The following is a 72,089-nucleotide window of genomic DNA, read 5'->3' on the forward strand; positions in this document are numbered from 1 at the left end:
CATCTCAAAGGGCTATAAAAATATGAAATTATAAAAAAAATAGCTTTATTTCTAATTGTAATAATTTTATCACTAAAGAAGTTGATGAAGTCATCACTGCTCAGGTTGACAGGAATAGAGGGTTCGACAGAGCTGTGGCTTTGGGTGAGCCTGGCTGCAGTGCTGAATAAAAATCGAGAATTATTCTTGTTTTCCTCTATTAATGTTCAGTAATAGGAAGTTGTAGCTTTGCAAAGAGCTAAGCTAACAAACTGTTTCTCCAGACATAATGAACTTCTACCATGTTTGAAGAGAGCCACATCCTTTTCTATTTTCACGGTGCCTGTTTTAAAAGACACAATTCAGAATTATACCTGGGAGCGACCTTTTTTATGACATATTGTCTTCTTTTTAAGCGGAGCAACAGCATCCAGTGCTGTGTGCAGCGACAACATTGCATCTATTTTCTCTGTCGTAAGACATTGATAGCTACTCCTGTTGATATATCATATGGATCAGAGGTAAGCAGTGATGGAACTAAGTCTTTAAATCTAGCTACATCTTTTTCAGACAGTGATCTACTAGAGTACTATAGTGTACTCTTCTCTCAAAGTTTAAGCAAACTGATATTCTGAATTCAAAGGATAACAAACAAATGATCCAAAATAATAGGATTTTGAGGATATATTGTCTGGTGATCAATATCTAATCCATATGTTAGAACAAGGTCCATGTCATTGTTTTCATCATCGACATCAATGTTAAGGTCACCTACTATGATAGCTTTATTGGTGCTCAACGCCACATCAGTGACATATCAGAGAGAAATTCCGAATATGAACCAGGAGGATAGTAAACTATAACCAATAAGATGGGTTTTTCTATTTTATTTTTTGAATTACAAATTTCAAGATAAAGGCTTTTGAATTAAGTATGGTTAAGTTTGGTTTTTGGGGTGAGTGATAAGAAAAACTGCTGCCACTCCCCCTGCCCGACTGCCCTCACGAGGAATGTGGCGATCGTAGCTGGGAGGGCTGGCTCCATCAAGAGCAACAAAATTTTCATTTTTGAGCCAGGTTTCCGTGAGGCATAATCAATGTTTGGAACGTTACTTTAAAAAAGTATTTAGTTATACAGTGCATACCGAAAGTATTCACAGCGCTTCGCTTTTCCCACATTTCATCATGTTACAGCCTTATTCCAAAAGGGATTAAATTCACTTTTTTCCTCAAAATTCTACACGTAATACCCCATAATGACAACTTAAAACTTTATTAAAAATAAAAAATTAAGAAATTACTTGTACATAGGTATTCACAGCCTTTGAGATCAAGCTCAAAATTGAGCTGAGGTGCATTCTGTTTCCACTGATCATCCTTGAGATGTTTCTACAGCCTAATTGGAGTCCACCTGTGGTAAATTCAGTTGATTGGACATGATTTGGAAAGGCACACACCTGTCTATATATGGTCCCACAGTTAACAGTGTATGTCAAACCACAAAACAAGCATGAAGTCGAAGGAATTGTCTGTAGACCTCTGAGACAGGATTGTCTCAAGGCACAGGTCTGGGGAAGGGTACAGAACAATTTCTGCTGCTTTAAAGGTCCCAGTGAGCACAGTGGCCTCCATCATCCGTAAATGGAAGAAGTTTGGAATCACCAGGACTCTTCCTAGAGCTGACCGTCTCTCTAAACTGAGTGATCGGGAAGAAGGGCTTTAGTGAGGGAGGTGACTAACAACCCGATGGTCACTCTGACAGAGCTCCAGGGTTCCTCTGTGGAGAGAGGAGAACCTTCCAGCAGGACGACCATCGCTGCAGCACTCCACCAATCAGGCCTGTATGGTAGAGTGGCCAGACGGAAGCCACTCCTTAGTAAAAGGCACATGTCAGCCCGCCTGGAGTTTGCGGCACCTGAAAGTCTCTCAGACCATGAGAAACAAAATTCTCTGGTATGATGAGACAAAGATTGAACTCTTAGGTGTGAATGCCAAGCATTATGTTTGAAGGACACCAGGCACCACTCATCACCTGGCCAATGCCATCCCTACAGTGAAGCATGGTGGTGGCAGCATCATGTTGTGGGGATGTTTTTCAGCAGCAGGAACCAGTAGACTAGTCAAGATTGAGGGAAAAATGAATGCAGTAATGTATAGAAACATCCTGGAAGAAAACCTGGTCCAGAGCACTCTTGACCTCAGACTGGGGCGACGGTTTATCTTTCAACAGGATAACAACACTAAGCTCACAGCTAAGATATCAAAGGAGTGGCTTCAGGACAACTCTGTGAATGACTTGACACCCATTGAACATCTCTGGAGGGATCTGAAAATGGCTGTGCACCGATGCTCCCCATCCAACCTGATGGAGCTCGAGAGGAATGTAAAGAGGAATGGGCCAAAGTGGCCACAGATAGATGTGCCAAGCTTGTGGCTTCATATTCCAAAAGACTTGAGGCTGTAATTGCTGCCAATTGTGCCACAACAAAATACTGAGCAAAGGCTGTGAATACATGTACATGTTATATTTTCATTCTTTATTTCTAATATAAATTTGCAAACATTTAAAAGAAATGTTTTTCATATTGTCATTATGGGGTATTGTGTGGAGAATTTTGAGGAAAAAAAAGAATTGAATCCCTTTTAGAATAAGGATGTAACATGATGAAATGTGGGAAAAGCATAGCGCTGCGAATACTTTCCGTATGCACTGTAGTTACCCACTACTTGTTCCAAAAATTAACTGAGTTAGTAATTGAATTACTCTTTAATAAAAGTAACACATTACCAAGGAAAGTAACTATTTGCGTTACTGTTAAAAAAAAACTTTCAGTAGCGTTACCGCCGTTGTAACGGCGTGAAAAGTAATCAGATTACCCTGTTACTGAAAAAATAACGTCGTTACCTAGTGCCGTTATTTTAAACGCCGTTTTTCCAAACACTGGGCAAAATAGACCTGTCAGTTATAAGATAATTCACTAAGAGAGATTTAGACGAAAGCAATCTGATATTTAATAGTCCACATCTAATAGTTTTGTGTTCTTTTGGAAGTTTTAATTTTGATTAGGTTTTTATGGTTAACTCCACTACTGTGTGCTTTAGTTTGAACTGCCTGTTGCTTTATACTGCTCAGCACAGTGTTTATAGTGTATAAGTGCTCTGTACTTTGAGTAAGGGGCTTATCTATGGAGGTGTCTGTAGCTGCCTGTTTATTCTCAGTTAGTTATGACTTGAGTGTCGGTTGTTGCTGTAAACAGTTTACTTATTTTTATTTACTACATTTTTTTAATTAACAACTTTGTGATGATCTAGATCAGGGGTGCTTAACCTGGGTTCAGTTGAATCCCGGGGGTTCAGTGCGTCGATAAAAATGTTGTATTTAAATTAAATGCATTTTGAACCAATCAGAATTTCAGCCCGGGGCTGTGTGTTTGTTTGTGTGTCTGAATAAAATATATACCCATGTTATAGATAAATTCTACTTTAGTATTATGAAGGGTTTAATGAATGCACTGATGAAGCTTGCAGGGTTCACTACCTCCAATTAGGTTAAGAACCACTGATCTAGATTGACAAACTGTTCAGCCAGTCATAGTAGTGGTGCAATTTCCAAGTAATTTTAGCATCCAGGAGAAAAAAAAACAAGAAACTGGAGAAATAACAGCAGCCAAAGGAGGAGCTGGAGAAGATGCAAAGTGTAAAGTGAACAGTGATCCATGGCCATCGGGACACTAAGAGTGGATACTCCAGAAGATCGCAGACATTAGCAAAGTGAAAATCCTGCAGAGAACCCTCAAACATCCAGGATTGAAAGAACACAGACTGTCAAAGACTGCACAAGAGGCAATAATATAATTGATTCATTAATTGATTATTTCTGGTGTGGTGGGTTAGTATTCATGAGTTTATTGTAGGAATAGGCTATCATGTAGACTTAATTAGACATGATAACCTACAATTATATTTTTACTGCACATTTGTTTACATTAAATGTGTGATGTGTGTAAGTATCATGCCTCTATATGCATAACAATGTACAGTGAAGTGAAAGAAAAGAGGTGAAAACTGCCCTTTGCTAAGCCTAAAGTCAATGGTGTCTGGACACAAATTACTTGTTTCCTGGGGTAACTCCAGCAGATGGAGAGAAAAATCAATGCAAAGGTCAATATTCTTTCAGCCCTATGCTGAAATACAAGCCTTTTTCCCACCACCCTCTAACTACTAGCTGTAGGTATTTAAGGTGAAAGAAGTTCGAATGATGAGAGGCTGACAGGTGATGCAGCACGCCTCCTCTCACGCCTCTCCTTCCAATGTAATTGCAGAACATAGACTGACAGAAAAAACTTCCAACTCCAACATGTCCTCACTGATTGTTAGGCCTTGCAGCAATTTCAAGATAAATGGGAATGAAGGAACTCAGCACACGGCCAGACAATATTAAAATATAAATAAACTAACATTGGGTCAGTCTCAGACAGAATATTTCTATTTTACCTCACCCTTTGAGAAGAAAATGCATTGCAGTGTTTGACCAAACAATAAAAAGGCAGTGATTAGGTAAGTTACTATGTTTACTCTTGAGATTTTAGTTAAAGTATTTCAATTTGACAAATTTTGTAAAAATGTAAGTGTTTGCCCTCTATGGGTTGAAACCCATATCCCAAATACATTTTGCTATCTGCTGAGAATGGTAGTTTGTGAAGTTTTGGTGGCTTTTCACATCACTGTTGGCCCCGCCCCTCATATAAAAACTATAAGCACCTGTCCACTGCCATCTGTGGCGATTAGGTCGGATTGAGATCATTAGAATTGAGTTATAAGCTGTGTTTCCATTACCCTTGGAAATGCCAAAATCTTAATAGTGCAATAACAACTGGTAATGGAAACACCTCAGAATTTTTTACGCTTTCATGAGGAGGAATTTCAGATGTTTCGATGTTGAAATGTGTCACTAAAGCGCTATGGAAACCCTTAATCCGCAAATGCATGTCACACAACACGATGTACCTGGTCACATGATCACTTCTCTCACTTCATTTTATTTTGCGAAAATCTGCAATGGCAACCTGGGTATTGTGAGTATTTAGTAGACAGTTAGCATTGCATGGTGTGTTCTTTGCAGATGTTAAAGTATAGACTGGGTGTGTCTTAACAGCTCCAGGAGCCCCGCCTATAATCAGTGTTGGGTAAGTTACTCTAAACTTGTAATATATTTATATTACTAGTTACTGGGATAAAAATGCAATATATTTGTATTACAATATTACTGTTTTTTTGTCACTTTTGATTATTTTTGGTCCAGAACACTAATTACATCACACAACATTGGGTCTAAGTTTTGTTTTTCTTCAAATAATTGCAAACCGTGAGAAAACAAAGCAGATATGCACTTAAATTATATATGCATGTTACTTTAATTGTAACTAGTAATATACTACCACTTGAGTTACACTACGGAGTTACTTCAAAAAGGAACATATTACAAAAAAAAAACTAGTTACTCCCAACACTGCCCATAATCAAAGCAATTATTTTTTTTATTTTTTATTTCCGGCCTAGATGCAAGTCAGCCAAAACCTTCAGGTTTAGTTACTCTTTAAGACCTTTTTGTGTGGTTTACATGTTCTCTGTGTTTGTTTTTTTTGTTTTTTTTTTCATATTCACTAGCATAGTAATGCAGTCTGATCTGCTTGAATAAATGAATGAATGAATTAATTAATGTATCATTTTTTATCCATTTATTGTTTCCATTAAAGCTTCATTATTCATTTCAAAGTTAACAGAAGTAGCAGAAGCATTAGCCTACTCTTTAAATGCAGTTAGCAAGTCCTTTTGACTGATAATTCACTGGTTGCTGGTGTGATATCCATGGACTGCATGTGTCTAATTATTTTGTTAATTCTGGGTGGAAAAAAAACTTAAAAACTGGTGTATTGCATATATTAGCTTGTATTTACCATTGCAGTGGTGCTAATTAAAGGTTGTCAGAACCTTACTGTTTGTGCAGTATAGGAGAAAGCATTAGGCGACCCTATCTCAATATTAAGCAGGTGGTTCTTACATTATGAGTGATCACTGTAATAATTGCAGAGCTCATGTACCATTAGTGTCAGAAAACTCTTCAAACTTGAAGTTTATTGACTTTTTCCAAGCACAAGGTCATTTAACTTGAATCAAATCTGCTTTCAGCTTCAATGCGTCTTTATAGTATTGAATAAAGTTTGAGGTGCCGATGATCATTTATTTTGAAACGACCATTTGCAAAGGTCTGACTTATTCTGAGGATATCTGTGGCCAACCTGAGGATATATCTTCACATATGAGAAAATGTTGCACTATTACCCAAAGATCAAATATTGTAATTCCTCATGACTGCGCACAGATTTCCCTGAAAATTACGCTACTAATGGATGCCATTTGAATATGGTAATATATGGAAGAGAAGATGGAGAGTTGTTCGAGGCTAGTTTTTCCCCTAATTATTGTCTGTGCGAATGGATGTGCTGATTAAACGCTATAAGAGCTGGATTTCAGGAGAGGCATGAGTAACCTCCTTAATGAAATAAGATGACAGAAATATTTCCTCTTTTAACTAACAGGAGTACGTTTTGAACAGTAATAATAACGTATGAATAAACATATTTAAATGTCACAAATATCTGAAGTTGTTTATTAATAGGGGGAATATTATAGATTGTCAAAAAGACATCTCGTCGTTTCTTTTTTCTTATTTATTTATGGGATTTGCTTTGTCGTATTTCTAAAAAAAGCTTGTTTTGGTTGTTTTTCTTTGCTGTCTTGTGATATGACACGAACTTAACATGATTTTTAATATAAACTTAAACTTTAACATTTAAAATGAACTCAAACCTAAACTTGTTTCCATTTGGCTATACAGTACTTTCACACTTGATTAGACAGTATGATATGATATATGATATAATCTTTTTTTCATTTTTGATGAGAGTGGATATCAATATTATCATATATTAATATTAAGGGAGCAGTGTTTTTTTAAGCTTTTGTTAGATATGCAGTGCATTGAAAAAAAAAAAAAAATTAATCCCCATTGTTTATGACCAAATTATTCACACCACGTCGCAGCACCTTAATGTTTCCTTCTGACAAAGAGGAATTTAATTACATTTTTCAGTGATTGTTAAAGGGGGTATCATGCTTTTTTCAGGCATATAGTACCATTCTATAGCATACTCAAATAACTATGCTACCCACATTTTTTGGGAAATATAGCAAATATCTAAAAAAAAGAAATTTTCCTCTGTAGCACACGGTTCATGAAGCTTTGATTTTGCCTCTGTCTCTTTAAAGGTGCAGTCTGCAACTCTTAGATTCCTCTCTCCCCTCTGCTCTCTTGCCCTGCCTCCAAACATTCCAAAGTCCCTCCCTCAAAGGAGTTAACAAGCTAACGTTAGTCCAACAGCAACATCACAGTAATATAACATACTCTGTTAAAAGCATATTACTGCAGCGCTTCTCTCTCTCTATGTGCCACACCTCAGCAGCAGCAGCAGCAACACAGTGTCACTTACAACAGCCCACATGGAGGCTGCTGCGCGCATACGAACAACACATCCACCACAGAGTTCGAGTGTAACATTTACAAATCAAACATAATGTAAATCAAGCAGCAGTAATTACCTTTTTCAAGCACAAAAGTCACCAAATCCATCTTCTACTCCTCCAGACCATACACTGTAAAAAAGACGACGCTACAGCCCTTCAGTGCTCATAAAAACAAGCATGGATGTTGTTTACTTCTGTTTTTCTGTGCGCTATATTTGGCTACTTTCTGCATTTTACACACATCTGCTTACCCGTGCTGCTGCTGCTGGCTCTATTGTCCAGAATAGGGATTGCATTGTGTCCGTGCACTTATCAGTCCACTTTCAAATAAGCTCTTGTTTTAAAGCAGTCATCTGAAAAGTGCCTGGAACAAACCTGCCAGATCTTTTTGGGACGAGGGCCACTTCATAAGATAAGCTCCAACCATTGTTGACCAATTGTTTCATCCAAAAGAGGGCTGTTTTCTCCACAAATTTTGAATAAATCAAAAAGTAAAGACGGAGTTTTAAAATATTGAATTTCTAATCTAATTGACCTGCTTGTTTGCTTGCTGCTGCAGATGATACCATTGTTTGTTTTGTGGACATCTCTGCATTTTGCCTTTCACTAAAAATGCTATTTTTGAATATTGTTCCCCATTTTGAAAAAAAAAGCATGGCGTGCAGTGAGTGTCCTTCACTGATGATCCACTGAGAGCATCACATTTCAAAGCACAACCATGCAGCGGCTTCATCTCCCCCTCTTCTATCAATCACTATTACAAATTTTACACCATCATTGTGGTAAAACTAACCTGTCTGTCAACAGTCTAAACACAGCTTGTGTTTCCTTTAGTGAATGTGTGTGTGTGTGTGTGTGTGTGTGTGTGTGTGTGTGTGTGTGTGTGTGTGTGTGTGTGTGTGTGTGTGTGTGTGTGTGTGTGTGTGTGTGTGTGTGTGTGTGTGTGTGTGTGTGTGTTGCAGGACTAATCGTAGCAGTAGTTTAGTCCTCTCAATCACCATTCATTAGCATAGTTCACCATTGTTTTGTGTGTGATAGGTGCATGTATTTAGCCCTGTAACATAATGGTAAAGGACAACAAATTGGAAAATGCACATAACAGCTTCAACTTTGCAACCCTGAAAGCTCAATGAAATAGAAATGAATTCACTGCAAATGACTCTAATTTGCAGTTGTTTTGAGCTTCAAAACAGCCCAGTTACATCACAGTAGGTCATTAGTTAGTGCAGCCCTGTGCTCTGCCTGTGCACAGATGGCATCTCGAGAATAAGTTTGGGGAACAGGTGGGTGACAAAATGATTTCCACACTTTTTAATAAAAGCCTTCAAAAATCTTTTTATTGTCTAAGTGATTTTGTCGAGATTGCGTAACCATGTTTTAATAAAGTTTCTCACTATGGTGTTTAAGATCAGGATTGTGGGATCCCATAAATTGTGTCAGGAATTCAGTGAATAGATGAATAAATTGGCTGTGTAGATCAAACTCACCCTGGCTGGCTGAGATACGGATCCAAACTACTTTGTTTATTGCAGTGTAATGAAAGAATTGACAGTAATTGTCTCACAAATGCTCTTCAAGATATTATTTTTCGTTCTGAAAACTACATAAACACTCTATTTTGTCTCTCCTTGTGCTATCAAAAAATACTTAGACAATGCTGCTGGGGTGTAGCAAGGTATAGAAGTTGCTCACAATCAAGGAGTTTCAAAACAACAATAAACAAAAAAAGGATGATTTGTCTTCATTTTCCATTCTGGAAACTCAACCTATTTTCTTGAACGGTCTATCATCAAAAGTTACAATTAAAGGTGTGAGGAGTTCCTAAAAAATATGAAACTCTTGATCAGGATTTTGGGAAGGGCAAGAGGAATGTGAGGTAGGCTAATCCTTCATATTGAGCCTCAATTTTTTTAAAGATAGGAATGTTTTATTGTTCCTGAACTCAATCAACATTATGACCACAGGTTGTATGTCCTTTGTACAATCAAGCAGTAGGAAGTAATTCAATAACTTAGATGACTGTATACATGTTTTGCATTTCCAGAGTGGACGCTCTACTTGAGCAACAGACCTTAATAGTTTCTAATTACCTTTTATCTTACCTTTAAACAACATAAGTGTGAATTCATTGAGTAACTTCCAAACTAGAAGTAACATGTCACCCAAGAAGAGACAAATCATCTTGGGAAGAACATAATTCTTTGGCTTTCAGTTAGGTTGGCCATTTCCATAAGACCTCAAAAGAGGACAATTTTTAGTACTCAACAAAACTGGAATGAATACAGAAAAATAATATCAAATCCAGAGCTTAATACTAGAAAAAACAGTTGGGAGTCACATTGTGTCTCTGTCTCTGGTGCAATACTTTTTACAACAATCTCTAAATATAATCTTATTGTCTCAGTATTTAATACTTCCCCATTAAAATCACTTATTTTCTGCACATTTTAATACTAAACAACAGCAGTTTTAATGTAGAAATCCCTTAAAACTGACAACTTTATTCATTAACTCACATTAATAATAGATTTCTACGTGAACCTACAGACGTTAGCTTGGGTATGTAGCCTCTGCTAAATAACTTATCAAAACAGCATTTCAAAACACTTTAAACTGTCCAATAAAGCACCGAATAAACTGTAAAGATTCTACCAAAATCTAGCCGACACCACCACCTTCAGACTCTCTAAACCCAACCTGATAACGCAGTTTAAGGAGCAATTCACGTTTTTTAATACTTCTTCTCTCACTTACAGTCACATTTTATTTCTGTGTCAAGGTGATTAAAACAAGCACGTTTGTTTATTGTTTACTTGTTTTTTTATCGAGCTTATTGTTTATTCATCAAACCGTATACAATTTGAAGAGCAGGAAGAACGAGTGTCCAGCATAATGTCAAGCAGGGCTTTAAATTAACACACGCCAACTTGCGGGTAAAAATTCACTTTAACGGTTAACAATGTAGCGTTACTAGCCTTTTTGGCTGTTGAAGTACGAAACAAATACCACTGCGTCTGTTTGAATCGGCAGGCTGTAGAAACGATGCAACAAGTCATTGTTGCCAGATTGAGCTTTTTTCCACTAATAAATTTGAGGGTTTTTGTGTGTGTTTAGACTTTAAAACATAATGTATATCTGACAACACTGCTGGTTGTACTAATCCTACATTTCCCATGTACACTATGTCATGACTTGTCATACATACGTGCTTACGTTAGTTATGGTTTGGTATCAGAGCGGCGCAAAACAAACAATAGGAGCTGAAATTAAGTTGGAAAATTAGTTTGGAAAAAACAGATAAACTTGAGGATGTTTATTGGGTGTTAAATAACTCGAACTGTAAAAAAGGAAGGCTGCTGCTGACAGAGGAAAATGTAGATGAAAGAGGATCTGAAAAGAAGAAGAAATTGAGGTGTTTTAAGACTAAATGGATGTTGGTTCGTGAGTGGCTGGTATTTGACCACTTGTTCACCTTTAAAATGTGCACTATACGGTTTGTGGGGAGTGTTTATATTTGAAGAGCATGCATGTTAGTTAAAACATTGTCTACAGTACATGTAATTCTTAGTACTGATTACTTCTATTCTTTCTAACTTCAAACAATGTTCCAGGGATCCAATTTTCATCTTGAGTTAAGTTTGTTTATTAAGTTATGAGAATATACTTTATAAAAGGTTCACATCTCCGACACACACAAAGTTCCATATTGCACCTTTTAGGCATTGTTACAACATTGTCTATATGTTTACCATTTTAATGTGTTTCTGCAATCAACTAAAATATAATCTGGTTGGCTGGTAACTTTAAGAATCTACTAGCCATGCTGGCTGGTGATCTAAAAAGTTGATTTAAAGCCCTGATGTCAAGGCTGTGCTGAAAGCCGGACGTATGGCCACATTTGTTCTTTAGGATAGCACTGACTACTGCAGATAATGGTTTAAACATCCACTGAGATCAAACTAAATCAACCTTGTAATGTGGAGGAAAAGTAGTAAATTGATAATAAAATAGGGTACAGAATGATTTTGACCTCTTGTCTCCAGGGAAGTCTTTTGTTGCATCTTTGCCATTCTATCCGCAGGGTAAACCTGTCTGTGTGAAGGTGAGAACTAGATTGGTTCAAAGACTCAGAGATCTGCTGAAAAATTCCCAGATTGAAAGGCAAATGAAATTTATTTCCTTGCAAAAAGAATCTGAACTTTTCATGAACTGAGCAGAAATTATTTTGTCTTCTGTTGTAGTCTTTAGACAAGCATAAGGTACCAGGAGTCCCTTTTTACCTTGGGCAGATACTGTATGTTTTAGCACAGCACTCAAGGGATTTTTTAATACATTGTTCGTGACAAAACAGCAAAACAAAAATCTAAACAAACGTTTACGGCGCTTTGCTCCTATTGGCTGAACAGGGACTCTCACATTCCTCTCCCTGCTGGTTCGCCTTGATCTTCCTACATTTGTTAAACAATTTTGGTTGACGGCATCTTTACATCTTGACAACTGTGTTCTGTGGTATCAAATGGAAAACTAAGAATGACTTTTTTATATCCAACATCTGAGTGGTTTCACATTGCCTACATCTCTTAGTTTAGAGAAGTGCCTCTCACTTAAACTGGGTGGAAAATGAAGTGGGTTTTTTTTTTTTTCTCTCTCGCAGCTTAAAGAAAAAAAAAGTTACAGCACATCAATCAAAAGCTCAGCATCAAACCCGTTTGTTTGCCAAAATGATATCACAAAATCTCTAAACCAACAAGTGTCACAGTGAACAGGAAAATACGAAGACTAGAAAAAGCTGGCTTTCTTCTCTGTTTTTTAAAGGTTACTAAATGAGAAAACAGTACGTTTAATATAAAATTCCATCTTTTATGGAAGGCATTCTATAAATTCAACCCACATACTTTAATTTCTCATCTGGGTTGCTCAGTGCCATTGGTTCCAGCAATTACAATAAAGATAATTACACAATGGGACCATATCCAATCATAAAAGTACTGGTGAAGTCATGCAACAGACTTTGTGTACTACTGGCTGCATAAAAAAATAGTGATTGTCCTCATAAAAACCTGATATTTGTCTTCCAGTTGCATGTTTATTATGGGTGGGACAATACACCTATTTTCAATATTGGGGGTGTTGTATCCCCACCCCCTCCCCTTCCCCCTACTTCCTGCACCCATTTTTTCACTGACGAGGACAGAATTATAACTATTTTCTTCCTTCAAAGTCAATCCATTTCCAAAGCAATTGGATTGCACAGTTAAGGCATACTGTCTCGCCCCAACTGCCAACTGTATATTAGGGAAGTGAAGAAAAACGGCTCCATTTTTTAATAGGAATTTTTCACAGTGACTGGAATAAGAGGAGCTAATCCTCAAGGGACTGATTTTTCACTTTGAATTACCCCTCTGGTCCATTCATCTCCTGCTCAATAAAGTCTACATTTCTGCCCATGACTTGTCATTTTGAAAATTTGGTGTCAGTGCTGATGAATTACATTTCACCTCTGTGTTAACACATTTCTAATGCCCTTAGCAGACTGAGACTGTGGTCCAGGGAGACCAAAAGTTCTGGAGATATAAAAGAGAATGTGAAGAGAAACAGGGAGGGAGGACCGCTGCAGCATTGGCTAATACCTCTGTTTGATGAGTAGAACTTCAGGGCAGAGTTTCGATTTCAATTCATTCAGAAAATCTCTCTTGCATATTAAATCGATCTGCAGTGTTGGGGCGCAAATGGGAGTCATTTACTGACAAAAGCCGATGTAAATTGCGTTGAGCATGTTGCTGATTTGTGACTGCAGAAAGAAATCAGTCATGTAGAACATTCATGGTAAATATCAACACTGTCGCTGACGCAATCTTTGGGGAATTGCTTTTATTAGTCCATCACTTACTGACCACATTGAAGGAGAGCGATCTTGTAAAAGCATTTTCTTAACCATGAAGAATATTTTCGGAAATTTCTTTATGAAAAAATGTTGTACATTTAAAAATAAGGCCACCTTAAATGTTGATTTTTGAACATGTTTATGCATGCATAGATATTAGGAGATATGTATTGTTTTATCATGTTTAGAATTAAAGGAGCATAGGGCAGGATTTGTGAAAAAATAAACAGTCATTTTAAGTCTTTTAATGCTAATGGGTGATGAGGCGTTCAAAACCCAAGAGAATGAGCCCACACACATATCTCCCTATTGCCTTGAACATACTGTGATGCATATTGTGCTGCAATCCCAGGCCCAAATTTCCGTTGCAGTCCTGCAGACATGACATGAAATGACACTGAATGTGCTTTCTCGACAGCTTGAAGAAGCGTCCACTGTGTAGAAGTAGAGAAAGAAGTCGGTTTGGAGGTTGGAAGAAGACAAGTTTGTTGGACAAAGCTACTGTTTGCTTCCAAGGAGGCACCTCCCAGATTTGGACCAGCACTTTATTTTTATTTTTTTTTTCCCTTAGCACTTTACTTGCTTCTAGGTGTTTAGATTTTTTTTTTAAGTATTATCTTTGAATAGCTGTGTCTTTTATTCAGCTGAAATCACTGGAAATTTGACTGTAGACACAAAATTAAATGTAAAAACTTAGCGCGAGTGAGGGAAAGAGGAGAAAGTCATGCCACACCCACGCTACGTCAAAAACATGATTTCGCGCAAAAAAAAATTTTCTATCAGCTTGGAAGTTGGTATAAAATGTAAAAAAATAAATTAATTAATTAAAAAAGGCAGTTGGATTTAAAGAGCTTTTTAAGCCAATAAGTGAAGCTAAGCCTGAGGTAAAAAAGTCCAACGTTGTTTCTGTGGAAATTGCAGAAAAAATCAGCAGCATGGCAGCAGTTGGCTAGCGAGTAGCAGCACCTTTAGCGATGATGCTAACAGACAGGACATGGGAGGAGGACTATCCAGGAAACATGAGGAGGAATCAGGGACAGACAGAAGAGATGGAGACAGCGGTGAAAGTTCTGATATGCAGTGACGTGCAGTCAGGGTAGGCAAGGGTGAATTGATATTTTGATTATTTGTTTTAATTATAATATAATTATTATTTATTTTTCAAATTCCGATAGCCTACAGTACCTATAAGTTTAACAGTGTCTGCATTTTGTGCTTTTCATAGCCCAAATGACTCAACACCGCTATTTTCTCGTGCAGCAGAGACGCTGCACAAGTCTCAATCCAGCTGACCCCTACCACCCCTGCCACCACCTTTTTGCACTGCTACCATCTGGGAGGAGGTTTCAAAGCATCCGGGATCTACTAGGCTGTGCAACAGTTTCTTCCTCAAAGCAATCAGGGCCCTGAACACATAAGAACACCATTTTGCAGGCCCCTCTCTCCTCCCCCTACCTCTCCATGGACAATCAAACCCTGAGCACTTGAAATACAGGCACTTTACTGCTTATGGTGGCTCACTATTTTATAATTTTATAATTGTAATATTTATTATACTGATTTATTTATTATCAGCTGTCACATGTATACAAACTACAGTTTGCTACAGTTTTTAAAGTAGTTTATCTGTACACTGAACATTAATGTCATGTCCGGAGCTAATGTTTGACTGTTGTTGTGTGCATTAAGTGGCTGAGAGGAACACTATTTTGCTTTTTTGTATGGAACATCACATTGATCAGGCATCCACACCAGGTCGCCTGTCACTCAGACATTAATGCTGCATTCACACCTAATGCCTCCTCGGCGTCACCGGACGCATCTGCTGCACGAAACATACCGCGGGGTCCGCAGGATCAAAAAATGTCTCTAATTCGCTTCATACGCACGTCTGAAGTGAAGCCCCGTCCACCAGCAACACATCCAACTCGGTGAGTTTCGCTGCCTACTGAAGCGAGGAGCTGCGCTCCTTTTTCTCCTCTCATAAACATAAACCACGGGTGAAAAAAGCCGGTGTGATTAGCGCCTAATGCTATCCTAGCTCAGCGGCAACTTTCAAAGATGAAAAGTACAGAGAGAACTTTTACCTGCTACTACCACCTCCTCGCTGATTCTCCTCCACACCAAATCCTTCCTGGGACTGTCCCGCTTATAAAGGCCGTGTCATACAGCTCCAGATGGTCACATAGCTTCTACTCCATGGTTGAATGGGTGAACAGACCAGTGTCCTTGTTGACGGCATGACGTCATCGTCAACAAAGACTCTGATTGGCTTTCGTCGTGCGAAACAGTCGCAGGAGTTCAATATTTTCAACTCTTGCGGATGTGCGGAAATGCGTAAAATTGGGAGCACGCTCGCATGGCCAACGCTCTTGACGTGGGGATTGGACCGCTCTGCCACACAGGAAAGATTTCGCATCTGGGATGCTTCTATCCATTGACTTTGTATGTAATCTAGACGTACGGACATTTTGTGACGCATCCTGTGTGAACGCAGCATAAAACTTAAAGAAGAAGACAGACAGCTGACTGGAAAAACACGGATGGAGGCACTATGACAATCAGCTGCTCTGCTGTGAAGAGCATTCCTGACCGTGCCAGCTTGGCTGATGACTGTAGTTATACAAAGTCTTATTTCTTGATCTGCCCTATGCTCCTTTAGGTACATGAATTTAAATTAGATTTTTCTCTGCAGCTCAGGATGAAACGAGGAGCAAATAGAAAAACAGTCAAAGGACAAGTGATGGAGGGGTCTTGGTCTGTTTTGAGTGATCTTGTAATGTTTTCTCTAACTCTTTAACCCTTTCCTTCACCTGTGATTAAATCTGGTCCTGGTGCTCACACTGTGATTAGTACAGTTAGCCTTGTATTCCTCAGGGTTGAGTACTCGCTGCATTGGTCCTTCTCAAGTTCTCTTTGGCAGTCCCCAAAGATATTAACATTAAATTGCTTTTTGCTTCAGAAGCAACAGAGATGCATTAGAACTTGTAATAGACTTGGCCTTGGTGAAAGGCATCAGACAGCATATTGATTGTGCCCAATGGATACAGCTGAAACACTGTTTCATCCCTGAATAATTCATGGCTCTATTACAATTATTGCTCTCTAATTCTAACATTGTTTGGATGCCAAACTGCATCGGGACAAAAAAAAAACTCAACCATTTCATCTCTCTTGCCTGTCCAATAATATTTGAAAACAGGAATAGTAGTTTGATCACTTCTCTTTCCAAGTCATAATCTTATCCATTATAAAGATGATAACTTGTGTTGCCTGAAAGGCAAACAAAGTTTCAAACGGATCACGCCTCTTAGTTTTAATTAAAAATCACAGACAGCTTAATTGCAGAGTAGTTGTGCTTCGCTGGCCTGTGATTGCTTCAGAAACTGAATTTGAGATTATAGGAGGGACTGTAGCCGATATTGCTCTAAACTTTTTGACGCACTCACTTCCTTGCTCTTCCTTTAAATCTGAACGCTGGAAACTTTCTGCTGCAAGTTCTTCCTTGTCTGTTAAAAGTGTTCATGGCAGGGATGATTTAAATTGTGCTTTTATGAATGAAAAGCTACAGGAAGAAATCTCACTTGAACTCATTTTCTGGACATCTGAAAGTCAAGTGTGGCACTTCAGGGTTTGTCAGCTCTGTGAGAGCATTTTTGTCACAAGGTGCTTTTCAAAAGTACCTCATGAGAATTACGTTTTTCTAAATTGTTAATGCTGATGTGCAATTCACCGCTGTCTTCTAACAATATGTAAGGTGACATACATATTTATGAAAATTTTAGTCTCTGGCTTACATTTAGCTGATTGTGCATTTTCACACGCAGTCCAGTTTGGTCATAATCCATCATTGTGTCTCGAAGTACAGTAGGTTGCCCCGACTCCTTTACCCTGCACTTCCTCCTCCCATTCCGTGGTGTATTGAATTATCACTAAGCTTTATTGAAACATTAAAAAGCAGCAGAGTAATAATGACAGCTTTTCGGTAGAAATGTTTTCTGAATTGATTGACTGTGAGTGTTGCAGAAAGACTCAATCCCTTTCATTGTATGTCACCTATATTTCTATTTTCTCTCTTTGCTTTCATCAATATCAGATTCTGCACATAAAACATAGTATTCATTTCTGCAAATTCCTATTTTTTTTGTCCAAATTTCATTGAGGATACATTTTTAAGATTTAAAAACTATAGCCTATATAACAACATTTAACATTGACTTTACCCACACATTTTTTTCTCACTTCAGTGAATCTTAAATCGCTGCAGGTTGCTCAGTAATGCTGCCTCACTGCTGTAAGTAAACAGAGCATATCTTCCTCATGTATAATCATAGACTTGTCAGCGAACTGTCAATTATGCCTCCGGGCACAATAGTGCCTTCATATCTGATGTCTGTTTATTGCTCTTTTGGGATTTCAACTAAAGATTTGCAATAAAGCTACACAATGAAAACCAAGTGAATGTCAGCTCAGCAATTTGATTTTGTTGATATGAAACAGTACATTTTTATTTTTTTTTATCATAAACAAGCACATGAAGCAGGTTCTAGACCTGGTTAGTCTTTTGATCCAAGCAATCTAACTACTTGAGAAACTTCACCAACACAATTGTTCTTTCATTCAAATGCTTTTGAGATTGGGACAAAACTGAATTCAACAGTGATGATTTGTTTCCCTGTGAAGTTGTCGTGAAAAAGGTCTATAGTCGGCTCTTAACCCATAGAGGGCAGTCACTCTTACATTTTTACAATAAAATGGGGAACCATGAGAAAACCATGAAAAAGTTCACCAGTTGGCATTTTGAGTTATAAGATGCTGAATGTGTGGTTTATGGCCATAATATCTCCAAAGTAGTTTAGTGAGAAATTAGCCCTTCACATTTCTGAATCTTTGTCACCTCTAAGAACTGCCAGGTGGGGAGCAGTAACAAAAACTCTGAATTTTTTTAACACAAACAATAGTAGTCAAAAGCTGTTTTAACTAGGGATGTCCTGATCAGGTTTTTTTGCCCCCGAGCGTGAGTCCGAGTCCTTTTATTTTTGAGATTCAAAGGACTCTCCGATATCGGATCGGGACTCCGATACCGAGTCCCGATACTTCTATAATACGTTAAAAAGATAAAAAAGAGCAAAAAAACAGATCCAGGATGTGCCTTATTTATTTTATTCACCTTATTTTAACATTCAACCCTAAACAGAGCACTTCTGTGATGTAGCTTGATTAATTAAGCAATAAATTAAAAGAAAATTAACTTTAGACTTTAGGTCAAGATTAAATAATGATAAATAAAAATGTCTAATATAAAAATAAATAGTGCCTCATCTTAAAATACCCAACAGGCATGCGAACAAATAACAAAATAAAAGTGCCACAGTGTTATAAAGTAAGGCCAGTAATGTGCTTTTAGGAACTTCACTGTTAATGCTTACTCTCCTCATTTAGTTTCACAGATTTAAATGTATTTTTTTCTTGATGAAAAGTACGACATCTTAATTTTGTTGGCATTACAGGTGCAGAGCATGTAAAGTATTATTACCTGCTTATCAAATAAAGTGTGTGAGGTCAGAGAGGGCTCCTCTTTTTGACACAAGTTCTTCTGTGTCATCATGTTCTACTAGTTCTGCAGCTTCAGAGCTTTCTTATCCATTTACAACGTAACCAGAGTGCTACTGTTTACCTTCACAGTGCAACATAGCGTAGCGTTCCGAATAATGTGTAATTAATATACCGGTACGGTGGTATATTAAATATGTGTATCATAACAAAAGTATACAGCAGTATTTGGTGTGAACCGGTATGCCGCCCACCCCTATAATGATAATAAATATACATATATATCAGAATCCTGATCGTGACATACAGTAACGTCCGATTCCGATCGAGTCTGAAACCACGTGATCGGGCCCGGGGACTATGAGAAGGATTTGTTAGGTGAAAAAGTTACTTAGTTCTGCTTTAATTGAATATCCACAATTACCGTAATACATTTTATTGTTTATTGTGATTCAAGATAAAAACACAAGCACCATTTGTTGGACTCATAACCAGAATATACTGTATGCTTAGGTAGTCATGTGTTTTACTTCAACATCCAGTTAATTTGAAGCGTGGAGTGCTTTCTTTATGACTTTAATTACCAAAAAAAAGTGTTTTTTTTCTCTTATGCCGACTTGTTTCTAAAATTGCCATGGCACGTCACAAATACGCCAAATTAAAATAATTTGACAGAAAGAGTTCGACGAAAATCAATCAACAACAGAACTTCATACCCCTGGTTGCCTGTAATGTGCAGTGTCACGAGACTTGCTGAAGCTAATCTGTGCCAAGCACAGGAAAAGTTGGCAAGCCAAGGGATGGATGTCACAGTGGTAACAGTGATGACTCATTCATGTGCCAATTCAAGCACCTGAGGAGTTCTCCTAAAGTAAGATCTTGATGGAGTCTAAATGATGAATATAATGTGGATTATAGTAAAAGGGTTGGCCCGGAATGTGATTGTGGCACCATTATTGCCTTTAACTTCTGTGCGCATAATCATGCACACAAAAATTGTGGCAAAACAGGAGATGTGTAAAAGAAAAAACAAACAAACAAAAACAACGACTGAATTTCCTTTTCTGCAAGTGCAAGCGCACATTAAAAAATGTGTATGTCAGAAGCTTTTAATTGTCATTGCGCGGATTAATAAAGAATGAGCTCCTTTAATGTTTCGCCTGAGTGAGCTCATAAAAGCAGACGTGGAGCAAAGGAAGCAATGGAATACAAATAAACCTGCATCCAATAAATGTCACCACTCTCCTTTCATGTTTGCGTGGCATGCAGGAAAGAGGAGAGTTTTGTGTCCACGGATGGAAGACAGGGAACACATTTTTCACAAGCTCGGCGCAGAGCATTGTAAAATGTCTTCTATTTGTCATACACAATTGGCTGCATGCTTTCAGAGAGCGGAGGAAGAAGGTTGTGCTCATAGGTAGGAACTCGGCTTTATCTGATCCCACATTGCCACTGAAGACTCAGCAAAAATCTAATGGACGATTATAACAATGAGCTTTTTGTGAATATGGTCAACTCCTGCACCTATGGTACATTTTTATTCATATTCATTTTCTTTTCCACATTTACATTCAAGTAATTCACATATGTCGGCCTCTGATTGCCTTTTGCTGATTCAGTTTCTGGTCTGTTTGTTGGAGGAATGAGGTTGTCAGATAAAACCAGTATCAGATGGTAAACTTGAGGTTAACAATTAAATCTATTGGTTTGCGAGGCTAAAAATTGGGCTCTATTGTATTGTTTACCATCGCAAGTTCTTCACCAAGAGCCTTGGACATGTTATTCAATGCTCTGGGCACAGCCTGATTTTTTTACTTTTCAGCACTAATGAAAAATAATGAGAAACTATATTTGCAGAGTGAAACTCAAGGAGTTTTTGAAAGCCTTGGTAAAAGGGAAGCAGATGTACTTTTATTTTGTTCAGCATGTTCTATTTTGATAAGCTCCATAGTTCCCATGACGCGCAACGTGTTGGTCAGATGTGTGTTAATTAGTTATCAAGTATTTGGTTCTGTATTAATATGACGTATTCGAAACCCAAAAGATTTGCACCTTGCATTCAAGTGTACCCTGAGGCCATTAGGATGTTTTTCTGCTTCTGTCCTATTATTCAGCCCTGAAGTAATATTTCCGCTAAATAAGGTGAGTATTAGTTTTTTTTTGCCAAACTAAATCTATGAGTAATACACATATAGGTACTTTGGTCATAATGGAGATTTTTCCCCCCCACGATATAGAAGCGCAAACGCAAATGTGTTTCTGTTCTATAATGTAGAAATTCTATGAGAGCTTCAATCATCAAGTTTAATCATCAGGACTATTTCAGATAGGGTGCTTTCACACATATAATCCGGTGGACTTGGTGCGATTCAGGCGGTGAATCTGCAACATTGTTGCATTTTAATTTGGTCCTGTCCACTTTCACGCGTTCTATTTGCCAAGCGCACCAAACTTTCTGAACAGCGTCACGCAGGCGAAACAGTCGGTCGCCGATTGGACAGAACTTAAAAAAAAAAAAAAAAAGGTAACAGTTTAGTTTAGGGAACACCTATTAACCATTAATTAGTTGCTTATTAGCATGCATATTTGTAACATATTGACTTTTTATTAGTCATTATTAAGTACTTATTAATGCCTTATTCTGCATGGCCTTAATATACAACCAGTAAGCCATTAACTAAGAGTTTTCCCTCAATAACCTCAGAATTATTACTTATTAGTATTAAGTAAGGAAGTTGTTGTATATGAATTACAATCTTAACTCACTAGGGTTAGGATGTTCCTTAAACTAAAGTGTTACCAAAAAAGATACTTTAACCTCCAATGCCGTGACTACTAACTACTCACTACGAACAGTCGCACCGTCACGTCATATACTGTATTTGGTATCTCTTCCTATGTTTTCCAAAGGAAATTCTAAAACAATCCCCGCAGAAAAGTAATTCAAAATAACCCATAATCACATGATGCCACAACCTGCGCTAATGCGCTACATAAACACAGCTGATGCCATTCCATCTCAACCTGACATCGCTCAGTGCCGTCAGCTGCTGCTGCTGCTGAAGTCACTGATGGAGTTGCTTCGTTACAATTGCGCTTCAATGTAAAGTCCTATGTTTGGTCTTAGTTGCTTTCTCACATGGCTAAAGACCGCACGATGCTTTGCTTGAGCCAAACCGAGACCTACATTTTTCAGAGGACCAGAGTTTGCTTGTTTGCTCCGCAGCAGAGTTTCAGTGACCTTTCACATATCACAAAAATAAGGGAGTATCCGAGTAAGCGAAGCATGTTGCGGAGCAAAGAGGTATGTGTGAAAGCACCCATAGTCAAATAAAGTACAAGCATTTATGAGATTCAGTTACTATTGATCCGCCTAATATGGGGTGGTATTAATGTTTGTAAATAGACAGATTTGATGTGATCAATGTGTAAGAGCACATAATCACATGAGTTTTGGTTGGATTTCATCCCATGTGACCAAATAAGTGTAAAAAACATCATGATACAGTTTATTTGTTTTTGTTCACATGTATTTTTTTAAATTAGTCATAGACTCGTTATTGTCGCACAAAAATGTTGTCGACAAAAACTATGCAGAACATTTTTAGTCAACAAAAATAACACTGCTTCTATGAGATGTATGGAGCTGGAGCTGAATCAATATTTGATTCATATCAAGCTTGCATTTATTTACACTCTGAAACTCCTGCAAGTCACTTTGGGTAACAGCAGTGAAAGATAAAATTATAGTGATTCTGAGCAGGAAAATGTCATTGCTGCTTCACAATGGCTTATGAAGAATATTACCTGACAAAAGCTCTAGTTATTAAAATCTTTTGATAGAGCTTGAAAATTAAGTATACTGGTACCCTGTGTTTTTTATGTTTGTGGGACTTACAATGGTGCAAATACACACATAATACTGCACTGTGAATAAGCAGCCGACCAGTACAAGTCTCTTAAGGTCAATGAGCATGTGAAAAACGCCTGCTCACTCTTACCAAATAGCCTGTTCCTTTTTTTAATTTTTGTCCAGTCACTTCCTTTCAATTTCTGAAAAGGCAACAGTTTTTTTTCTGACAGGCAACTAAAGAAGAACGGAGCTCACTGTGCTCTACAGTAGGAAAATCACTGACAAACCTGTCACTACTTTTTTGATACACACATGCAGGTACACATGGATCTTTAGTTTCATCTATTCTGTCCCCCAAAGCCAGCATCCATCAGGCAAAAAACAGCATGCGTGCCGAGCCCCTAAGCTGTGAACGCCCCTGGCCACAGAGCGACTTAAATCAATTCCATTTGATTAGGTGCCACTGCGTACACTACATCATTATAATTCCATTAACACAGGGATAGCTTTTCAATGAATGTAACTGCAGGCAAATGCTTGGTTGTAATTGTGTGAAATGAATGAAATGCAACATAGGTTTTTTTTAATGTGAGTGTGACTTTTGTATCTTTTCAGTTTCTCCTCCAAATCCCAAGGTTAGAATAGACCTCACCTTAACGCAAGCTTTCCATCTATTCTTTCCTGAAAAGCTGCTTCCCCTCTTCAACATTTCATTATTATGTTACAATTCTTTGTCAATTTATTTTTCTCTCATTATATCATCAGATAGTACATGATGAATATAATTGCCTGGGGTATTACTATAATGAATGAAAGTTCCCAAATTTCCATCTATTTTGCTTCGGTTTTTCTGCAAATAAATGCAATTATGTTCTCAAAACGTCCACATTTTGTCACTGCCTGGGGTGGTGTGGATGGTTTTTGTATTATTTATAATGTTTGTTTGGTGTTGCAGGATGTAAGTCATTTCTTATGAGTTTTTAGTGTTGCTGCCTTCCTGTTACACCACTAAGTAAATGTTATTTGGAAATAAACACAAAAAAACAAAAACCACACTCAGAGGAATTGTTTTACAAAGCAGTGGATAATAGTGAATATACAAAGGCAAAAAGAAGTGTACAGTCGTTCACTTTGTGATTAAATTAGTTGTTAGGAAACAGACATTACATCGAAGTGGAAAACCTAAACTGACTCATCACAGCATTCAAAGGTTATAAGGTTAAAATTCTCACATGCAATCTATGTTTAATTAAACAAACTTTAAAAACAATACTTTAGGCTAGACAGATTGTAAAGGGTAGCTTTCAGTTGTGTTGTAGCAAGGAGACATCTATCATGCTGGTTATGGGCGCTTGAGGAATGCACTTTGGCACGCCTGTGGTAAATGATGGGAATAAAAACCCATTATTTTAGGCTGTTGTGTTGATTGTAGAATCAGGCAGCAGCTTACCTGTAAACATCTAACGACAATCATAATCATTTATGTGCTGACATTATTCGAATTTAGTTTGATTAAAATGTTTATTTGTGCTATGGGTGTGGCCAGGGATGGATGGAACCTATTACCTCTGCCAAGGGGTAATACATATACCGCTGTTTATTTTTTTATTTGAGTGGTTGTTTGTTTATTTGTGTGTTAGTAGGTTTACGTCACAAGTACTTTTGACAAAAATGTAAATAAAGATATACTTTTTGCCTTAGATCATTTGGAGGGAATCTGGATTAATATAAACTCCCTGGATCAAGTTTCAAAATCTAAAAATTCCCTATTTTGGTGAGGACCCCTTTAGTCAAAAATAAATGATTTATTTACATTAATAGTGCATTTGGAATTTATATAGCACCTTCAGGCGCTTCGCATTGATATGCATGCAATCTTATGTTTGGTGGTTGGTTCTGTACCGGGACCTCCTTGCCCTTTCCGCGTGCTTACGTGGAAAGCCGCAGTGAGGGATAGCAGTCCTCCCTGACCTTCCATGAGCTCTAGCTACAGGCTAAAGCAAAGAGAGGGGTTAGCAGAAACCCCCTGGGAACAGAGCAGAGCAGATGTTAATGACAACAAAAATGACACCCAGTTAGTTGGATACATACAAACCTGGATGAGTTGAGGTGGAGCACCTGTTCCTTAAATGAGTGATACATTTTTTCAAGAATGGAAGAGTGAGAGGGAGACGAGTATTATTGCCTTGAGGGTTTACTTTCCTGAGGACGTTTAGCAGGAGATGGATGAATGGGTTTCCCAGCAGGCTGATCATGGATGGATCCAAACAGCGTAGATGGAATTGAATACCTGCCACAAGACCTTGTGGAAATTGTACATTTTTAATGAAGATTTAGCCAAGCCAGAGAGCCACAGAATGCATGTAGTCCTGCCAGGTGTTGCTTAATCTAATGCTGTTTGAGCGAATGGGGGGCAGACCAGGCTGTATGGAGTTGCTCCCGGAAACAGCTGGTGTAAATTCTGAAAGTGATATTGACACAGAGAATCAGCGAGTTGGTTATCCAGGTATGGAATGTGGGCCGCTCAGATAATGAAGTTACCCAGCACGGAGGACCAGGTTTGCTGCCTCACAAGTCTATTAATAAATGGGATTGAGGAACGTCCTTTGTTAATAATACTGACTGTTGCCTCATTGTCGCAAAAGCACACAATTTGCTTCCTGGACCAGTGTTTTACCCACAAGAGGCAGGCTATCACTATGGGGTACAGTTCCATTAGTGCAGTGGATGAGGCATTAGATGGCAGTGATGACAGTTCTTTGGGCCATGAGTCGGCAAACCACTGCTCGTTGAAAATCCCTCAGAAACCAATGGTAGGTGCTGTACCTGTGTATAGTTTTAAGGATATAGAAGTTTCTAAGACATCATTGAAGAAAAAAAGGAAGTGAAGCACAAAAGGCAGTTTGTAATTATTTAGCAAGATCCAGCAAAGGGCTTCTGACAGGGTGTCGAACATTTTTGACTACTGCAAAACCCGAAGGTGAGCCTGACCGAAAAATATATTTTTTCTCTCCATTTAATGGAAAATAGATCCCATTGTGAAGGGTGCAGAGACATTACTTTGAAAGTGTCCGTGATGCCTGCTTTGGTCAGCCAAGCGCCCCTGCCTGCCTGTCATCGACGGAAGCATAAAACAGGGAAAAGGGTGCCAAAGGAATGAGACTATTTATGCTTTGAGTTTTATCGTTGTGGGGAGCGGACAAGTCAATGATGAGGTGCTTTTTTCCGAAGTATTTTTGGGTTGCTATGCCTATTGGATTAATATTGGTTGTTGGAAAGGGAGATTTCTCAAATGGCCCAATCACGAATCCTTTTTTGATTTATTTTTTTTTTTCAGTAATGAATCAACTATGTCAAGTTCTTTAAGTGTGGATTGTACATTTTTGCAGGAAAAATACGTTTTATGCAGCCAAATTAAAATGGCAAAGAACCCTTGGACCAGTCCAGTGATTAAATAATTGACCAAACAGTGGTTCAGATGCTTCCTCAGTGCCTTCCCCAGTTCAAGGACATTAAAAGGAGGAGCCATATATAGAGCAGGAAAAGGCTTGGTGGCCCGTAAAGTGCCTGCTTATGAGGGTGAGGTCTATGACAGACCAGTCTAGTCTTTGACTAAACCTCTGGATGAACTTTGCCGCTTTTGCCGAGAACAATTTGTGATATTCATAAAACAGAGTGCCAGAAGGCCAGATCAGATATTATGGCAAAATAGGTGTCTAGTTCTGCTCTACATGACGGATAAACTTCACAAATGACATTCCTAAAAACGCCAAAATCCACGTTAAATTTGGCCAGAGTCAAGGTCTTGGAGAGGCGGTGAATATCTGGCAAAGAGTGGATTTTGGCGTTTTAGGTGTGGTCTCTGAGGGAATGACTTTTATTTCTGTGAAAGGAAGTGTTTCTAGACATCTTGATTCCTTATATGTGCAACATCACTGATAGAAACCTGGCTTACGGTCAATTTGTCTTTCCACTCCAAGAAATAAAATTCTGAAGAAACATCTAAGAAATTGGCCACTTTTTCACCAATTTCTTTCTTCTATCAATTTCAGCATCGGCCTAGCAGGCTGACTTCCTTAACTCCTGATTTGTTCAGGATTTCAAGACTTCCTTTTTATTTTGTGTGTGCAATCACTACCTACATTAAAGTCAGGGTAAACTAGCCCATATGTTTCTTCTAAGTTTGTTTCTGACAAAACGCTGCATCTAATACAGCACCAGTTGAAGGGCTCATCAAATATTTGTGTCTTTCCGAGTCAGGCAGTGCATGCTTTCACAGGCTGAATGACTTTTTAGCTAACGCGTCGACTCTCTGAATGCAGTTCCTGTGCTGAATGGATGCTGCAGACATCTGCAGTCACAAAGAGTCACTTATGAAGGTCAACAATCCATCAAAACTGTATTGGTGGAAAAATCCTAGGCGAAGATTTGCAACAATGCAAGTGTGAAACAAATCTTTTAACCCAAGCTGTCAGTATAATGCATCTTAATGTTTTGGAGGGAAATGGTAAATCCAGAATTTTACACTATTAAGTATACAATTCTCACACTTCTGTGTCTCATAATAAAATATTAGTCTATTTTAGCAGTCTTTCTGTGTATGTGTGATTTGTCATTTAGTGGCTTTATCAAATATATTCAGCTTCTTTCTTCGTGGTCTTGAAAGCTTCACACTTACCTCGACATTCAAGTTCACACAAAGGCAACAAGGTGAAATTGCAAATTGGCCTGTATGAACATTTATAATATTCAAGTCATTACAATATCACAATAACAAATGAGCAAACTCCACTGAAGGTACCCACATGATTCAATTTAGCTGTGAGGCGCCATCCATTGCCAGCGCAGGAAAAGAGAAACAACTGTGCCAGTTGACGTTGTGCAAGGGGAAATCAAGGAGAGATTTATGAGCATAGTAATGACTCATATGCCTGCTTTAATTACAACAATCCTGAACTCTTTGAAGTGTACCGCTGCAGCCAGAAATCATTTGCAGTGTGTTTGAATTATTTACAGTAAGCAGATAAACATGGATCAGATATTAAATTTGCATGTGGGGAAGACCTGTTTATTTTTTCATGTTCGTTAGCATCACTGTTAACAAATTGATGGAAAAGGAGACTAATTGCCAGCTTCACAACATAAGAAAATGTGATACTCACTGTAACTTTAATTGTCTGATAGCACAACTGAACTGCAAACCCAACCAGATCAGCAAGAAGTATGATCCCATTAGCATAGCAACCCCCTTAGCCCAGTGGCTATGTATTTTGTACATGAATTTTGAATGTCAACTACATCACATTAGAGGAGAAGAGACGATCTCTGCACAGATGCTGTTCACCCATGGCTCCTCTCTTGCACCTGTCCTCAAAATCTTTCAGTTCCGGAAACCGTCCTAAACAAGGCAAACTGATCAGAATCATAGCCAGGCCAGGTGTGTGACCAAGCCACCTGTGATTTACCTGGCATCCATTTATATTTCTCTTGCTGAGATAATGAGCCTGATCTTTGGCAAACTAAGAATAATCTGTCAACTCCTGGCAAGCTGACGCTCCCCAATGAATCCCACTCCCTACAGAAACCACCTGCTCTCCCCAGGAGATCTAGATATTGCTATTTTTCCCCCTCTAATTCCTCATTAAAAACAGTTTTCATATTTTTACCTTCTGCTTCCTCATTGACTCATGAGTGTGGCAGTTTGATGGGAAACCAGACCAAATAGAATATAAGGCGTGTGACATTTTTCTTTTATAAAACATCTGGTTTTAAGATGATTCCTTTATTCATGCTTTAATTAGATATTTTCTATCTCTTTTCTATCCCGTTTTTTCCAACCTCAGACCAAAACAACATAACCAAATTTACAAAACAATTTAATTTCTTGCGCCAGATTTATTCCAGGGTTATCTGCTGCAGGTACGCAGTGCTCTGTAGGTCTAGGGAATATATTTGGCTAGTAACTCTGATGAAATGGCAGTGAATGGTTATCTGGTTGAGCCAGAGACCGAAAATACTTGTAAGGACAGTGAGTCATCACATTATAGTGATTCTAAGAAGGGTAATGCTGCCACAGATGTGTGTGACAGAAGCCATACATCTGCTGTCACACCAACAACCCGTGAAGGAGGAAACATGGTGCTAACTGTGCCTTCCTGAGTAGCAGTTATTTTGTACCCAAGGCAGCTTGACTCAGACTTATGTCTAACATTACCTGACTGAACCTCAAGTATAAAACACATTTTTTTTTTTAGAGCTTGCAATTAAAGTTCACTACAGGCACGAGTATGCTTTTTATTCCTGCAGAGTATTGATGAGGTGGTGATGCATTTCAAACTTTTTATTGGGTGAAAAAATGAGGGATTTTAAAAAAGCTAACTGATGATAGAACTGTATCAAGCTGGGCACCTGGAAAAGGTATAAAGCTCTAAAATTCTAAAATCTGCTCAACTGAGATAGTTCAGGATTGATGACGCTTTTAGAACAAGAGTTCACTGGACCGGTTATAAAAAAAAAAAGTTGCTCTTCAATAAAATTGTGCTAATGCTAACATTTGGCTCAGCTGAATGGGAATGCAGTTCTCCAAGTATTTCTACACCTGACCAAGATAACCAATCTGACATTGGATTTTGCCATGAACCTATAAACAGATATCGGTGTAGAATAACAGGATGTTTTAAAGAGTGAATGTTTTTAATGCACTGGTTCAAAGGACCAGCCAGACTGCAAACACTCAGCGTTCCTATTGAAAATAATCTTCCTGTTTAAAGGAAGTTGTTTCTTCCCACTGTCGCTGATGCTTGTATGTGGATTTGCTGGTTTTTTATTTTTTTCTCTTATGAATTTTATATTTTGATAGCGCTTTAAGATGACTATTGTTGTAATTTGCGCTAAATAAAGTAAAGAAAGTAGAATATGAATTAAATTCAATTCAAGTCGATTTTAATAATTCACTCAAACCTGTGAACATGAGGTTTGATAAAGATTTGTAAAAAAAAAAAGTGTGTTTTAATTCAGCAATGTGAAGCATATAGACTATAATTTACATAAATCTCTCATTAGCAGTAGTCAGAGAAAGTTTAAGACCATCGGTTTGATCACCACTATATGGTCCGTCAAACTGAGAAAAAAGCAATATGAACTCTTTGACCCGGTAAGAGCACTATACAAACTTTTTTCATTATTAGATAAAAGAACTTAATTGAACTGCAAGAACCTGTCTTGTGTTTTAGGTCGTTGTTCAAAGACGTTTAGATAAAAAGAAAATTACATTAACACAATTTTAGCTCATCGCACAGGTTTGCATTTACCAATGCTATTGATAATGATTACCTCACCTGCAGAAAGACATGTGACTTATCATTGCTTTCTAAAATTTGAACTGTTGTAAAACTCTATAACATGTTTATATAATCTTATTATTAAAACATAAATTTAACAACATTTGAAGCCAAAGGTCCACTAGCGAAGGAGAACTCTGGACAGGGCACCAGTCTGAAGCGGAGCAAACATCAGATATAGTTTTCAAGAAAAAAAAAAAAACCTTCCTTCAGACAATTTATGGACTCTGAATTGACTTAAAAATTCCCTCTAGGAGGAAACCTGACTACTGAGAGAAGAACATGTGGAGAACATGCAAACATTATGGTAAATGTGCATGTTTACCCTTGCAGTGAAGTGCAAACAACTAGTACACTTCTGTGTAGCTCTTGATGGAGACACTTGGGGCCAGATTCACAAAGATCTGAAATAAAGGGTGGTAATCCAGATGATTCCCTAAATCTTTTAGTGACGCAGTTTCCTCACCTGCTGCGTGGAATAAACTAAGATTGCAGCAATGATTATTGCACAAGCAGAACTGGTGCAGACCGCCCCTATTTAAATGAGTGTTTTGCTCATTTAATATGGATATGTCAGTGCGCACAAGCACAATTGACATTTGAGGAAGTCAAATTTGAGGAAAATGGACTTTTCTGTCTGCTGCACAGACATTTAATACTGTAGAAAACTAAATAAACAAATAAAAAACCTAATTATATTTCTTCCCCCTCATTTAATGTGGGTGCTCCATCCAGTCCTGTTAATTTGCTCTGATCAGTGCATGCAAAATAGGCATATTAGGACAGAAACTGTCCTATTGATCTGCTATTGATCTGGGTTAATGCAGCTAGATAGTGTTATGGCAATTTTTATATTCATCATAATATCGTCAAATGTGTGTTCATGTGTACAATTTGTCATGTTTTAATACATGATGACTCCATTACTCTTTGCACTTTTGAACAGCTGAATCATGTTAGATTAAACAGTACAGATCGTATTGTACTCAGTGCAACACAGAGTCTCTGCTGAAGCCCAAAACTCAAACTCACGTGCAGATATGCACGCACACACACTATCAAGGATAGATAAGAGTGGCGCCCAATCTTCCTCATAATATACACGTCTTCATCATCCTCAAATGTTTCCACTGTTGGGCATCTGACTCCCTCCTTCTCCTCACCTCAGGGTGGAAATTTTTCTATCTGTATAAAAGCTTAAGCTGTGAAACTGTTAGTTAGAGCGGGTCTTGCCTTTTTCCTCTGCCACGAACCTTTTGCCTTTCATTCTTTCAGGATGGAAGCTTCTTTTTTACTCCTTTTTTCTTTAATTTTATAATAAATCTTTTTTATAAAATCATCAATGCCTCGCCTGGACTCCATCATTCAACCAGAGCAATAAATCATGTCTCCAAATGAGGTCAACCGCAAATTTGCCGTGACAATAGTCAGTAAATCAGTCTATATTCTTTGAAGATGAACTACTGACCATCATCCACCGAAGGTCTGAGCAGTCTGAGCTGCTGTGTTTCTGTCCACATTTACTGCAGTGATGATCGCTGCGTTTGCACCTCCTTCTCAGTTGTACTATTTTTCCGTACTAAAATTATCACCGCAAACAGTTCCAGAATTCATGACTCGCATTGCTCTCCCTACAAAACTTTATTTGCATTTTCCCCTCCCATATTTTTGCTCCCCCTGGGAGATCCACCAACTATGCATATTCATTAGAGGGAAACATGTTAAATGACTTGAAGGCACATTGGGAAGTGCAGCTCATGCGCACTTCTGATTCCCTGCCTTTTGTACTCCTTATTAGCGCGTGGAGTGACATTTGGACATTTTTTAATATCACTAAACCTTTTGTGAATCCACTCCTTGGTGTATTCACATAAAAATGTCCTTACCATTAACTATGTGTAATTATCTTTAATTATTGCTTTGGAGTATTCCAGGTATGGTGATAAAGGTGTCAGTATTATTATTATTATTATTATTATTATTATTATTATTATTATTATTATTATTATTAATAATAATAATAATAATAATAATAATAATAATAATAATAATGAACACTCATTGTTCAAAACGCTGTTGGTGTTTTGAACAATGAGTCGGTTGTGTGCCTGAAAAACATTACACCTTTAAATAGGTGGATTTTTATACCGAGAAAGCAAAAGATCTTAATTTCAAAATGTACTGTATTTCTTTTTCCATTTTCCATTTTGCCAGGGATATTTCAATGTAGCAAAACAAGGTCAAATCCTGGAATACTATGTGGGCCTGGATGAGTTTGATGGGTCCTTGACATGTTGGGAGAGGAAGCTTTTACATTTTCTCCCACGTTCTCTGTGCTGTTGAGTGATGTGTTCAACTTTGAGAATTTCTCTGATATGATACCAGTCCAGACAGCAAATTGAAACCAAGTATACTCGAGCAAATAGCTTCTTCCCCTTTATGGATTTCCTCCTAAATAAATGTTTTGATAGAATTCAACTTTGACAAAACTGAGCAACACTGACCTCTATCAACATTCAGAGGAACAGCTTTAGAGGACAAATACCTGGGGGGGGGTGTTAATATTTACACTTAAAAATGTGCAAAATATAATGAAGTGTCAAATATCCCTTTGTTTCTCCACTTTTATTAATTCTGTGTTCGTGTTTCGCTGCCTTTTCTCACGTCACAAATCTTTTTCTTGCTCCGTTTGTTAATGCCACTCAAGACGGCCAAATTGAAGGTGCCACTGTTAAAGCTGGAAGGCAACAACAGCGCATTCACCATCTTGACAGCTCTCATTAGCGTATTAGACACAAACAGAGGCACAGATGCTCCCGGTCAGTCCCTGGTCAGCCATGGAGCTCTGCTTAACGGTCCGCTGACAGGTGGCTTTGTGTTGCTCTGTGTCGTGGTTGACAGCGTGGCAAACCAAGCACCTATCTTCAATACTCTACTGGGATAGTCAAGGACAGGAGATATCTTATGTACTTGAATGCAACTTTGATGTGAATATCTCCAAGAAGAAGTAATCCATGTCAATAATAAATACTTAAAATAACAGCGAAATCACGTTTTTCTGCTGAAAACAAATGTAGTTTGGTATGTAGTAGTAGTACTGTTGTTGATTGATTCGTGTCCAATTTCAGTCATTTTGTCAAAGTATTAAAATTTGGCGTATTTTGTTGTAAAAATGAATGAGTGATTGCCCTCTATAGGTTGAAACTGTCACAATCGAATTTTGCTTTTGCCTGAGAATGGTGGTTTGTGATGTTTGGATGGATTCTTACGTCATTGTTGGCCCGGCCCCTCCTAAAACCCTGTCTATTCTGCAATGTGTGGTGTTTAGGTTGGATTGAGAGAGTTGTGAATAGAAAGCTATAGTGAGTAATGAGTAAGTAAAACAAAATAACCACACTGTTTATTTGTTATTAAGCTCTGTTAAAGAAGGATAAAGAGGCTGGACCATAAGACACGTAGCTACTTAATTTCTAAATAAATAGAAGTGCTGACATAATGCAACTAGAAGCCAAATAACTCCACTCGGTATATATTTAATATATAGTTGCATGTATTACTACAGTAAAACTAACCCATCTAACTTCAGCTCGTCATATTCTACATCAGTGGGTGAACAATCCAAACTCTGGTGATTTTGACTTCCCAAATATAAGGAGCCAACATTAGAGGATCAACACTCTGCCCTCACAGAATATCCATCCCTGCTTTAACACCTGTGTCACCTTTTACTCAATGATGTAGCTCCATCACAGAGACATTGCCTAAGATTAGTCTCTAAGTGATTGTTGCTGCAGAGCAAAGGTTTCATCTGTTGACTTTTATTGTTATAGGAGTCTTTTAGGGTCCTGAATTAACTCTAAATGAGTTTTGGAATCTATTTTAGTTTTACTGCTCCGCTCTGATATCGACACCAATATGTCCGTCAGCAAGCATAAGGATGTGAGCCCACACACGTCCTTGGGGAATCTGTAATTAGTTCTCCCAGATGTTTAGGTTCCTACAAAAACATGATGCAGGTTATCCTAAATGAGCTGATGTTGATTGAATTCAATGTTATTTCCAAAGTTTTCACACAAATCAAAGCAAATTAATAAACCTAACTTCCTGTTTAATAGCCTACCATGTCTGCAATTGTCATCTTTGGTTAACACTACATTGTGCAGTATTTCACAACTAATATACATGTTTTTTTTTTGTTTTTTTTGGCAAAAAATAAATAAATGTATTAATGTTGGAGCAGCAATTTATAAGTGAGGTTGTTATAAGGGTAGGGCAACCGTCGACTCCCAATTTAGTTTAATAAATGAATTTACTAAAACCATGATAAAGCTGTTATTAAGTCAGTAATACTCCACATGTGGCTTTTTATGTCTTACTTTTAATTATTATTCCCCCAGAAAATGAAACTTTTTAACCCCTTTTTATCTCTTTCTTTGGTTATTTTGCAACTTTCTTTGTCCCATTTTTGCTTTTTTTCCAAAAATGCTAACTTTTTTTGTTTGCTTAGATTTTAGCTTCCTTTTGCCAATAAATATAAACTTTTCTTCATATTTGTCCATTTTTGCAAGTTCTTTTTTTTTTTTTTGACACTTTTATCAAATTTTTTTCAATTCTTTAACCATTTTTTTGCCACTCTTGACTACTTACACTTTACTGATCACTGTTAACTTTTTGTTTACCTTCTCGGAATGGCAGTTATCAAATGGCTGGCTGTGATTGGCTAGACCACCATTCAAGCAATCATTTCTGATCATCTCTAAAGGTGTTTATCTCTGCTGTTGATGTAAGAGACTTAGTTCTATCTGATAATTTCTGTCTTTTTTGACTTAGAGACTTTTACATCTGTTCCCCCTACTTCTGTGTGTTTAAAGAAAAGGTACATAAATGAAAACACGTGCACAGATTATGGAAGCCATAGCAATGACACCAACATTGAGTGCTGAGACAGTTGATGATCTTCTGGATGAGAATAATAGAAAAGTCTGTAATGTCATAGATGTGGTGGCTCCAATCAAAACTAAGAGAAAACCAAACACACAGAAAACACTTTGGAGGAGGACTGAGATAATGCAGAATTTGAAATCTGATTGTAGAAGAGCTGAGCGTAAATGGAGATCAGCAAAACTTCAAATTAATCTAGAACGGTACAAAATAAGTCTGTGTAAATTCAATGATGGCTTGTTCAAAGCGAGGCAGCAATACTTTTCTGACATTATTGCTAAAAATGTCAACAACTCTCGCACGTTGTTTTCTGTAATTGAAAAGCTCACAACCCCCCAGACCAGATAGCCCCTGAATTACTGTCAGCTGGAAAATGCAATAAATTTGCTGTATATTTCAATGAAAAAATACAATCAAAAAGGTCAAACATCAGAACAAACCAGCAAAATAACAAAAAGCTTGAACAGCTTCAATTACTGAGGGATAAGTCAACTACAATGTTAGTTTATTATAGTGAACGCAAAAACAATAGAGAAACATGTTGATGCCTCTATACTGGCTAACTATGGATCAATCAGCAATCGTCCATTCATATCCAACATCATTGAGAAGGTGGTCTTCAACCAACTGAATCAATTCTTAATATTCAACAAAATATTTGATACATTTCAGTCAGGCTTCTGTTCTCATCACAGCACAGAAACTGCTCTGATCAAAGTGATGAATGACATAAGGTTGAACACTGATTCAGGAAAAGTATCTGTTCTCATTCTATTGGATCTCAGTGCTGCATTTGACACTGTAGATCATACAATTTTGTTGCACAGATTGGAAACATGGGTTGGACTAAATGGATAAGTAATGCAATGATTAAGTCATACTTGGAGGAGCAAAGTTATTTTGTAAGCATTGGAAACTTTGAATCTGACAGATTACCAATGTCCTGTGAGGTTCCACAGGGCTCTGTTCTTGGACCCCTTCTGTTTAGCCTTTATATGCTTCCTTTAGGACAAATTTTACAGAAAAGTGAGGTTGATCATCAGAGCTACGCAGATGACACACCACTACATCTATCACTGAACACAGATGACTATGGTCCCATAGAGGTGTTGTGTGACTGCTTAAAAAAAGCAAACTGCTGGATGAGTGAAAACTTCCTTCAACTAAATCATGACAAGATGGAGGTGATTGTCTTTGGTAACAAGGAAAAGAGGACTGCTGTCAGCAAGTATCTTGAGTCTCGACCTTTAAAAGCTAAAGACCAAGTCAAAAACGTTGGTGTTCTTATTGACTCAGATCTGACATTCAGCAGTCAGATCAAATCTATCACAGTTGTTATGCTGCAAAGAAGTGGAACAAATTGCCAGCAGAGCTGAAGTCAGCATCCAATGTGAACATTTTTAAATCAAAGTTAAAGACACTCTTTTTCTCTACTGTGTATGATTGAATGGGAGATTTTTGGTCATGTTGTTGATGTTTGGTGAAGATTTTAAATGTTTTCATTGATGATTTTAAATGTTTTTACTGATGATTTTAAATGTTTTTACTGATGATATTAAATGTTGTGTTGCCAACTTTAATGTTCTTATTGATTTTAAGCTGTTGACTGTTGCACTTTTTGATCATGTAAAGCACATTGAGTTTCCTTGTGTATGAAAATGCGCTATACAAACAAAGTTGCCTTGCCTTGCCTTGCCAATCAATCTAACTGGACCAATATGTTTTCAGCAATGAATCCCTCTGTAAAAAGTGAGGGGGGATGAATTTTTGTTTTTATGAAAGTGCAGGGGTTGCATCCATGACTGAGACGCACCTGGATACACCTACATTAGTCATACTTTTCTACATCACTGACTTCATTTATAGAGTACATTTGAAAAAAAGTTCAGGTTCTTTTAGACTTGTACAAACCAATTCTGTCACACAATGAGCAACTTTGGTCCAGGAGCATGGTTTGAAAGCCTGTCCTTAATTCTTTTCTTATTTTCAATCGTTACAGCATGGCCCAAAAGTTCAGCTCTCACTTCCACTTCCCACCAACTCATAGTATAAAAAGAATTCATTGCCAGAGGCACAAAAGTTGTGTTTAACTGAATGAAAGTTAAATGCTTGTCCCAACACACCTTTTGAAGTCAGTGCAACGCCTCAAGGGTAGAATAGAATAGTGCCATATAGTCTGTGATAATCCCAAGTAGGAAAACATTTTGAGAAAAGTTAAGGTAGACTTAATAGAAAACAAGAGTAAGTGCAGATAAACATTGAGAAAAGGTGACCTTACCAAAAAGTTGTTTGGTTTTTTCTCTCTCTCTCTCTCTCTCTCTCTCTCTCTCTCTCTCTCTCTCTCTCTCTCTCTCTCTCTCTCTCTCTCTCTCTCGCTCTTGTTCTTTTACTCTACTTTGGTTTAGAGCTTCAGTGTAACAAAGTAATCTGCTTGCATATCTCTGCAAGGGCACATTTGTTTTAGTAGCACTTGGTCACAGAAAAATAGGGTAGGATGAAACAATCAGCATTAAGTTTGTTAAGCCTTGAAATGCGTAACTATTTTGGTTTGTTTTAAATTACAGTTTTTCTCAATTGCTAAGACACATTTCTTGAAACCTGCTCTCCTTTTCTCTAAACTGTGAACACAAAACACAATTTCCAAGCTACATTCACAAAACGTCAGACTCTTCTTGCAAAACCAAACTTTCACCTCAAAACAGTTCAATCTGTGCTCAAAACTGAACTGTGTTGTCAAATCATGCCCCAAGTCAATCAGAATTAAAAACACTGAATACTGAACAGTCACTAAACACTACGTAGAAAAATAGAAAACACAATGCTCAGGACATGTATTTAGTGAAATAATCAAATTCTCTTTCCACACCGGCTCATATAATGAAAAATTAAATGAGAGTTGTTTTTTTGTTATTTTTCCAAAGATGCAGCAGAAGTACAAAGGGAATGGGACTGGAAACCAGTGAGTAGTGATGCTTAAATGTATTACACTGCCCGTGTGTTGTAAGGAAACAGCAATGGTGTGTGTGAACACAGATGTAAGTAAGGATGTTTGTTATTTCAGAGGCCAATCTCTGAATGTAGTGGAGCATGGGTTAGTGTTCCCAGAGGGGCTCGGTCAGCTGCAAGTTCATTCAATTTCCCCTTTTCCCTCCTTTAAAGATTAATGTCAAATCACACCTAGTGCATATGTTTGCTGCAAACATTGATAGTGCCTCCTTTCTGCACACAGGACACACTCACACCAGATAGTGGAGTGAAAAATGCACAAATTCAGTAAAATATGGGCATGAAGTGTGCCCACAGTGCAGTGGAGCAGAATCACTCTCTCAGAACAGATGAAGCCATTCACTGCCAATGGAAAAAAAAACAAAACACCTGATGAAACTCTCTTTAGTCACTGCTGGTACAATTCCCACTGAAGAACAGTTTAGTTCAAATAAGAGCTCACTTCTTTGAGCATCCTTTATTCAGCTTTTGTCTCCAGAAGTGATGCAAGATGCTTTAAGCACTCCACTACTGATCTCAAACTGAGCAGTCGTCATTGACTGACACACATAAGCAATATGAACCAGGAACCATTTCTCTATATTTTTCCTCAAAACGGCAAAATACAATGTACAACTCATACACATACAAAGTAACCAATCTATATTTACAACCTAGATTGTATTTGCTCCATGAAATGGCATTCATTGCATTAAAATGTATTAGTTGCACTGCTTCAGTACATACATTTAAACATGTATTTTTTCTCCAATCAGATTTCAGCCTCTATATCTTGCCAAAGTCAATTCAATCTGCCCAGAGCAGAACTCCTCCCAAAGGGGGGGGGGGGGGGGGGGGGGCACACACCTCTCTGCATTAGCCTCCTCCTGCTAGGTCTGGAGGTACTCCAGAGCTGAGAGGGATATCAGGACAGGGAGGGAAGAGGAAAAATAAATGAATACATTTAAAATAAAACCTAAGCGAAATAATAAGAAAAAATAATAATAATATTTAAAAAAGAAAAAAAGAGGCAGAGGAAAAGTAGGCATAGAGGAGACCTTTGGATGGGGTCCCCCTCAGGCCCCCTATATTTATTAAAAAAAATATGTTACGAATTAGCATGCACACACACACACACTTACTGTATTATAATGTATAAGATTTGTAAATATTGTCTATGGCATTTTTTCTGTAATTGTCTCTGTCTTTATGTTATAAGTGGTAAAATAAAAAAATAAAAACAAAAAAAGGAACCAAAAATGTCAAAAAAAAATTATCTTATAAGTATCTTAAAATGTTGTTAGAAATCGAACAGTTTTTTTAGACAATCAGATTTTACATGTATACCTCAAACCTATTATTAGCTTATTACTGGTAATAAGGTCTTATTAACCCTTATTAGTAATAAAGTCTTATTAATGCTTATTACTAGTAATAAAATCGTATTAAAACGTATTATTAATGAGGCCTTATTAACGCTTTGTTAATGCTTATCATTAATAAAGCCTTATTAATGCAAATCAACATGAACAAAGTCTTATAAGTATTACTGGTAATAATGATTCATTGCTTCTTATTAACATTATAAATAAAAAGAAACTGCAGTATTGTTTTTTCCATTTATCACTATGAAACACAGACCATTATATTAGTTTTTTTAGCCAATGAGATTTTACATTTACCTCTCGACGCTTGTATTCTGGCTTATTACTTGAAATAAGACCTTATTAACCTTTATTACTAGGAATAAAGCTTTTTAACGCGTATTACTATAATACAGCCTTATTAACACTTATGACTAATAAGGACTTTTTTAACACTTATTGAGACCTTATTAATGCTTATTACTAGTAATAAGGCCTTGTTACTAGTAAAAGGACCTTATTCATGCTTATTACTAGTAATGAGACCTCTTTAATGCGTTTTATTATTAATAAGGCCTTGTTAACTTATTACTATAATAAAGCTTTATCAACTAACACGTATTACAAGTAAAAAGGCCTTGCTAACACTTATTAGCAGTAATAAGACCTCATTAATGCTTAATATGATTAATGAGGCCTAATCAATGCTTATTACTAATACAACTTTATCAATGTTTATTAACATTAATAAAGTCTCATACATGCTTATTACTTGTAATAAAGTATTTTTGAACATTATATATAAATAGAAGCTGCAGTATCATATTAAACACAAACCCTGATATGATTATTGTGTGTGTGTGCGTGTGCATGTGTGTGTGTGTGTGCGTGTGTGTGTGCGTGTGCGTGTGCATGTGTGTGTGTGTGTGTTTTCACATTAAGGGTCACAATTGGCAATTGACAGAGCCCTCAGGGCAAAAACTGCTCTAAATTAAAGCTATCAAATTCATGAGCAGATAGTCAAACAAACAGAATTAACATCAGAATCATTAAGAAGGACGCATTTCAAATAGGTTTCACCAACTCCGCAGAACAATATGCTGCTGGTGGCATTTGGTGCTTTTAAAGACAACAAGAGGGATGACATGGGGTCACAGACCAGGTGATAACGCTACGCTGATGCATGAACTTTAACCAGACTGACAATGAGACCAAAGTAGAGAAAATCTGCACTTTTTTTTTTTTTTTTTACAAACAAACAAAGACGAACAAATATTAAATAAGTAACAAAGGAAAGGAAAGCTGTTTCCCATAAAAGTGTATAACCTGGTTAAGTAGGCTATGTATAAACCCTGTTATTTTGCACATCAAAAATGTTCATTGTGGTTATCAGATTTAAAAACTGCTTCAACAAGTAGTTCCCATGCACTCCCTTCAATAAAAAGTGCAGCTTCCTGTAAAACTGAAACATGTTTTTTTGATTCTCTCTTCCTACATGGCCTCACATTGATTAAAGTATTACCTTTGTGTATAATATATTATCTTGGTGTACCAGAAATAAAACAACAGATTCAAAGAACTTGCTTTTTTTCTGAGAAGTGAATATAATTTCCTCTTTTAAAGGTCATCCGTTGCAAACACTGTAAGAAAATGTATTTTGCTCACTTGAATTTGGAGGATTTATTTATTTCAAAGTGTTATTGAAAGTTTGATTTCCTTTATCAAACACTTTACATTAAGATGGTCAAAGCTCATCCAAAACTCAAGCCTGTTCCAACAAAAAAAATAAAAATACTAGCTGACTTATTATTCACTATTCACTACATTACATTACAGCATTTTTATTTAACTGATTAAAGGGTTATAGTTTTTATTTTTCTTTTACTCCTTCGTACGGGAGCAGACCTCGGACATCATGAACAGTGAACATTGTTTAAAATAAATGACCTGTGATCCTCCCTAAACATCATTGTAAATAAATAAAGCTATTGTACATTTTGGTAGTCTTACAACCTATAGATACATTACAAATCAGATGTTTGTAGATCTAGGTATTTAAGGTACAGAACTACATTGAAAAAAAAAAAAATGGCAAAAGAAATAAAAAATTATGTTCACTTAAAAATATTCATTTATTTTCTTGCTTTACTCAATAACGATGTTGATTTATCTTCCCTTTTGTCCCCCACATGAATAAAAAAAGTAATATATTACTTCTGTGATATATAAAAGACATTGCTGACTCATGATCAAATTTGAACCAAAAACGAATATTTTCAGACTGTGGAATTAAAGATAATACATCTATTTAATGTCTGATTATATCTGTAGGTTGTTTTTAAATGCATTTACGTTTTTCTCTTAATAATGCCTATTATTATGTTTCCTCTATACATGTTATTGTTTTATGTCTCACCTTTGTAAAGTGTATTTGATCACCTGTAAAAGAGCTTTCTGAATAAATGTATTATTATTATTATTATTATTATTATTACTACTACTACTACTACTACTACTACTACTACTACTACTACTACTGCATGCGTAAAAAAACATTTTACGTCGATCTGAGAAGCAATAAAATCAAAATCTACACTTGCGGACTACATTTCCCACAAGTCCTTTTTTCTATCTACCTTTCCCATAAGCCATTGCGCTGTCCTGCCGCTCTGTGATTCAGAAGGTCGCAGTTAGCTACAGTGATCTGACGCTGGGAAGACTTTAGGGCTGCAAAAATGCTCGGACAAGCTGTGAGGCGATTCACCACGTCTGCCATTCGTTCCTCACACTATGCTGAGGGACCAGGAAAGGTAGGGATTTACATTTGAAGCACATAATAATGTTCGAGGGGTTATTTGTAAACGACGTGGCCTTGTCTGTGTACATGGCGTTAGCTGTTGTTGTTTGGAGGTCATGTCCTTTAATGGTCATTATATTTATAACTTAACTGCGTAAACTCACAACTTTGAATTGACAAATATCCCTATATGCTGTTTTGTTTTGACTTTTGTTATATTTAGGTGTAAAGGTTAGCGTTAGCACTAATGCTAACAGTGCTAATAAGGAAGCATCTGTCATATCAATCTGTACTGTACATCATCATGTTTTTGGTATATATGATGTGTTTTGTCTACTAACAATGGCGTAATTAAACCCCTTCGCCTTTTATAAGACGTTTTTTTTTTTTTTTTTTTTTTTTTTTTTGTTAAACTACAGTCAGTTGTAGAGTAATTAATAAGATCACCAGCACTAGTGTGTTACCATGTGTCACAGTTGTATGAATATTATATATATTAAATAAATGTGTCGGAATCGATTATCATTTCCGTTGCATTGTCTGCCTGTTTGCTAGTGGCAGGATCCTTGGCAGAGAAGCCCAGACTGTTCTCTCCTCTTAAATAGCTGTTACTTAAAGAAAGTGTCTATTTGTACAGTTGCCGTACGGACGACCCCTGGTGCTATTGGTAGGGTTACCGAAGTACAAGTACGTAGCGTCTTAGGGTTAGGTTATAACCCATTGTCGCAATAATTTTTAGGGTATGGTTTAGTTTTAGTCAGGCAACCTAAACTGGCCAATGACTGACTTATCACGTGAGCTAAACTGGCCAAATAGGGGCACTGCGTATGGATAGAATGTCAGTATATTGATACGACAACTGTACGGATAGTCACTGCCTTGCTTAAATGACGTTCTGATTAACAACATTGTCTAAATAAACACATGCCACTCTTTGCATACGCAGCGCCCATCATTGGCCAGTTTAGATCACGTGATAGGTGCACCATGTGACTTAATTTTCCATCAGTTTTATTTTAGCTCATATTTATTTTTAGCTACCCCACTAAAAACTTTTATTTTAGCCCTAACCCAGGTAATACTCTCAAATGTTTATTTCAATGAATTCAATAACAAATTTAGCTTCCTTTAAACATTAAGCAAGATAACAGTACTTTTATGTAGGTAATCAGTGCAATTAATTTTTAAATGTTTTATCAATATTTATTAATATAAGTTTTGTCCTGACATGATGTCAACATGATATGCAAAAGCAGATTGGCTGAAATCTTCAAAATGGCTATGCGTTACATATAAAGGAATATAATGTGTATTTGAAGGATAGACGTTTACTCCCAAATGACTTTAAAGACACTTCTGACACAAAATAGTAAAGATTTGTTATTTAGCTTTTGACAGATCATCTAAAGTGCATTCATGGGATGGGTCAAGTATCATTTCACATTATGCAAGAGTTGTAAACAACTTGAGAGTTACTATGTTACTGTCATTGAAGAAACAAATGGATCAAATTAGTTACTTCTAGGGTAGGGTGATATGTGATATGGATTTCAATATTTTTAACTGAATAAATTCTTATCAAAAAGGCAATTCTGGGTTAAATTTGCTGATTCATAATGTCGCACAGGCACGTTTATTTACAAACGGCTGTACAATATATTGCCAAAATGGAAATTACGATATATTGTTTATCCCTCGATATATTGCCCAGGCCTAGTTACTAGTTACTCCTGACACAGTAGATGGTTTCGAAGCTTTAGGCTGTGACAGTGCAATTTAAAAACAAGGGTTAATAATAATAGTGTGCTATTTTGAAAGGCACAGTAGAAAAGTGTTACAGGCTCATTGTTGAAGATGCCACAACATGAATGTGTTACGACTACACGCTTCCACTGCTCTGCTACATTTATTTCCGGTATAAATATACATTAATCAGTACCCGCTTCAACAAATGAGAACATTACTTTCACTTAGACACGATCGCAAATGCTGGAAATCTACTTTGTTCATAAGGTGGAGCTGTTTGAACTGTTTGCGTTTTTCAGCTCCAGAGGGGTATTTCATCAAACCCAGTCAGGGTTAAGTCCAAGTTTAACCTGAGAGTCCGGCTCCGTTAAGCCAGGTTCTAACTGGAATGGCAGTTCCATCAAAGAGAAAACACCTTAGTTACCATAGTAACACAGTCCGTGGGTAAAACCTGCTAGTGACCAGGTTGAAGCAGCAGGCTTGGCTCAAGCTGCAGATGCACTCTCATGAAACCACGTCATGATGCTTTAAAACACTCAATAAAGATCTACAAAAGGAAAAATAGTCTGTTATACTTTAAGATACAGCTTTAATGTGGTAATTTAAAAGGAAATGAATATTATAGTAAATGCTTAATTTAGATTTTAAATCAACACAAATGACAATAGAATTAGTCTTATTACGTGTTTAATGTGTACTGTATTTTTAATGACTTTAATATTAATCAGTCTTCATGTGTTTTAAATAGGGATGTAACGATTCACTCAACTCCCGATACGATTCGATTCACGATTCTGGGTTCACGATACGATTTTCTCACGATTTATTTTACAATATGGGACTGTTGACAAATGACTGAAAAATATTCCTTTATTTTTTTGGGGAAAATACTGTACTATTTTCCTTTTATTTTTCATTGTCAAAAGAATCCCTTGATAAACTATTCAAAATGATGCAATTTAACTAAAAATAAATCTTGAATGAAATAAATAAAGGAATAATACAAATGAAGAAGCCTATTAATTTAAATTCTGGTTCTATAATAAACAATTCAAAACTGCATAATAGTTCTTTTTCTTTTTAAAAGTGCAACTGAAAATGTATTTTGTGCCTTAACGATTGGACTTTTAAAAAAAAAAAAAAAAAAAAAAAGTCACTTTACTGTATTTACGTCAGATATTTGTTTAGACCAGCAGAGGGCGCTGGTAACCCAGTGGTCGGTTGGCATGCAGTTATTCCACCAGTGAAGAAGAGAAGCTATGCTAGCAGACAGAGTTAATAGAAAGACATGACTTTTACAGATATTCACGTAATATTACAGATATACTTTTGGTGCTAAAGGAGTAAAGAATTATTTATGAGCATGTTTAACAGTAAATGGCGGCCAGAAAGAAAATAGTAGCAGATTCCGCCCGTCACGTCCGCTTCTGGAAGGATTAATATATAGCGCCCTCTGCTGGTTAAAAAAAGTACTGCGATTCAATTTTCAGAGCATCGATGTGAACCGTGGTACCTATGAATCGATTTTTAACTGCCTCACGATTAATCGTTACATCCCTAGTTTTAAACCATCAGTAATAATAATATGCCTATAGGGATACGTGCGTATTTTATCGCCTCCGTTTACCACACATTATAAATGCCCATATTCATTTAGGGTTCAGAGATTAATAATTAGAACGCTCTGAGTATACAGAGAGGGAGGGGCTGTTCAGGGACAATCACATGGCAGAGCACTAAGGCTCCCCGATGACAAACTCTATGAACAGTATCGCTTTTCGGGAGGTGAGCAGTGTGCACATCTTCCATGCGTGCTGCTCACCTGCACCCGGACCGTCTGCAGTGTTTGTGACATCCAGCGGTGCACACTGCTGAGCTGCACCCTCCGCTCAAGTCTCATAAATTACATTTTATTAATTGTGAGTTACAGCATCGTCTTTTTTTAAACTCTGACAAGTGTTAAAAATGTATCCAACTCATCAGTGTGTGATCACATGCTTCAGTTGTTCTCTGTGATAAATTGACTAAATAACACCATCTTAAACCCTTTACTACTCTTAAAATGTTCAAACCACAGAAACTTTTTCAACTTTATTCTCACTGCTCAGTAACAGATGATGTCATGTTCCGTTGGTTTTTATTGGCTGTTTAATCAGAATAAAAGCTGCAGCGCATGTGCCCTCACATCTCTAATCAATAAATCTGTGATCAATCTCATTGGTCTTAGAGGGCTCGAGACTGCGACCAATTTGTCTTGTTTTTTGGTGTGTGCGAGTGAAAATTTCATCTGGTCGCATCTGAGTGAGTGTGTAGGGTGACCTTATTTTGGATGGAGCAGCTTCTCTCTCTCTCTGCACTGTGGGGGAGGAGATGGTGCGCGCTCACGCAACTTGGCTGCGGGTAATGCATCGGTGAATGCGCCGAGTCTAAACACCGATGCACTCCTTTGGAGTACGCGTGGCCCGCAAATGGAGCCAGGCCTAACGAGCCCTTCACCGAGTGCGCACTCACATTGAGGGCAGCAGTAAAAAGGAAGAACGTGCCGAGCGCTGCGATAGAGCGTACACGTTCATCAGAATCAGCATTGAGGGGCCAGAACTGATGGACTATGATGCCAGGCCAGATGTTCAGCTGTGGTTCTCCCAGGGCAGGGGTCTGCAACCTGCGGCTCTGGAGCCGAATGTGGCTCCAACTTCTAAACAGAGCTGTGCACGAGTAAAACTGGGCTCGTGCACGCTCTCTTGGAAAACTTTGTAAAATCATCCTCTATACCTTTAATGTTCTGACATCCTACTCATATATGTATACATATAATACAGAAAGCGGTGTTCTCTTTACAGACACAAGTGAAAGGGATGGACATTTAGATGCAAGCTTTTTAAAATTGTTCACAAGAACCAAACTAAGCCTACTTCTTTAATTCTCCTTGGAAATAAATTCAGCGTCTTTAAGGGGTTGACATTGTTAGGGAATGTCCATGCATTTTTTTGAATTGTTGAATTTTTTTATTGACGTGTGATAAATTGGGATGGGTTAGCAATGTGGTGGATAATTGGGTAATAAGTAAAAACCGTTTCATCAGAGGTAGAATCATTAGTTGATTTGTTACCAATTTTCTTTAGTAAATCTGTGAAGAAAATTAATTGTTCAAATGATCTAATTAGATCTAGTCCTACAGATACTAACCCCGAACCCTATCTTTGACTTTCCTAGTTAAATAAAGGTTTAAAAAAAAAAAAGGTCAAACATGCAGACATATACTGTATTTTCAAACCAGGAGCATATAGAAATTAGCTTAAATGATGAATGGTTATAGTGGAATAGAAATGTGTGGGTGGCTTTGATAGACTTTACATTGATTTTCCTTTTGTCATAGTTTTACTCTTTTGCTAGTTAACATTTAGATTTGACTATTTAATGAACATTCAATACAAAACTTTCCTCCAGTTTTTGTTTGTTTTTAACTTGCCCTGGCTGTCAGCCACACTTTAGACTAATTGCATTAATTTTTACATTGCTAATGCTGTAATCAAGCTGTCACCATGTTTTCATTCTAAAAAGTTAAATATAATTATATCTTAACGTGCATCGTTTCATTCTTTGCCTTCTGACAGAACCTGCCATTCTCTGTGGACAACAAGTGGCGTCTGCTGGGCATGATGGTGCTGTTCTTCGGCAGCGGCTTCGCGTTCCCCTTCATTGTCGTCAGACATCAAATTCTTAAGAAATAAAATGGCCCAGTTTTGTCTCGCAGCCTTTACGGTAATTATACCTGTCATTTTTATCTAGTATATCTGCTTCATTTAAATGTCAAGACAATTTGACATTTACGTCAGCCTTGATTTGTGTCGTGTTCTCAGCCAATGGCGGTCGCTCACTGCAGCTTTGTAGCCTTTTACTCTGTGGTTTGTCTTCAAGAATTACCTGCATGTCTGAAAGTGACAGTAACAAATGCCATGTGGGCTCAGATTGCTGCCATGTCCTGTAGATAAGGTTGCACTTTACCAAGTTAATGTGACAGTTTATTACAGACATTGATGTGTATCTAGGGAGTGCAGGTCAAAGTTGTTGTCGCATCTATCTTGGTTGATGTTTACTCAGAAGCCGTTTCTCAGGTATTGGATAAATGAAGGCAATCTTCATCTCTCTGTGTTTGCTTGCTTCTATTTCAGGTTGTCGGCTGGAACAAATTAATCCACCAGAAGAGAGAGAATGGAAATTGCTGATTTCGTTTGTAAATAAAGTCTTCTTAATGATATTCATGTCTAGTCCTTTTGTATTCATTTAATGGCTTGTTTTTTGGAGATGCTGTTTCAAATATTGTGCCGACATTTACAAACAAAATAGGAATTGATTTTCTCTACATTTATTCAAGGCTAGTTTTTTAATCAAGTGAACTGAAATAACACAGTATTACTCAAAGAATTTGGATCTTGGACCTGGTCACGTTCATGAATGTTTATAACATGGATCCTTGATTCATAATATCTAGAGCTTCTGCTCTTCTGGGAAAGATGTGGTCAAGGTTTGTGTCACTTTTCTGTTAGTTTGAGAAAAAAATTTGGATTTTAAATGAATTTGGCCAAATGTTCTGCATTATTAAATAGCTATTGACTTGTGCTTTAAATTGGGCAACTTAAAGGGCCTATATTATGTTGAATCAACTTTTTTTTTTAATAGATTTTAACCTTGTTACAATGTTCATTCCTTATCAAAAACACCCCCAAAGTATTATTGGGCTTCCTTCCAGCATCTCTGAGCAATCCTCACTAACCCTGCTCTCTGAGCTGCTGCTCTGCCCTCTTCTGAAAAACGAGCGGTCAGACTTTTGTGACATCACAAGCCTCCACAGTGAACATGCACACCCACTCTCTCAGAGCTAAAGGCATGCAAGCTACATAGACAAAATGTGTTCTCTGCATTAGCCCCTCCCTGAGGAGCAGTGGTTTAACAGTGTTAAACCAAGGGAGCGTTTCCATTTTTAGTATCCCTTATATCGCCTCGTTTCGCCTTTGACTTGATTTGACGTGTTTGTTACACAATGCGATGCAGCGGTTGGACAAAACAAATGATTATCGCCTTAAATGCACTATTTTTGTAGTTAATAGAGATGAGAAGAAAGTCACTTAGCAGCTTAACACTCCGGTGCTGCTGTTGCTGCGATAGACGCAGCCTGAAGCGCTGAGACGGACTCACAATCAGTAGCTGCTTAAAAATCCAAGAGCGAGGCATGAAGTCTGCGTCTACAGACACGCCTACTCATGAATATGCATAAATCCCCAATTCAGCCCTTTTTTAGAACTGCTCAGAGGCTAAAACTCTGGAAAAACAGGCGAGGTTTGGGAAAATAAACCTCAAATACTATGTTGGTGGGGTTTCTTAGAACAAATGGAGATGGTGATGAAAATAGCATGTTATACCTGCAGGACCTTTAAGAATTCCCAGGTGTGTGTTTTTTTGTTTTTTGTTTTTTTAACACACACCCCTCAGGAAGAAATCAGATAAAACAACATATAAAGCCCCCAAAATGCCTTTTACTTAGTTGTTGGTTTATGGGACAGGAAGCATAGGCTTCTTCTGAAAAATAGTAAACAGACAATGTCGTGGTTAGGTGCAACTCAAGTGTGTATAAATGGTTTTCACAAGATAACCTCAAAAGAAATTCCACAGCATTTAGAGATTATTTATTTTTGCAAATCAGCTGTTTTTCTCCCCCCTACCATGATGTTTATGTATGCAATGTGCTGTATGTTAGAGGAGAGGAATAGAATTATGTTTTAAATATTTTTGCTCTAACTCTCTTCTTGCTTTTTTTTTTTTTTTTTTTTGCTGTTGTTCATTGACCTGAAAGAAAAGTGCTGAATAAGACAATTTGAGATATGGCTGTATAAAGTGCACCATTAAATTTCAACAACTGAGAGCAGCTCAATATTAGAGACCAGGGTGTCAGTAGTACCCTTCACAATAGGGGCCTATGTTAGGTAGCGAGAGGACCTCTTATCGTGCTAACTTCCAGGATTTAATCAGTGTGTGCTGGACTACGAAGCTCACTAACGTCTTACGGAGCTAAATCACCATGGTAACTTAAGCTGAACGGCTAGCCTGGTTGAGAGTAGGTTTTGGTTTGGCTCGGATTTTAGCGAGTGATAAAGTCCCGCCTCCTGACCAATCAGTTATCTTAGAAAGCACACGTCACTGCGGATCTGATCTGACAGCTGACTGCTGTCAGATCAGATCCACACAGCATCAATCCTTTCATTTACTGATGACTTGGCTTAAATTAGCGTGTTGTGATCGACTGTCGTAAGACAGCTCCTCTCTGACAGTGAATGTTTGGTTAGTTGAAGCCCACTAACAGAGATTAATCCAGGATATAATTATCAAGATTTGGCCTAAGGGTCCTAAAGTTTTCCTCTTTTCCTACTATTAAATAAACAATCGCTGCAAAATTAGGATGGAACTTAGTTTTATCCCATTGTTTTCTCATAGGTTGTTTTATCTGTTGACTAAGTTTAAGATAATAAATAGTTTAGTATTAATCTCATAACATATCCTTTGCAAAATCTTTACTTTTGACTTTAAAATTACACTGGAAATAAAAGCTTATGTTGAAGAAGTGAATGCTCTTTCCTCAAGAAACCATCTGATGTGTTTTGTTCACCCACTCTCCATCCAGGCTATATTGAATAACCTTTTGAGTTTAATTAACCCAGTGCTTTCGGCTATAATTACCCAAGGACAAAGTATTAAAAGGGTGGCGTGTCTGCTCAGAGGGTGAGAGCGAATAATGTAAGAGTTAAGAGCTTTTTCTTGCATCTTTGCTCAAGTATGACTAATGCCTGAAGTCATTTTGAGACTTTGTCTGTGGTTTGATTATCACTCCATGTATTTTTAAGAGGCCCGAAGACAAAGCGCAAACATACTGAGGACGAGCTGTGAGCGTGAGAGACAACCAGCTGTCATCTTTCACACAGACACACACACACATCTCAGCAACCTGTATACATGTCAGGTGTTTTTATGTTCTCCTGCATTTCTAAAGATGCTAAACGGCCTGTGCCTCTGGGCTTTCTAGGTGCAACAGCATTAAGGTCAGGCAGCTCTAATGTGGTGAGAAAGTGATCTAAAAGTAGGAGCCGATATATCACAGGTATTTTATATTTTCGTCACCAGGAGGTTGACTTTATCAAGTAGCTCAAAATAACATATGGAGGCCCTTTGCACCTCTATGCAATACATACTGTAACTGAGATTTATCACTTTAGCTTTGACGCACACAATGTCCAAATCGACATATGTGCTAACACATGAATACAAATTGCATAATTTCACCGTATAAAACGCTTTTGAAAATTTACCGTAGATTTACTAATTGGTCAACAGCACAAAAGAACTTGAATTTAGTTTTCCAAAAGATGTGTCAATATGTAAGTGTTCCTAACCTTTATAACAGGGGTCACCAACACGGTGCTCGTGGCCACCATGGTGACCCACATGGACCATAAGAGGTGCCCTCAGTCCTCTTCTAACAAAATCACAATTAACCATTGAGCTTTGTATAAAATCTGATTAACTTGCCAGGCTTCAAACTCACAGAGATAAATGCAGGTGACAGATGTAGCCAGAGCTTTAATAGAGTACATGCTGCACTTGATACGCTTTTGTATTAAATGAACCATCTTTAAATGTTTATTTAGACATTGAGGAAAGTTGATTTAAGTGTGGCAGATAGGATTTTGTTAAATAAGCTGCAGATTGTTGGTTAATTGTACAAATTTGACATATTTTATGATTCGTTAAAACGTTGTTAGTTAGTGGCTAGTTAATAGCAACATTAAGATTTCCTATGAAATGTAATGAAAATGAAACAATTGCATGAATTTGAAAATGAGTGTTGCATGTTGAAACCTTTCTTTCCTTTTTAAGTTACTGCTAGTTTTCTTATCTTACTCTTTACTTAAAGTGAAACCATAGTATTTAAGTGTATATCAAATCGATAGCCTTTTGGATTGTTTAGTACCTTTGAAGTAGCTCACAGTTTCAGACTGGTTGGTGACCCCGGCTTTTACTAAACCCATTCATCCATGTTTCACGCAGCACTGGGAGAACATGCAAACTCCACACAGAGGGGACCCAAGTGTCCATCCCAGGGCTTGAACATAGGTGATGAGCTAACCTCTAATCAACCTCACACCCGTAACTAAACTGGCTTCTTACATCACAAACCTCCACTGTTAGCCCCGCCCCTTTCATAAAACTAGCACCTGTTGACCTGTCCAGCAATCTGTGGTGAGTAGGTAGGACTGAGAGAATGTAAAATAGAGAGGGTACCGTTATAGGTAGGTGGGGCTCCTGGAACAATCTATGCTATACCAACTTACCCAAGCCCAGCCAAAACCTCTGAGTTAAGTTCCTCGATAAACACTGATTAAATGTTTCTTAAAGCACTCAGTTGGTGTGAAATGGCCCATTTCAGAATAAACGTGTCGGTCTGCTAAAAGATGTCCTTCAGCCTCTGATGTGTGCCACACTTCTTGTTGACTCTTTTTTGAGTGTGATTTCAAAGATTAACTCAGCCCTGCTCGCGCTGAAGAAATGAGCTCTCAAATGTCACTGCAAACAAATAATCCTCATGGAAGTAATGTTCCATCCAAATTAATCTTTCTTCTCATCTCATCCCTGGCACAAGCCGTCCGCTTCATTAATACGCTCAACTACTCGTTGAATATAAATCGACTGCTGCAACTTCTGGGTAGTTATTCATGTCCTTAAAATAAAATATTTTTGTCACTTGGTTTCGCTGGAAAACAGTCGTAAATTCTTGACAGTGTTTGTTTTTTTCTCTACTCTGAGCCACACAGCCCTGACTGAGCTGAAGTGACAGCAGCTGCTATACATTTTTACAAAATGGCTCAGTTTAGTGAGCTTTGGCACTCGTAGTGCTACTTTGGGCTTGTGCCGAACATTCAGGCCTTTTAGCAGTAAAAAAAGACTATACAGAAAAATCCATTAGCGTTGACTAAAGGTACAAATTTAGACCACCATTGATGCTTGAAGCATGGAGAAGAATCACATTATCTGAGCATCCGAGGGTGAAGAACGAGCTCTGAGTCGACGGTACGTTTGGTCTGTAGACGTAGGTGATCCATTCTCTGCAATTATGCATTCAGACCAAGCTTATCCAAGGTTGAATGGAGACCAATTCAACACAATTATGTCATCTGCGCAACCTCATTGTGGCAACTTCTAAAAAGTACATGGAGTGTACTGGCAGAGAATAAATAATGCTACTCTGGAAAAAAAAAAATAGTCAAATCATTTAGACCAGCCCGCAGGAAGATTTTGTTCAAAGTAGAAATCACAGCACAAACTAAGTTGTAGATAAAATATGATGGGGGGGTGCAATAACTGCATTATTTACAGTGATATTTTTGAAAAGCTGGAAACAAATTATCCCACAGAATTCTGGCAAATACATTTGCAACATTTGAGAAAAAATGAGTTGGCAAAGTCCTGGGTTTTATTTTTTTTTTTACCAATTGCTTTACATTCTGCATAGATTTAGTTGGAAATTGGACTTTTTTCCTACACAAAACATGGATTTTCTTGAGGTCAAACTTGGTTATATGTAGCCATAAAATGAGTTTGACACCCCTGAGTTAGGGTAAAGAAGCCTTGCTCAAGGGCCCATAGCAATGACCTGTGGTGGGCTTCGAACCCTGTGGTTAAGAGTCCGCTTCCTTAACCATTGATCAACCCACTCCACTTCTAATCAGATTCTTTGGTTTAATGAAAATTAGTTTTTGTAGTAACCTTAAAATGAAATTTTGGTTTGCTTGCTAACTGAAATAACAATCAATTTGACATAGAATATAAACTGAACATGAAACCCCTTTTGTCAAGATATTTTTCTTGAGAAATTGTAGAGAAGAAAGAGAAGTCATGACAGCCCTAGAAACCCACCTGATGGGGGTACTCAAATGAAAATAGCAGGTTGTAGATTGCCTCCATAAAGCAGAAAACGGAAGTAAAACTCACTCAAAATTGTAAGTTACCTCAACAACTACTGGAATACAATTCTGGAATGTACTTCACATATTTTGATAAGCCTGCCATATCCCCATTGTGTGGCAGGCTGGGACACAAGAAACACATCACTGGGGGATTACGCTCTAAGCCCGCCAAGTCCATCGAAGGAGTTTGTCATGCTGCTTTCAGCGTGTAAGTGAGTGTGGAGGAGAGTAAATTGTATAAAGGAAGTTATTTTTCCCCCCCAAAAAAAGACTTTATTTTGAGCGACGTGAAGCTCACATACATTAGGAGTCAACTTTAAAAAAAAAAAAAGCAGCTGCTTTGCACTGTACAGAATAGTAGAGTACATTTGAATAAAAAAAGGGATTAACACATAAACACTCGCTTGCAACAGAGAGGGAAATTACTACACTGATTAAACTGTGTAATTATAAGAATTCCCTTTCATTAAATGTAACCAGATTCAATGATTTCCTCAGACTTCAATTGTTCCGTTGATGAAAATTATACAAATCTTAAAGAGACTGCATTTGTGAAGGAAGCATTTTCCAATTAGCTATAAATTGTTGAACGACACAAAACCTGACTCTTAGGAGGGGAAAAAGAAGCATTAAATATCTTACTTTTCTAGGCATGTAATAGAATGTGTACAACTTTGATTAATTGGATTTTTGTGTATTTTGATTGAAGATTGCTCTATACGTCTATAACAAAAACACATTCAGTCACAACATAAGAAAATGATAAAACTCCTTTTCTATAAAACACAAAACATTTATTAGCAGAACAAAGACCATTTAAAAGTAAAATTTTGGACTTGTTGGGTGAGAGGGAAAGTTAAGAACTATTTTTTTTTCTAATTTCCTAATCTTTTTAAGACTCATTTTTCCCACTCAATGAATTGGTATTAAACTCTTCAACAGACGTTTCAAGTATTTAATTTGCTTATCATCTGTAACAAATAGTTTATTGGGGCGACCGTGGCTCAGGTGGTCGAGGGCCCATCCTCTAATAGAGACATTGGGGGTTCGAGTCTGTTTTCATATATTTTGTGCCAGCCAAAGATGGTTGTTGGATATAAAATCCTTCTTATCTTGTCATTGCATCATGTTCAATTATTCAGCTAAACTGCAGTTAATGCACCATAAACACATCCATAAATGTCTATTCATAAAGGAGTTCTTACTGAGTTACAGCTCTTTATTTTCCCAATTGTCAACCTTACTAATAAAAACTCTATGTGTTCTGTAGATTTATATGTATTTATTCAAAACACATTCCTAGGAATTCATTTACATCCGTTGTGGAACCTTTTGCACCTCATGTGTGGGAAAGTCATTTAAAGACTTCGTTGCACTTTAGAAACTGTGGCGCTTAGCAGGGTGTAAAAACACACAGCAATCCGTGAAAACATGTTTCATTAAGTCCCCCTTATCAAAGGTGTTATTTTACATCTTGCCACAGTTTTTACAGTCAAACATTCCTGTTGTGCTTGTTAAGTCTAAGTGAACTCTTCTATACTGATTGGAGGCTATATAAACAATAATTCACTCCGAATGAGAGCGGGTTGTCTTAATGCTGTACCAGATTACAGCTCCAGGTGAGCTGATTCCTAATCAGCACGAACAACATCCTGCACAGCAATCTTTAATATCATCACCAATCACTGAGATGCTCCTGATGTGACCCACCCATCATATCAGCATGACTGTAATAGGAGGTGAAAGGGGAGCTTTAAACAGTCTGCCAACATGCTATTAGTCCCAGAGGTTTGAAGGACAAGGAAACACTGAGGATTTTCTATGTTTCTCCATTCCTTCTTTTGCTTCTTCTCAATAGTTTTGACTTGTGAAGAAATGCTGAACTTGTCATTTGGTTTAATAGACATAAAAGTAATCTCTAGCCTTTGTACATTCTTTAAAAAACAATCAGGATCAGGGCTGGCACTGGGTAATATGGTGCTCCAGGCGGGAGTAGACTTTGGCGAGTCAACACATACATTTTTCATATTGAGCTTTTCCTGTCTTTTTTTATTATTTAAAGAAAATGTGTCAAGTTAAATTGTAAGGATGGGTTGAAATGTGTTATTTGTAACTTTTATTTATTTATTTATTTTTATTTTTTACTTTGAGAATTACATTTTTGAGCCTTTCCAGCAGATGATGCTCCAGGTGACCGCCTGGTTCGCCAATGCCCAGAGCCGGCCCTGTCAGGATAATGGTTAATGCAGGAAATTTGTATCACACAAACCAGCTGTTTGTGAAACTACATGCCATGAAGCTTAGCCTTTTTAATCAACTACAAAACTGCAATAAAAAAAGTGCTATGTCTATGTTCAATCTGTGAGTTATTCAGATAACCCAATTTGAATCAAATTAAGTGTATAAATCACTTCAAAAGCACAAATAAATACATATATTCAATATATACAAGGAGGAATATAGACTGTATTACAAATGGATGAATAGTGAACATATTGATTGTTATTACTTGTCGTATACAATAAAAAATATGTCTATAGCTGTATATATACCTCCATTACTAATATTTTTTTGGTAAATAATAGTAATTGGCAACGAATTACTGTTGTAAATTGTTTATTAAACCCATTGGGTATTAATATTATATATATATATATATATATATATATATATATATATATATATATAGTAAACCGTAATACTAATGCCAGTAATATACATTTCTATAACAATTATTTATTAGTAAATGGCATATTTATTGTAATGACGTTGATGTACATGGTATGATTATATACAGTTTTTTTGGTGCAGTTGATTGATTGATATGATTGCATATTGTATTTTTGTTTTTTTTGTTTATTTGACAGGGACAAGAGAGCTGTTAAAAGTCACCCTAAAAACAAAATAAATCCACATTAATACAAAAAAAACTGTCAAACTCCGAAACAGCATAAAAACTTTCATAAAACTTTACAATTCACCTTACTGAAAATGTATAATTCAGTTTCAATAAATAGTTCAATACACATTTCAAATATAAATATAAAATAAAATAAAATGCAAAATTAAATTCATTAATTATTTTTAGGAAGTAACAGTAATATTGCAATGAATCATGGGTGAATGGGGGGTGGGACTTGACAAGTTTGTACTTTTTTTTTTTTTTTAAATAAAATGCCAAATAAATAAAAATCAATAAACAAAATAAAGTGCAGCAAGATGAAGTGTACAACTTGCACTCCCACTACCTCAGACTAGGGCTTGACTGCAGTCCAGCATCTCCAGGGGATTTGTGCTTAGAGGAGATTAATGCTCATAAGGTAGAAAATCTGCTCTCATAGCTGTAGTGATATGAGTTTTTTTTTTTTTTTTAATAATAATATCACTTCTAAATAGTTGCTGGTGATTAAAAGATAAACTAAAATACCAAACTCTACAAGAAAATAATGAAAACAAGTGTTTTAAAAACACAAATTTACCCCTGTGAATCCAAAACCTTTTGTTTAATCATTTTGAGCTTTAGAAGGAAAAGTACCAGAGATTGTTTATATTTGTGTGTTAGCCTTGATGGATGCGAGCAATACGTGACAATAGACTGTGCTTTGCTTTTAGAGTAAGCCAGGTGACCCTGAACAGCACAAGTGACTACAACTGATAGGTTGTAGTCACTTGTTCTTTGAGGGTCGGAATGTATTAAGTAGCGCTCCAAAGCCAACAGAAACACTCAAACCCTGCTGAGTGGCTCTTTTTTTTTTTTAAAGAAACAACAAATGACAAAGTAGCTGTACAGACAAAAGACGAAAACCCATTACGAGGCACTTCTTACTCATTTCACATTCAGTTTGAGATGAAAATAAGAAGGAGCAGAGACTTGGCAGGTTAAAATTAAAAACTGGCATAACCTCTTCATCTCCTCCTGGCTACTTTAGATCCCAGAACTGTCTTCAGTTCAATAATGTATGACTACACGCTATTACTTGCAAGTTTGAAGTTTGAAGTGGGTGAAGAAGTTCTCATTTTAAATAGTCATGTCATTTTTTTGTTTTTTTTTAATCCACTTCAAGCCTTATGTTAATGGTTCCGAAGGGTCGGAACTGGCTGAGCTGTGCGTGTCTCCCCTCTTACCTCATACAATATGCAGTGCAGCTTTAATTTAGCTCATATTTTCAGTTTGAATCTGCAGACTTCTTCTTTTTGGGCAGGTGTAATCCTCTGCTCAATGTAGGAGCTTTGAGGTCTTTGGGCTTCATGTGAAAGAGCAGCGAATAATGTGATTTGGACTGCGGTTTTACTTTCACACGAATGACAGCTGGTTACATTCAGTTCACAGTAACTGATTAGGACACAGGCGCTTTTTTTTTTTTTAAATGGTGCAGCTCCAGATATGGATTATGTGTTGTTTATACCCTCAAAAGATGTGTTGTATGGACTGTAAAGCAGTGCATGGCATTTCATCTTTACTTAATCTTCCATCCCCCAAATCAGTCTGGATGCCTTGGTTTCCAACTGAACTATAAGTTTATAAAAAACAACAAAAGAAAACCTCTGCAACTTCAAAATAAAGTATTCAAATGTTTGAATGCAGAGTGCAGAGGTGAAAGTAATGGATTACAAATACTTAAGTTACTTTATTTGAGTAGCTTTTATGTTTTTTTTTTTGGAATATATTTCTAAATCAGTAATTTTACTTGTACTTATGTATATTTTAAAAGAAGTAAAGTAGTTTGTTACATTTCTACACCAAACTATTACTGAGTAAATTAATATTTGTGATTTTTTTTTAAATGTATTTCTGTTTCATGGTCTCACATTGAACATAATCCATACAGTATGTTCTTAGTTGTGTCATTTCTGATCAACACTCAGGTTGGGATTTCTACACGTTATGTTATGTTATGTTATGTTATGTTATGTTATGTTTTGTTATGTTATGTTATGTTATGTTATGGTAAATGGTAAATTGACTTGATTTATATAGCGCTTTATCACCACACTGAAGCAGTCTCAAAGCGCTTTACATATCAGCTCATTCACCCAGTCACTCTCACATTCACACACCAGTGGGACAGGACTGCCATGCAAGGCGCTAGTCGACCACTGGGAGCAACTTAGGGTTCAGTGTCTTGCCCAAGGACACATAGTCAGGTACTGGGATCGAACCCCCAACCTCTCGATCAGAAGAATACCCCTCTACCACCTGAGCCACGATCGCCCGTGTTTTGTTATGTTATGTTATGTTATGTTATGTTATGTTATGTTATGTTATGTTGTTATGTTACGTTACATTACGTTACTGTTTTTCAGTTCATAAATGTAGCTATACTGAGAATCTGATTTTTATTCAAAATAATAATAATTGTACATTTTGGCAAAACTTTTATTTTATACAGATGCCTTTGTAAAAAAAAAAAAAATGAAGTTCATGATTTAGTCTCTTCCTTTTGAAGTTTACATACTGTACATGAGATATTTGAGATTATTCCTTGTACTGTTTTTTAAACTGTATCTGGCAAATAAAATCCTTTCTGATTCTGATGCAAGGGAACTGAGGCAAGATTCATTAAGGGTGAAAGTAACTGGTAAATTTTACTTTACTTTTACTACTTTTTATTTGTACTTGAGTATTTTATGTATAGACTTGTACTTGAGTACAATTTCAATCAAGTAACAGTACTTCTACTTGAGTAGGATGTAGCAGTACTCTTTACACCTCTGGCAGTGTGTAATAAAAGGCACATGAGGCCAAAATATTTGCAGAGTTGAAAAGAAGAAAGCTCAGGAGATCTTCTGTGTCTATTTTCCACCTGCAGGTAGAATAAAAAAAAAAAAAAAAACATCCAAGCATTTTCTCGACCAGAATGTGTCCCTGCTGCTCTCCTGTTGTTTTACTTTCTTGGTACTCTCACAGGGAACATTTAACCTGAACTGCTTTGCATGCTAAGCAGCTTGTGCATATGGCTGTGCAACAAAAGCACAAACAGAGTTCAAGTACAGTCACTCCAAACACTCTAATACCATTTTTATAAACACACAATACACACGTCTGTCACATTGGTCCCGAGAAAGACTGAGCAGCTTGTGTGCAATCATGGATGTCCGCCTGTGGCCATTTTCAAAATGAAGACAGAGGAGATGTTTATACAGCAGAAGTTGCTGCTTGTAGCTGAACTGAAGACAGCAAAAAATGATGATGGATATGCGGTTAAAAAAAAAGAGTGATGAAAAAGGTGCAGAGAGTGTATATTCACAATTGCTTCAAATAAAGTGTCCTGATCTCTGTGTGTCAGCACTTTTATAGCTCTGTTTACCATATTTGCACAATTGTTATGTAGTACTGCAGAAGCCTCTCAGGACACAAGATGCAGGAGCAAGCAGATGAAGAAGTCAAACACCATCAGGAAACAGCTTTGTGCACTTGGGTAGCCTGAGAGCTCCACCATCTGGTCAGAAACAAACTAGAAGACTTTAGGAAAAAGGAGAGTTGGGGTGATTTATTTTACTTGTCAGTGGAGGTGTTACACCGGCAGGTCAATGAGAAAACTGTAATATAAACAAATAATCAGACGTGTGCTGTAATTAGGATACATAAATAATAAATGTGATTTTTGCCTTTCAGCTGGCAGGTTAGCCCATGTGGAATCACAGGAGTGCCAACATTAAAAAGGAAATGCATGTGGAAATATAAAGCAAATCAATAATACAAATTTGTAAATAAAAAGAGAATCAATAATGAAAAAACTGTACAAATGTAGTATATTCTTTTTCCATTTTGTCATTGCTTTTTCCATTTTGATTTTGCTTTTTCCATTTTGTCATTGCTTTTTCTGTTTTGTCTTTGTCTTTTCCATTTGCGTTTTGAAATTGCTTTTACTTCATGACTCAAGCTGTCAGTAAAAGCAATGTCAAATCAATGACCCGCCCACAGCAAGGGCTGTAGTTGTGGCAGTAGTTCTGACAGCTCACAGTCCACAGATATCACGTTTTTAAAGGGATCCTTCACTGTTTTTACAAATGTGGCCTAAAACCTTTGAAATGTCCTTATTAGACGATCCATGCCTAACAAAATGCATTATTTTGCACCATATTTGTTTTATTAACTTTTAATAATGGGACTAGCTTACCGTTTGAAAGCCTTTGCGCCGCCATGTTGAACTGACGTCATAGATGACGTCCCTTTCAGCCATTGAGTTCTATGGGACGTGAAGCATTCAGGATCACTTAGCAGCCCCATGCAGTCAAAATGACAACTTGTGCTGCTTTGGGTTGCTCTAAAAATCAGTAAAAGTAATAAAAAAAAATTTTTTAAAAATTAGATTTTTCCCCCTGAAAAATTCTGTGACCGCAGGAGGCGATAGTTCTATCTCTGCTGTTTCGTAGACAGTATGAAAAAGAGAAGAAGAGCAAAAAATCCAGACTTAAACCATTAAACCATACCTTCAACCATTTCTGACAAGAACACCGTTTTTCAGATTCAACTTGGGTCGGCATTAATGAGCAGCAGTCGATCCTGGTTGCCTGTATTTACATGAACGGAGCTCTTCTTCTCTTTTTCATGTCGTCTACGAAACAACAGAGTTGGAACTGTCGCCTCTTGCGGTCAGATTTTTTTCGGGGCACAGATGTTGTTTATCAGATTTCAATAAACAAAAGAGGTTTACATCGACTTTTTTAACTTTTACTGACTCTTAGAGCAACCCAAAGCAGCACAAGTTGTCATTTTGTCTGAAAAAGCTGCTGAATGATCCTGAATTCTTCACCTCCTATAGAACTCAATGGGCTGAAAGGGGCTATTCGCGTCATCAATGACATGGCAGTGCACAGACTCTTAAACGGTAAACTAGTCCCAGTTTTAAAAGTTAATAAAATGAATATGATGCAAAATAATGCATTTTGTTAGGCATAGATCTTCTAATAAGGACATTTTAAAGGATTGAGGCCACATTTGTAAAAACAGTGAAGGATCCTTTTAAGAAAAATGTGCTGCTGCTTTCAGGGTCTTTTCTGTCAGCAGCAACAGATGTCAATTTCTGAACAAACAGGACTGAGCTTGTGAAAAACTGGGACAAGTCAATGGTTTTGGGGAAATCAATCAGGACTTGGAACGTAACTGAAAACCGGGACTGTCCTGGGTAAATTGTAACGTCTGGTCACCCTAGCTTCTCACCATGTACTTTGGCCGTCTCCCGGTAGAGTTTTCAGGTTTACTCATGATTGAAGGATGAAATATATTACAGTCGGTCAAACTTGGGCAAATTTATGCGATGCTAACCGCAGCTGACCAAGTATAATGGCAATCTTTTTGTTAAATCTACTGTATTATTTTCGTCAGTTATTCATAGAAATCCTTGTTTTTTAAATAGACTGGAAACATTAACTGTGTCAGAGGAAGGCGCGGCTGCTGTTCTCTGCAAATATTTGATTTGTCTTCACACTCATATGCTCCAGAATGTGTCAAAAGTGGGTGTTGAGGTGTTTGGATGTAAAATTTCACATTGGAGTGAGTTTATGGGTCTCTGAAGTCTTGAGTCCTATTTTTTTTTTCATTTTTCATTTGTTAACAGCTTAACACTAAAGGGAAGAAAACATTTTCCATTGCCATTACCGTGCTGATACTAGCCTACGCGTCTAGTGGCAATAACCCATAGACCTGTGACACAAAACACATTCTCACCCACACTATAAATAATTTTCTTGCACATGCTGTCGAAGGTCAACACAATATGTAGTGCCATCCTTTAATATTGTCTTTAATAGTTGGCCGCCCTAACTAGTCAATTAAAACAATTCTGATGAAAATTTAGCAATCACACTGGCAACTCACATGCTATCCGTTATTTCCGTTCCAGTGCGTGTTGCTGAATGCCACCAAGAAGCTTTAAAAGCTTAATTCAGTCAGGATTACTTTGGTCTAATTGTTTATCAGCATGCAGTTTAGATTGGGTGATAAGGCTCCGTTCTGAGTCCTTCCGTGTAACTGCCTGGAAAGCCTGAAGCCTATGCCTCTCTATGAGCTAATGTACATGGAGAAGCATAAGCAGAGAGAGCGGTCAACATGACCCCTTGGAACAGAAGCACAGACGTTAGATGGCAACAGGATAGACTGTTTGATTAGACAGAAGAATGTTTCCATGGTTTAAATACATTACGGTAGGCTCCATGTAGGCGAGTGTGATATTCTTTTAAAAGGGTACCAAAGGTTCTGACAAAGTGCTTCAATTAGCTTGAAAAGCACAAATTCAGCAAATATGATGTGATATGATGCTTTGTTTATTAGTTCTTAGTAGGGTATGAGTGACTGATGTGTTTGCCAAAGTCAAGGTAACTGCATTGATATCATATATGCAGGTTATTTAGATTGTTAATTAGATCATAGTGAGTCAGCTTTTTCTTTCACATGCTAATCATGACAGTTGTAAAACTTATAAACTAAGAAAGACTAAAAAAACAAAACAAAAAACACTAAGAGAAATACAATTTTTGAAATTGTAATTTCAAATGGCTTTACTTCTCCCTTTGGGACCCAGTGTTTATATATTTGGTTCTGCCTTTTATAACCTAGCAGCAACTCCTGCACATTTTCCATTTTGTCTTTATTATAATATATTTATTAATTTATTTTCTTAATGCAAGCCAAGTGTGTACGCTTAATGATACCTCTTGGTATGATATTCTTCTATTAGTCTGTACATGTGTCTGCACCTTCATAAAGTTTGTGTAACAGTGTGAAGTATTCACTATCTCTGCTCGGTGAGGGTCCCTATTTTCTTGTTTATTTAGTCATTCATTTTTTTAGATGAATGAGAGGGTTGGATTGGTGAGTGGGCAGTCATTAGGTGAAATTTGTGTTTGAATTTATATTTATATATATATAACATGTTTTTTTTTTTTTTTTTCAAAATGATGGAAGCATTAGTAATAATGCAGACACAAGTAAATAAAAAAAATAGTATAATAAACATTTATGTACATAAAAATATGCAACCAAAATGAAAGAAAAGATGTGATAAGTAAAATCCATATTTGATGAAGAATAAATGTAGTATGACTTCATTGTTAAGATGGTAGCGAGAAGGGTACGAGCAATAACATTTGCAAGATTTTTATGACCAATGTCCCGAAGATAAGGTAACAACTGGTAAGGTAATGAGGTACAAGGTAAAGTTGGCCATTTATAACTAGCTGGTCTCATCTCAGTAGCTTTTATTGATGTGTTGGGCGTACACTTTGGTGTAAAATAAGGAATGGATGAGGGGAGGTATGATGAGCAGTGGGAGTCCCCCTGACATCTCAGAATGCATCACAAATGAGAAGTCTGACTGAACCCAAACATCTGCTGAATCTGTAGTGGAAATGTGTGCTTGGGAAATAAGAAAAATAAAAATTCAGCCATGGAGCCAGAGCAGATAAATACCTTTACTGAACGTTGCACAGCTGTGCTGAATTGAATCGTCTGCTCAGGGTCTCCATATGACGTTCTAGTTTTTGACTGAAGCTATGGACGTCACGTTAATGATTGTTGACATCGTTTAAAGGTGATATCTGGAGTTTCTGAGAAATCTGTTTATGTAAGATTATTTTGAAATGTGAAAAATACCAAACTAGTCTTTTACTATGGTCTACTGCCGGTGGTCATTCATATACATTAATGTATATACAGTAAGTCCCGCCTTCGTCCTATAGACCCCTATACAAATTGAAACGATCGTTGAGTGCGCCCAGCCAATAGGCTTCGACTTCCTGTTTTTGAGTGAAGTGAACGTGGAACTGTGCACGGAAACAAGGCCGCGCGTCACAACAGCAAACAGGTAAATATGATTTTGGCTCTTACCTGACCCATAGACCTATATCAATGCGACCCGATCCAACCTTGTTATGTTCCACAATGCGCGTGCAGAAAAGTAGAGGCGTGGCTTCTGTTAGATTGGTAGAGGCTGTGGGAGGAACTGAAGCTGTTTAGGGCGGGACATCAAGACGTCCTCTCAGAAACTCCAGATGTCAGCTTTAAGGCAAAACTGGGGAAGAATGTTATTATTAATTATTGTTAAATTCTATGTACAGTTCTACACATATGTAGTTAACAATTATTACAAGATTTTTTCATATCAAGCTTTCCCACATTTCACCATTAAAGAAAAAAAATTGAAAACGAGGGGTATACTGACAAAAAAAGAAAAGCTCAGATGCCCACACCAAAAATATTAAAACCTATTATTTCATTCATTCATTAAAAAGTCTAACAAAGTAACCAAGTGATAAGAACAAAATTAGAAAAGTAGAGGTGTGGCTAATGGTAGATTGGCAGAGGCAGTGGGAGGAAGTGAGGCTGTTTAGGGCGGGACATCGAGACGTTTCTCAGAAACTTCGGATATCAGCTTTAATCTCTTGCTTTATTCTTCAGTGCAGTCTCTAGAAAAACAAATCCTTAAAGGTCCCATGTCATGCTATTTTTCACCCATCTCTATTTGTTCTAAGAACTCCCAAAAACATAATATTTGAGGTTTATTTTCCCAAACTCGCCTGTTTTCCAGAGTTTTAGCCTCTGAAAAGACACTTTCTGAGCAACTCTACACAAACAGGCTGATTTGCGGCCTACTTATGCATATTCATGAGTGGGCGTGTCTATAGACGGGACACTGACTTCCTCCTCCCAGCATGGTGACGTAGGACCAGAGGACGGCCCACCCTCCTCCCACCCACTCCGTAGTCGAGCTCATGCTGCTTTATAAACACGAGACAGTGTGGGGGCGGGGCGTTCAGGGGTACATACATAGACTGTAGAAAATACATACATAGCACTGCATGAAGGACGCTGAAATGCTCATCTTTGTGGGCGTGTCTGTTTACATGTCAATCACGGCAGAGAATTTCCTGGAGGCGCGGCTTCTCCAGCTCAGTGCCGTGTCAAATTCGTCATCAAAGTGGGAACGTGTCATCAAATCGGAGCGAGGTGTTTGGACTCACCCTGTAGTAAGAAAGGAGCAAATCACCCTCTAACTAACGACTGAGGGAATCAATGAAAAAAACACTTTGGGCATGTGTATGAAGCTCAAATAGCACTTTATGATGTTTAAAGCACAGAAAAGTTGATTTAGCGTAACATGGGCACTTTAAGTACAGAAAAAAAAATAAAAGTGCCAAGGCTTTCTCTAAATGTACATCTCAATAGGATGGAGAATCTAAGCCTCACATTCTGCTGCTGGTTATGTTAAGCGCACTGTATTATTGGAAGAAAAACTCCTACACAGGCACTAACGGTACTTTCTCCTCGGCACACTGAGAGTGACTGCTGTCTTTGTTTTTTCTTCTCCCATCTCTCACCCTCTTATCTCCATCACATCTTTCATGCTTTGGTTTTTAAATCCAACTGGACGGCATGCAGACTTTTTTCTAACTTGAAGAAAAGTGACTGTGAATAGAGTCACAAAGCCTCTGCTGGCTCTAGTGCTGCATGTGGAGAAATATATTTTTGTCATTGTAATGAGTTCCATATAAAAACTGGTCATTATTGAATTTGTCATTTGAATCTAATTTCTCTACAAACTTGTGCCATGCGTTGCTTGAATTTCTCTTTTGTTTCATCATTTTTCAGTGGAGATCTAAACTATTATAATAAGCTCTTAAAGGAGCAGATCTCAGTAATGTTATCTCAATGCAGTGTCATCATAAAATAGACTGCCCTCATTCTGAATGAATGTTTTCATCTCTGCTTGTAAGGTTCCCCTATGGCCATAACATCATTCTTCATTACTTTGGTGTAATTCTCACCCAACAAAATTGAACAAAGTACTGAGGCCTGATTCGATGCAGTTACGGTCTTTCAGTTTAAAATTGAATTTCACCTAGCTTCGAAGTCTCCTCACACAATTAGGCTCAGTTCTTTGACTCTTAAATGTGCTTTTGTTCTCAGGTGTCTTTGAAGGTTAATTGCTTTTCCAGCCTCTTGTTGTTCATCTGTGTGAAACGTGCATTTGAGACACCTCGTATAAGTTTGAAATTCTATATTCAGAGAAAAATCCCTGGGGATGTATCGTTTCCTTTTCAAGTGGATCAGGTTGTCACAGCAATAAATACTTACTCTGCAGCGTCAAGAATAAACTTTTAAGTTAATTAGGTTCATGGTCACAGTTTGTTAATTAATGGAAATGTGGAAGTGTCAATTTTTGTCTCATGATATTCATGTGTTTATTCACTGGTTTGATGTTGCTGTGCTTGTTTAAAAGAAAAAATGTGAAAATCTAATTCGTTATGCAAGTTCTTCCCCTTTTATTCTCCCACTAAGCGCCACAAATATCAACACTTCTGTGGTAATATCGTATATAATGTAATTCTCTTGATATTTGTTGCCATTATAGAACAAAGTGTGGCTGTAAGCTGATTGGTGCATTTCTTATATATAGCGCATATTAGCCTATAGATGGGTTTCTGATGACGTCACGAACCACCCACAATTCCGAAGTTTGCCATCTTCTGTGTCACCTTTCGTTGTTTACATCATGACACATGTCCCCCGAAGCTTTCAAAATGACAACAAAACCGGATAAAAAAATAGCCAAAAGAAAACAATCTATCTACAGAGATAGTTTGAATGCAACTTGCAAAGCGAGATATTTACAGATGTTGAGTGAAATAGACAACAAAGATCCGTACGAGATATGGAAAGGAGAATTTGTGTCTAACGTAGATACGTTCTCGGCCGTTTTGTATCCAGACATTGTAAACTATCTGGTGAACAGTGTAAGTGCCTTCTCATTGGATGAAGTCTTTGGAGGCGTATATAGCAACAGGTGTGTGTGGACCTTTGACAAGCTAACAGAATCATTTTTGCTGGAATAATGTTTTTCACCTTGTCAATATGAGGCTTCAAAGGTCAGATGACGTATTACTGTACGTTTCCATTGATCTGACAGAAGTGTTGATAACTTTGGTTGTTGGATCGTTAAATGGTTTATACGGCTTTCCAATGAAGTGCAGCCTGAATGACAACGTAAACATATGATTTGTGTGAAAACATAAAACATCTATAATATATACAATACACTTGCCTGTGATGAAATGATCGCTACACACTTTATACTGTCGCTTTTCTGGTTCAGGTCAGAAAACGTTCCTGTTGATGATGGCTAGTCATTTGTTTCTCTGTTCTGTGGACAGACGTTCTGTTTGTTCTGCTTGACTCGTTATTCTTTTAGGAATGCAATAAAACTGTCTTGTATTTTCCTCTGGCTTTGTTCTGTTTGAGCAACCCCACACAACGCATGTATGCGGCATGACACGCGGCTACAATTGGGTAAAATCGGTGACTTGGGTTACCAGTAAAGGTGGGGATCATGGGTAATTCAAGAAACGGAAACCCATCTATAGGTCGTATCCAATGTGTTTCCATATCCACCTTCTCCGTGGAGTTACTATTGTAGATATGACAGCCCAGTCTCACAGGGATCATGAAAATGAGTTGATGTATTTTTTATTGCGCAGCAACACGATTTCCTCAAATATTTAGTGCTGCAGTGAACGATTTGCGTCATGAAATTCGTTTGTGCCCCCACGTCATTTATTTTCAAGCTGCGTGCCACAAATTTGGGTTGAGCTTCTTGGAACCTATTGCAAACTGAGGTCAAGGTAAAGGAAAGTAGATTTCACCTACCCTAACCCTGAATGAAATGTTCTTACAACTTCCAATCAAAGTAAAGTTTGAAAGTTGTGTCCAGCAGCAGGAAAAAGGAAAATAGAAACATTCATTTTGGTTGCTCACCTTTTCCTGTGAGATCGCGTTCGGTGTGACTATGGACACAACTTACTGTCTTCTAGAACAGTAGTACCCAACCACCAGGCAGCTGATCTGTACTGGTCCATGGACCATTTAATACCAGGTCGCGAAGAGATAAAGAAGTTTAAATAATTATATGTCGCCTATTTCATTTCCTTGTGTTTTCATTCCGCTTTAACTTTAACACACATCCCTCCTGCTCACAATTGCGGACAGGAGGCAAGTGAACCATCATGCACACAAGGACACACACACAACAATGTGGAGTCATAGTGAACGCACACCTGCCACACAAACACATGGAGAACAACTAGCAGTTTGCAAGTGGGAACGCAACAATGGGTAACAATCTCTCTAAAACAATCTTAATAATTACTAAAACAATGAAATATGTAATAGTTAAACTCATAAAGTATAGTGTAAGGATAGTCTATACCCAGGCCTTTTGTAAAAGGCTGAAAGTAATCAAAGTGGTTGGCAATATGGTGTATGTGTGTACGGTAGGTGTTCAGCCAAGTGTTGAACCCTAACAAAGGCTCTTTGTGTGTATTTTATTCATTTATCACACAGGAAGTTGCACCCATTATTGGAAAGTAATTGTCCAGGAATAAGACATGCAGTTGCATTGAATCAGCAACACTAGGAGTATATAGTGATTATCACAAGGCAAACAATGTCTCTGTTTTGGGATTTTTTTGGTGTCATACCTGAATTTTACTGTGACTAACTTTTTGTTTCTGTATTTTTTCTTTAAAGCCAAGAGGTAACAGGAACTTTACTTTCTTTGCCTTTTATGTGACAGCTGCTTGTGACTGTGTAAGATCTATTGAATATTAAAAAACATGTTAATATTTTTCCTTCAGCTTAGTTTCTGATTGAAACAGGCATCAATAAAGTTGTGTAACCTACATCTTTTTGTCCTTTCAGGGTAAACGATTCCAATAAGAATGAAGTGTACCATTGTCGCATCATTGCGCATTTTTTTTGTATATAACAGCCGTGTGTCCGGCCAATCGCTCAAGCTGCCAAGACCATCTCTCTAGAGCGTCTTCAGCACACATCTGCTTCCGGAAATGCAAGAGGGAGTGTGGGAACTGTGAAAATGCTGATTCGAATCTGCACAACCAGCTGGAAAAGAAAAAAACAGAAGGAGGAGGAAGAAATGGAGATATACAGTTTTATTCAATTGGTGACGGTTATATAAAGGTTTCTTTGTGAATTTTAGACTCTACTATTTCTCTCCCTCCTCCCAACAATAAGCTGAAACAAATCTTATAATTGTTTTAGTGTGGACTGGATGGATACACTAAACTTAAACAAGTGCAAAGTCATGCTAACATTTCCCCATTTGTTGAATTGCAAAAGAATTGGTGTATTTTTTCACTCATTTGCATGTTACAGAGTAAATGGCAAAACCAACAGGGCGGGTTATGGAGATTGGAAGGGAAGGAAAAGGCTGTTCTATCATCTCCACCCAGACACTAGAGGGATTTGGAGTGAGAGGAAGCTTGTCGCTCTGCAGAGACAAATCACTGCTCTTGACCTTTGAAAGAATAGCTACATACAGTAATAATTCACTAAGGAGGGAAGTTTATCCAGCCAAAATTTGGAGGATTTTTTTAAATTTTTTTTAACTTTTGCTTCTTTTCCAATATACTGCAGAGAAAGATAAGGCTGGAGGGATTCAGGCTCCTGTACAGTCTCACACCATATGCCTGAAGTCAGATAATCTCCAAGTCGAGCACTGGTGTATACTGTACGTGACTGTTTGGTAATCATAGTTAAAAATAAATGTGACAAAAAACGTTAAATCCTCCCTGTAGTCTTTGTGGTAGCATTTTGATTTCCAATTCATTCATTGTAGTCAGTGTTAATTTTAGTTTTATTCAGTTTTTTGACCAAAATTTAACGTAGTATATCAAAATGTACTCATCAGGACTATCTCAGTTATAGTCTAGTTTTAGTCAACTAAATGATGATTTTAGTCACCTAATCTGAATCTGGACAAATATAGTCAACTAAAATATACAGCATAAGAGTTTATGCATTTTTTAAAAATACTCATTTACCATTGATCAACCTGATATGGGATTATATTAATGTTTTTAAAAACACACAGACAGATTTGATGTCACATGATCACATGAGTTCTGATTGGATTCCATCCCGACAAAATTAAAGAAGAGCCTTCATTAGGTGACAAAAATATCAATATATTTTGATATTGTTTTCATTCACATGAATTTTATTTATTTTTATTCTAGTTATTGTCACTTGCAAAATCTAGTCAACAAAAACTATAAGGAAACATTTTCGTTGACAAAATTTTCACTCATTGAAGTTCCGGACACTGAGTATAGGGCGCCGATTGTAAAGTTGAGCATGCAACAATCAGCAGCCAACCATGTTTTTTTATGTTACTTTTGGCCAGTTTTACAGCAATATTTGAGAAATTTGTCATATGTACTTTTCTCGTTAAAAAAAATATAATGCCAATGTTAGATCAAAAAGTTAAACATTAAATCGAAATCGAAATGTTAAATCAAAATCGAAATGTTATATCAAAATCGAAATGTTAATCTAAATCTAAATGTTAACTCTAAATCTAAATGTTAAATGTAAATGTCACGGGTGAAACTATGTATTCATCTAATATGCAAATTCAACAAAATAAAAGCTCATTGATGCAACAAATGCTATTCGCGAATTGGTTTGTTGCTAAATGTTGCGAAAAGTTGCTGTTTGTTTTAAGTATATGCAACTTTACAATCGGTGCCCCATATGTGAGAGCTCTAATTTATTTGCATTAAACACAGCAATTTTTCCCCCTGTGATTCAAATGTTCTTCTCTGCACCCTTTGCTGTATTGCATGGGAGATACAGCCTGCAGTGACGTGTAAATGGTGTTGCAGTAATATGAGGTCCTTAACTTTTTTCATTGGGCACGGTAAGGAGGTTAGCATGATGGACTAGTTCCTGCTGCTTCCTGTCACTGTATTGTGCACTGGACTCTGATCTACATCATTTCAGGCTTTAAGTACTACTTCCTGCCCTGAGCAATCATGAGCAGCAACGCTATAGTCTGCCAGCAAGGGAGCGCTGATGATGTATTGGTGGGAACAGTACAGTTTCTGTGGCTGAATTATTCATTTCTCACATTACTGCAGAGCCGATTTAGATCTTTATCTAGGTTACGTGATTCGCTTTCACCTATGCTTTTTAGCTGGCTCTGCTTTTATCTTTTTTCACCTTTCTCTCACCCTCAAAGGACAATAAGATCAATA

General features: G+C 37.3%; 1 protein-coding gene across 1 annotated transcript; it reads left to right on the top strand.

The window, feature by feature from the left end:
* Window positions 1–42,130: 42,130 nt before the first annotated feature.
* cox7c (cytochrome c oxidase subunit 7C) lies at window positions 42,131–48,283 on the top strand. The gene is made up of 3 exons (XM_028457631.1): window positions 42,131–42,292; window positions 47,640–47,787; window positions 48,198–48,283. Exons 1-2 carry the CDS (start codon window positions 42,218–42,220, stop codon window positions 47,754–47,756), a joined length of 192 nt encoding a protein of 63 aa, XP_028313432.1. The 5' UTR covers window positions 42,131–42,217; the 3' UTR covers window positions 47,757–47,787; window positions 48,198–48,283.
* Window positions 48,284–72,089: the final 23,806 nt, after the last annotated feature.

This window comes from Gouania willdenowi, chromosome 9, assembly GCF_900634775.1.
Source record: "Gouania willdenowi chromosome 9, fGouWil2.1, whole genome shotgun sequence".
Lineage (NCBI taxonomy): Eukaryota > Metazoa > Chordata > Actinopteri > Blenniiformes > Gobiesocidae > Gouania > Gouania willdenowi.

Excerpts from the sequence above, each read along its gene's own strand:
- cox7c (XM_028457631.1), top strand. The coding sequence starts at position 42,218 with ATGCTCGGACAAGCTGTGAGGCGATTCACCACGTCTGCCATTCGTTCC. Across the intron at positions 42,293-47,639 it reads ATGCTGAGGGACCAGGAAAG|AACCTGCCATTCTCTGTGGA; the intron begins GTAGGGATTTAC and ends GCCTTCTGACAG.